This window comes from Myotis lucifugus, unplaced genomic scaffold (assembly GCF_000147115.1).
Source record: "Myotis lucifugus unplaced genomic scaffold, Myoluc2.0 scaffold_108, whole genome shotgun sequence".
Classification (NCBI taxonomy): Eukaryota; Metazoa; Chordata; class Mammalia; order Chiroptera; family Vespertilionidae; genus Myotis; species Myotis lucifugus.
In genome coordinates, this window is record NW_005871156.1 from 98256 (window position 1) to 170186 (window position 71931).

Consider the following 71931-nt stretch of genomic DNA (forward strand, 5'->3'; position numbering starts at 1 on the left):
CATAAAGAGGTAGCTAAGTAGTTGCAATCCCCGTTTTATAGACGGGAAACAAGCACAGGGAGGTTAGGCAATTTGCCCAAGATCACACAGCTGATAACTGGCATAGCTGGACTCTGAACTCCAGAGTCCACCCTTTTAACCACTAAGCCACTCCGCATACAACTTTGATCACCAAGGAAGCATTGCGGGAAGGGGGGTGGGGAGGGAAGGGAGGAGCATGAAAGGATACCTCTGGTTCACAAAGTCAAAAGGTTTGAGCGGGCCCCTGTTGTCATGGTGAGAGAGTGAGTGCTTGCATTTCCTACCCCACACCCACCAGAGCGCCTCTGGGCCGAGCTGAGAGGTGAAGGCAGGCCTGGGGCATGGCGGTGCGGGCCATTGTTCTTGGTGCTTCAGGGCGTGGAGAGCTACTTCAGAGCCTCTCAGACCCATGCCTGGGAACTGCCGCCACTCCACAGGGGAGCCGAGAGAACCAGCCTCTCCTGCCAGGATGGAAAGGATCCAGGCCAGGAAGGCTCCGGACTAGTCTGTGCTGGTCCCAGAGAAGCAGAGAGTCCAGGTGGTTCTGCAGCTGGTGGAACCTGCAGTCAGAAGGAGCCCAGGGGTCTCTGGGTGCACATCCTATGCACCTACTGTTGGGGGAGTTGCTTGTTGCTATTTTTAAAAGGATCGGAGGCTGTGAAAGGGCCAAGGAGTATTAAAAGGGGTAGGGAGCAGTGGGTGATGCCTCTGGGAGAATTTTGGTCTGCAGCGCCGTCTGCCCAGAAAAATTGGGTGGTGACTGCCAGTCTAATGCGTTCCCATTATGTTTGACCTTGCAGTCTGTCTCTTCTTACGCCCCAAGTTCCAGGGATGAGGCTAGGTGACAGGTTCTTAGCCAACCCCACCACGTGGGATTGGCTTGAACCCACAAAGCAACTGTCAGTAGGTCATCTGTGTTCTTTGCAGATGTTTCTCTTTGGGCATTTGGCCTGAGGGAGAGGCACTGGGGACAGAGGCGTGGGGGGAGGGGGGAGATGCCCAAAGAGAAACATCTGCATCCTCCATCCTTTACAGAGGCCAGAGCAAGTCAAAGTTGTGCAGAAAAGCATCCCCACCTTTCCATGGTCCTCCTCTCTTTTCAGTTTTCTTTTGTGATTTTCCCGCCAACATTTTTTTAGGAGGCGTCTTAGGGGCTTGCCGTTTTAGCTGAAGTGCTCATTCCCAGTAAATAGCTTTACTCTGTGTAAGGTAGGCGTCACAGACATCCTCGCCGGCTCTGGGGGGACTGTCCGCTTCAACTGGACGGTGGCCATGTGAGGCTGGCGGGTTAGTCGGGGAGGGGTGGTGGACACCTGGGCGGGTGCCTTATTTTCACTTAGTCCAGTGATGCAGTAGCGCCCCCTAAGGATCGGCACTTGTCGGCGAGCCCTGCCCTCTAACCCGCGGCCCCGCCTACAGCCTCCTGGAAATAGCCGCATGCCACTGTGAATTCTGCTTTAGGACCCGCGCACCCCGACGGGGAGCTCCAACCTGTCCGCCCTCTTCCCTTCTCCGCAGGGTTCCAGGGGTGGATCGTGAACCCACAGGACAATGAGCGAGGAGCCTGCCCCCGAGGCCGCCTCCCCGCCGCCCCCAAAGGGGGTGCACTTAAACGACCGCTTCTCTGAGGACGACCCTGAGTACTGCGCCTTCGCCCCCGCGCGGCGGGACCTGCGGCAGGACTTCAACCCTGATGGAGCAGAAGAAGCGCGTGACCATGATCCTGCAGAGCCCGGTGCGTGGGTCTGCCCCAGGCCCGCCCCGCCGGGCGTGCGAGGGGGTTGCGCTGATGCGTCTGGGTGAACCTGGAAGAGAATTCCTCTTTCACGCGCTCAGGGTCCTAGCGATTTCAAGCTGAGCTAGACCAGGGTGTCTGATTCTCTCTGGTGGCTGGTGGGTGGCAAAACCTGGCTTAGGTGTAGGTGGTTTGGATCGGGGAGTCTGAGAGACAAGCGCCCCACCTCCGTTTCCAGTGCCCCTTCTGAGCCTCGGTTTCCAGTCTTCCTTCCTCGCCAAAAGCTGTTAACAATGAACAAATGTGCGTAAACCGGAGGCCAGCAGAGGGCGCCACGTGGAAGACTTGAGACTCCCCTTCCCGAACACCAGAAAGGACTCACAGTTGGGGCAATAAGGCTGACATGCCCGGGGCAGGGGTGAAGAGAGCCGCAAAGCCCCAGGAGGTGGGGGGAGTCGATAATTCAGGGGCTTATGGGACACGGGCCCCGGAAGGGAGAGCAAGTGAGGATCATCCCACCAAAGCTCCAGAGGAGGTCAGGTGGTGTCTGCCTGGCAAGGACTCAGCTCATCCTTGAGGCAAGGACATCACGTGGGCCTAAAGGACCACTGAAGTGGGAGGGGGCACACGCTCTTGGGCCGGGGGGAGGAAGAGCATGGGAGTCTGAGGGCGGTAGAGCTGAGGGGTCCTCAGGAAACAGTGCATGATCCCAAGGGCTGGGAAGCTCAGCGGGTGGAGCTGGTATCTCCAGGTGCTTGCCAGGATGGGCTCTGCCTCAGCCCTCACTGCTTTGGGGAGCCAGGGCATTGCATGGGCATGTGTGACCCCAGCTGAGAGCCAGGGCATTGCATGGGCATGTGTGACCCCAGCTGAGAGCCAGGGCATTGCATGGGCATGTGTGACCCCAGCTGAGAGCACACAGTGAATGCTCAGGCCTCACAGAGGAGCACCAAGGGATGGCCTGCGGTCTTGGTGACAGGTGACACTGTGTTGGGGCGCCTGAAGGAATATGGCAGGTGCTAAAAGCACTGGGGCGGTGGAAAAACCCCAGAGTGTGACTAGGAGGGTGGCAGGTGTGGGAGGAGAAGTGGCAGGTTTCGAGCCTGAGAGGATGGGACTCTATTCCCAGGCAGGAGATGGGGATGGGAGGAGCTCAGGCTGCTTCTCCCCTTTTATAGTCACCAACACGAGTGTTCCCTGCTGCCACCTGGTGGACAGACATGCCTGCGGGTTCTGAAAAGCCAGGCTGAGAGTACTGTAGTGGGAAACCAGAAGTGGAGAACTCAGAAGTCATCAAATCCTTCTGAAACGGAGAGGCTCAAAAAATCCATAGGCACAGCTAATGGAAGATGGGCATGCTTTCTCATTCAGTTCTGCTTTTTAACATGTCTCAGTTACTAAATTGAAGTCCTGCCAACCTTGACTATCACTTAGACACAGGAAGTTACCTGGAATCTGGAGTACTGCCCACTGGTCAAAGTGAGCAGGATCCATTCTCAGCATCTCTTTGTGGCTCCCCCAATAGCAGTTTGGGGAGGATCCTAAATCCCAGTGAAATTGCCCAGTGTCTTCTGGGGCCCAGGAATCCCAAGTGTGGCCCCGGCCTTGCTGACCTGGGGTGGGGCGGGCACTTGGAAGGGGGTCCCGTGGTCTCCTGAGATGCACTGGGGGACCAGCGCCTCTGCGCCTGCTTGTAGTCTTTCAGGGAGGAGCTGGAAGGCCTCATCCAGGAGCAGATGAAGAAGGGGAACAATTCCTCCAACATCTGGGCCCTGCGGCAGATCGCGGACTTCATGGCCAGCACCTCCCACGCAGTCTTCCCAACATCTTCCATGAGTATGTGGGGAGCAGGGGAGCTGCCAGGAGCAGCGGGTTGGGGAAGTGGGGTGGGGACGAGAGAAAGGAGCAGCAAGAAGCAGCTTGGTTGCCAGGCTACGGGGTGAGTCTGCAGTTGCATTAGTAGACCTGGGAGAGCAGAGCAGCAGCCAGAGAAGTACCTGGCTCTGCTTCTGATGCTGCTGCAATATTCAACCTTGTAAATAAATCTGATTACATCTGTGATTCTTTTCTTAAGATAAATCACTAGGAGTTGAATTTCTAGATTGAAGTATATGCATGTTTTATAGACTTTAATGCATAATGTCAAATATCCCCGGAGAAAGATGGAACCAATTTACATTCCCCGCAGCCATGCACTAGAGTGCCCATTTACTCCATTCTGATCCACAGTTTGTATTACCATTTGTTTCATCCTCATGATTTGACAGATGATGAAAAATCCTTTATTTGTGTTTTAATGTGCAGTTACTAACGAAGTTGGATGTATTTTCATACACTTATTGGACATGATTTTCCTTTTGTAGTAAATTGTTTGTCACATCCTTTGCCCATTTTCCTACTCATGTATTCTTTTCTTATAGATTTTCAAATCTTTATAAAGTAAGACTATTTCTCTATTATCTGTCAAATACATTGCAGGTTTTTTTCCAGTGTCTTGCTTGCCTTTTAATTTTGTTTAATATGTTTTTGTCTTGTTGAGCGCTTTAATTTCCACATAGTTGAATCCATTGTTATTTTCCTTTGTTTTCTGCTTTTGAGTGCATGCTTAGAAACATTTTCCTATGGTTTATCATTTAGTCAAATACCCTTAATTACTCATTTGCCAATTTTTTCAACTATTTGTACCAGTTGATTCTTTAAAATAACTTTAAAAGTATTTGTCAAGTCTCCCCTTCACCTCAAAATTTTCTCTTGGGATGTTGATTGAATTACTTTAAATGGATAGATTAAATTGGTGGAGAATTTTTAAATTTATAATTTATGTTAGAATGTAAGTTCCACAGGGGAAAAGGTATTTGTATGTCTTATTCCCTAATATGTCCTAGAATCTAGTGTCCTGGACTTAGGTACATTTCTGAACATAGTAGGTGCTTAACAAATATTTGCATGGCTCAGCCAGTGTTGCTCAGTGGTTGAGCATCGACCTATGTAGCAAGAGGTCACCGGTTTGATTCCCAGTCAGGGCACATGCCAGGTTGCTGTCTCTATCCCCAGTAGGGAGCATGTAGGAGGCAGCTACTCGATGTTTCTCTCTCGTCGATGTTTCTATCTCTCTCTCCCTCTCCTTTCCTCTCTCTCTAAAATCAATTTTAAAAACCCATAAAAAATATTTGCATGAATGAATTTTAAATTTTTTTCAGAAATGTTATATGTCTTCTATTTATTTACTTTTTCTTTAATGTGCATCAGAAAAGTTTAGGAATTATTTTCATATAGTTGCTATTAATTTCTTGTTAAGTTTATCCTGACAATTTTATGTAACTTTGTTATTTCAAAAGATTCTCCATTTAATTTTCTTTCTGTTTTTGCTGTAACCCAGGGGAATCATTGGAGATATATATATTAGCCCCTTATCAAACTCTTAAATTTCAGTATCTTCTCATTCAATTCTTTTGGGTTTTGTATATACAAAAATCACATAATTTGCAAGTAATGGTCATTTTGCATCCTTCATTCCAACATCTACTCTTTGGTTTATATTTCCAGTTTTTCCATTGCATTGTTAGAACTCGCAGAACATGTTCAGTAATAGGTTAGAGAGTAATCATCCTGGTCTTGTTTCGGACTTTTTAATGGAAATTCTTTTACCACAAGCGCTTGAGATGGTTGTTCTTTATTATGTTCAGGAAATATCTTTTTATTCTGGTTCGATCGGGTTTTTCTCAGCAATGGATGTAGAATTTTATAAAATGCATTTTGAGCATTTATTGATTTTCCTTTCCTTGAACTATTGATGAGATGAATTATATTAATAGATTTCTGTATATTGACCTCCTTTTTCACTCCTAAAATAAATCATTCCTGGTCTTGATATATTCTTTTTAAAAGACTCTTCTGGATTTGGTTCGCTGGAATTTTATCAAGGAGTTTTGCATCCATATTCATACATGAGGTTAGTCAGCAGTTCACTTTTTGGGCAATCTTTATTTTCTTTGCCCTAATGGAGATAGGAAGTCTCATTTTTTGAATATTTATTATTATATTGGAAAGCCATCTAAATCTGGAATATTTTTTATAAACTTTTTTTTCTGTTTCATCTGTGGTTTTAAAAAAATCTATTTGGCTGGTTCTTGAGTAAATTTTGGTCATATATTTTGTATAAAATAATCCATTTTGTGGAGCTTTTCAAAATTATTAGCGTGATTTACAATATTATTTTTATCATTTAAACTTTCTGCTGTGAATGAGATGCCTCCCATTCTCATTCCTGGTGCTGTATATTAACACTTTCTCTTTATTGGCCAATCCAGATATTGGTTTATTCATAGATCTTCTCACATAAGCCAATTCTTGGATTTCATATTGGTTCTACTAATTTTCTTGTTCACAGTTTATTGCTTTTGTTTTTATATTCATTAATTCTTTTCCATAACTTTCTTTTATATTTTTTCTAGAGAAGAATAAAATGGGTGGTTTATTTTTATATTTAATCCAATAATAAAGATACTTAAGGCTATGAATTCTTTTTCTCTGAGTATAAGTTTGGTCTTATTCCATGAATTTTGATACATTGTATTTCCTTTATTGCTAATTTCTAGGTAGGAGATTACTATTATAATTTTATTTTTATTCTAAGAGCTCTCTGGGAATGTATTTTCTCATTTTCAGATGGTTGAATTTGCATTCTTTTAAAGATTTGTTGATAATGTCTAATTTTATTGCATTATGTTTAGAAAATGTGGCCTATTTAATGTCTGTGTTGGGGATTTATTGGGATTTTATTTGTGGCCTGATAATATCACTTAAAAATGATATATGAGTATAGACTCTATCTCTAGGGCATAGTATTTAGTCTATATCCTCATTTATTGTTTTTGATTTTGTAATAAATGACAGTTGTGTTGCCTTCCACTATATTTGAATTTTGTTCATTGCTATTTGTTTATCTGATAGCTTTTGCTTTGGACATCTTGATGAAATGTTATTGAAGGCATGAGTGTTCTTTATAGCTATAGCCTCATTTTGGATTAAACCTTTAATCTATGTAAAATGACCTACAAAATAGCACTCTGTCCAAAAGAATATTGTTTTCCCTTGACTTCTACTTTGATAATAATATTATCACCTCTCTTTAAATCTTATTTATATTTGCCTGGCATACTTCTGATGATTCTTTTACTTTAACCAGTTTTATGTTACTTCATTTTAGTGTGGGGTTGTTTTTTTTTTGTATTGTCTTCTGGCATCTATTGCTATTGTAGAGAAATCTGAAACAACCTATTTTTGTTCTTTTGTAGGCAACCAGAAATTTTTTTTCTAGATGTATGTGGATTTTCCCCTTATCTTGGTATTCCAGAAATGTTGTCAGGAAGCATATAATTGTAGGCTTCTTCTTCTTCTTCTTTTTCTTAGTCCTCACCGGAGGATATTTTTTCCATTGATTTCTAGAGGGAGTGGGAGGGAGGGAGGAGGGGAAGAAAGAGGGAAACATCAATGTGAGAGAAACACATTGATTGGTTGCCTCCCACACATACCCCTACTGGGGCTGGGGAGCCTGCAACTAAGGTATGTGCCCTGGACTGGGAATGGAACCCGAGATCCTTTGGTCCACCGGCCAATGCTCTAACCACTGAACCAAACTGGCCAGGGCTATGCTTCTTTTTATTGACTCCACCCCCTTCCCGAATACAGTAAATCTTATATATATATATATGCTGTTTTCCAGTCCAGAAGTTTTCTATTAGATCAGTACTGTTTATCTATATGCTAGCTCTCTGGTATTTGTCTCCCATATCCATCATATTTTCTCTCATCATTTTCATGTCTCTGTCCTTATATTCTTCCATTTGAAAGAGAAACCGGGCTTGCCAGCATTCTTCTTGTCTGTCAGGAAGACAGTTGGATGACTGGAAATTTGATTAGTGTGCATCCAGGTGTCTGAGTCAGGGAATGCAGAGAAGGGAAATCGCAGTCACGAGTTCAAGCTCAGAGAGGTTGTTCTTTGTCCCACTCCATTTGCCTTAGAAGTTCTTTCCTTCCTTCCTTCCTTCCTCCCTCCTTCCCTCCCTCTCTCCCTCCCTCCCTCCCTCCCTCCCTCCCTCCTTCCTTCCTTCCTTCCTTCCTTCCTTCCTTCCTTCCTTCCTTCCTTTTTTAATGCAATGGTATGTCTTTTAGTCTTAGCTTTCAGGAGGTTTGGTGGGTTTTGCATCTTTAATAAATGGCTCCACTAGATCTGAGTCGTAAACCTGGTGCACAGCCATCCTAACTTTTGTGAAGCTCGTCAGGATAAGCATTCTTTTCATTAAGACCCTGGAGGCAGAGGATGGGGACTCCTGTGGAGCCCTCTATTCCCTTCTCCTGCCCTCAAGACTGTGGGCAGAATAATCTTCACAGACAGGTGTTGGGGGAGCCTCTGATAGAGGATGTGGAGGATGCGATAGGGTGTGTTAAAACCCATTCTGGCCTCCTGAGCATCAGTGGGACTCCATCATTATTTGTAAGAGAAGGACCCAAAGAACTCTGGATCTGAAGACCCTCCCCCAAATAGTAGACCCCCCCCTCCCCCAGGCTTTGTCTGGGGACCTTATCTTTTCAATATGCCTCCCTTCTTGCTGCCTGGGTGAAGCTAATAGGCAATTTCTTGTCAGGGTGATGCACAGAGAGGAGGAAGGGATCCCAGACTGGTCCATTTGAATTAGAAATTGTTGACTTGGGAGTTTTTTTTATTGTTCTTCTTGCCTGTTGAACTGGATCTTTAGACCATTTCTGTCCCTGTCAGCTACTGGACACATGCCCTGGAGGTGTACCACTCTTTTGGGTGCATTTTCCTGATGTGGGTGTTCAAGGCTTGCCGTGCTTGCTTTATGTTGGGCCAATAGCACCCAGTCCACCCTCATCTTCACACACCATCTTATTATTTCAACTAATGGCAGACTGGTCCAGGACATACATCACACTGTGGAGTAGCGAGGCTTATAGAGATGGTGGAAGTTCACAAAGAGCATTTTAATCCATTAAACTTTTTAATGGGATGCTGGGAGAGGCAGCATCAGGAAGGCTCCCAGCCAGATGTCATTTTAAGTCAGAACACTTTCCTATTGATTCTCTTATTGGTTCCTGGACACTGGCAAATCGGAGTGCTGGGGCTCAGACACCCCCTTTTGCCTTCTTGAGGCCTGTAGGCAGCAGTCATCATGGTTAATGAGACAGGCTGGACATCAACTCCTAGACCCTTTGGGTGCCCTGAGGACAAAACTATCAGACCCTCTAGGTCCATTTCCAAGTCCCGTTCACAGCCCCCAAAATTCCCAAAGAGAAACCATAAAGAACCAAAAGACACATCCAGAGGAGAGCAGATGAGGCCTGCTAAGGCCTGAAGCCCTTCAGCCTAACACAGCCACACTGACTTCCGGAAGTTTATGACTTGTCAGAAAAAGTTGAGGAATTTACTTCCTGGGTGACTTTGGTATTCTATTTGCCGTGTTTCCAAATCAGAGAAAAAGTTATATTGCATAGTATAGTTAAAATAGTATGATAGTAGCAAGTCTAATGATTAGTAACTTCTTCATGAAAACTAACTGATGAAATATAGCCATATTTGAACCCTGAAATTTATTCTTGCTTTTATTTAATGACCATCTTTAGGATGTGTGGTAAGCTTGGCTTTCTGAGAACCCTTCATTCTGTGACTTTAAGCCTTGTCATGATTTTTTACCTAAATCAATACAATTTTTACCCAAATAAGCAGAGGATTTTTGGATTTTCTCACCTGGGTAAAGGTGAAAGAATGTTGACTTCCCTGCCTGTTGAAGTATCTTGTGCAGTTGTAGTGCCAGTGAGGATTTGGAAAGGACTAGGGCTGAGAAGGAGGGGCAGATGGGAGCCCCTGACCCTGCGAGCTACCGTGTCCTCACCCTCTCCCCATGCAGACTTCTCCTTGATGACGCCCATCAATGACCTCCACACAGCCGACCCCTTGAACCTGGCCAAGGGGGAGCGGCTCATGCGGTGCAAGATCAGCAGTGTCTACCGACTTCTGGACCTCTATGGCTGGGCCCAGCTGAGTGACACTTACGTCACGGTGAGGAGAGGGTCTTGGAGTGGGGTGGGGCACTGTGTGTGGCCCCCACAAAATCTAAAGGGAGAACTCCTGACTGTTGGCATGGACATGACACTGCTGGTGGCCTTTGGCCAAAATGCTGAGCCCTTCCAAGGGTTCTAACCACTGTGGTCACCTGAAATAACCTGGCCAATGGACATTTCTCTGGATGAGGAGCTGGGGACTCCTGGATCCTATTTCTAGGGCTACCCTTGACCATCAGAGATTCTTCTTATAGCTCCATTTCTTTAGTTCCAAATAAAGACCAAGTTCTCTCATGGCTCGAGGTCGGGGGTGGGGAGATAAAGGTTCTTGAGAGGAAGATTTGGGTGTAGCAGATTCAGGGAAAGAGGGGATTCAAGCAGAAGGTCATTGGAAATGACCCAGTCCCTTCTTGCCCCTGAGAACATGTGTCTTTCCTCCAGATGAGAGTCAGCAAGGAGCAGGACCACTTCCTCATTAGCCCGAAGGGAGTTTCCTGCAGTGAAGTCACAGCATCCAGCCTGGTGAGTACAGTCCAGCGTCTCACTGCTCATTCCTATTGAAATGACAGCTCCTACAGTGATAGGTCATCTCCAATTTATCCACTGCTGTCCTGTCCCTTGTTGAGCTTACAATCTAGTGGGACAAGAAGACACATGGGCACCAGAACAAATGGAGTGCCCAGAGCATGATGCCACCACGAGACCGAATGTGAGGTGCAGGCAGCAAGTGCAATAGGAGGAAGAGATGGGCCTGGTCTCTGAGCCTGGGGTTGTACCATAAAGGCTGGGAGTAGGAAGGCCTTTCTGCCTGGGAGACACATTAGAATGGCAGCCAATGCTTTGTCCCAAAGCAATGCAGGTCCTGGCTAGTGCTGGTGCCATTAGAGACAGCTTCAGGGACCTCTTTCAGTTCTGCTCCTTTACATGGGGTAGGGAGAAACTTCCAGAAGCTGATTTTAATCAAGAAAGATTTCTGGGTGTGAGAAGGAATGCAGTAGAAAGGACTGTCTTAGAAGCAGAAAAGGTCCCATGTTTCTTAGATACGTGGGCTACCGCTGATGTACCAGCTGTTGCACCTGGGGGAGGAGCATGCCACTCAGATGCTGCCAGGCTTGAGACACTCAGATGTTGAGTCCAGGTACTCAGTTTAAAGAGAACAAAGTCACAGAATATCTGGGCAGGGCTGGGCCTCAAGGACTGCCAAGGCCACCTTACAGGCAGAAGAGAACTTTGGTGCCCAGTGAGGATAAGTGACTTGCACAGGCCACCCAAGGAGGCCATGGGAGAGCAGACAGGGACTGTGAATACAAGGACGGCACAGGCTCTGTCTTTAAGGCATTCATGATGGAGTCAGGGGATGAGGGGAGGCAAACAGTGATTAAACTCCAACTGAAAAGCACCCTGGGACGAAGGAAGCTTGGGGAGCCTCGGGAAGAGGCACCGGGCTCACTGGGTGCTGTAGGGGTAGAGGTGGCAAAGGAGGAACTTCTGGGTTGAAATGGTGATGAGGGAATGGAGTCCTCAGGAGCTCACTATGGATAAGCAGATTAAAACCAGGGCAGCAGGGAAGGACTGGGCAGAGGGGACCATGTCCTCAGCAGGAGGGCGTCATGCACCAAGCCCAAATGCATACCACATCCCAGTGCACTTGGAGGACAGGTGAGTGGCTGAGTCTGGAGGTAAGGCAGGAAGGTGATAAATGGCACTGCAGGCCTCTTATGGCACTTCAGCTTTATTCTGCTGGACAGGCAGAACCTCTCAAGCATTGTCAGCGGACGAGTGATGCAATCAGGTTTCCATTGTATAAATTGCCCTCTGACAACTATATGGAGGCAAACTGTCATCACAACAATCAGTTAGGGCTGTGACAATCAGCCAGGAAGGAAATTTTGGTCCAGCAGCCTTAGTGAGCCTGGCAACCAGCTGGGTTGGGGGTGTGGGGTTGAGTTTGAGCTGGTGGCATGTTCAGGAAAGAAGTCAGTTGGCATTTGGTTATCCTAGCTCAGAAGAGCTATGGCCTAGAGATACAGCTTTGAGAGTCATGGGCATGAGAGGTTCAGGGTGAGTGTGTAGACTTAGTGCTGTTGTGTATGGTTGTACAGGTCATGCACTGCACAAGAGAGCCTGGCTGGTGAGAGTAAAAACCAACCTGTGCTCCACTGGGTTTGTGTTTCAAATTTGCTCAATGGAAGCCATCCACACACCAAGACCTGTGACCTGTGCCCCTGGTGCTGTCCTCAAGAGGGGGCTGTTCTCATTTGGACAAAGGCACTATATGGGATAGTGGCTATTATTCGTTTCTTTTAAATCCTCACCTGAGGATATGTTTTTATTGAGTTTAGAGAGAGAGGAAAGGAGAGAGAGAGAGAAAAACATCGATCAGTTGTCTCTCATACATGCCCCAGTCAGGGCTCAAAGCCATAACCTAGGTATGTGCCCTGACTGGGAATCAAACCCACAACCTTTTGGTGTATGGGATGCTGCTGCAATCGACTGAGCCACCTGGCCAAGGCAAGGCTATAGAGATTCTTAAAGTGACAACAGATCACACATCCAAGGTGGATATAAGGATTACATGAGATCAGAGGGAACTCTGAGCAGGCCACACCTCTGAGGAAATGGGGGAGCTGGGCTGAAGGGAGGTACCCGAGATGGGAGTGTTGCTGCTACTTCCAGCGGTCAGCCGCTTTGAAGTCATGTTCATTCGTAGAACATGAATTTTGTAAGAGGGGATTGTTGAACATCTTCCTGATGGTTCTGCTTAAACAAATGATGTCAGTAGCCTGTCCCTTCCTTTGGTACCACCTTGTCTGCTGGGCCTTCTGGAATGGGATGGTGGGAAGTCTGTGGAACTGCCCAGTGTGCTGCATTCAGAATGTCATGGTGGTACAATTTCAAGGGCCAAAGCTGTTGTGATTTTTAGAAACTAAACTCTAGCTTGTTAATAACGCCAGGGCACACCTGTTGTCGGAGAATTGGGCTATACCAGCTGCAGGGAGATTGCACCCTGGGGACCTCAGTAAGAGGGTGTTAGGAGGGGACTCATTTCAGGATTTGGGTTTGTGTTGGGTGCTTTGGGGAGTGTTCTGAGAAGGAGGTGTTGCCTTAGCTAGTATACTGTCAGATGCAGGGGCGAGTCTGTGGCAGGGAAGGGGCGGGGGGGGCGGTCTCCCCCCACCACCAAGCACAGCGTTGCTCAGGTGTGGTGGATGAATGAACACCAGTGGGTAGCCATGTGCTGGCTCACTTCTGGGGAGAGACGTGAGGGGCCTCTGCCTGTCCTGTAGCCGTAAGCCTCTCTCCTTCCCTGGCCCAGATCAAGGTGAACAACCTGGGAGAGGTGGTGGAGAAGGGCAGCAGCTGCTTCCCGGTGGACACCACGGGCTTCTGTCTGCACTCGGCCATCTACGCAGCCAGACCCGACGTGCGCTGCATCATCCACCTGCACACGCCGGCCACGGCCGCGGTGAGTGTCGGCTCTCCACCCAGCATTTCCCTCCCTGAGGCCGACAGCAGACCCATGGGACCTGCTTCTCTGAGATGCCCCCTGAGTTAAGACACAAGACCCCCAAGCTAGTAACAATCCCATCATTTAATCTGGAAAGATTTCCTGGAACTCACACCAAAGTGAGGAGAAGGACCACCCAGTGTGGGGTTCCTAGACCTCTCCACCTTTCTGACTACAGAAGTCTTGGTCTGGGGAGAGAAGGTGAAGATGTGTGATGTCTGCCCCACTGCACCCCCCACCCTGCCACTTACGCAAACTGGCACCACGCACCAGGTGATGCCTCCTCTTCCGTCTCTATTCACCCTGTTGGACTGAGGGCTGGCGCCTGCCCCCACTCCTTTTCCCCAGCCCAGGCTCTGGTAAGGAGAGATCGCGATAGAAGATAAGATGTTGGGAGCCTGCACTTGCCCACTTTTCATAGCCCGGGTGGGCTGAGATCTGGGGATGGGGCAAGGAAAACTGGGAGAGAGTAGAATAAAGACACACACACCCCCAAGAAGCAGGTTGTTCCCTTGGGGTCTCTGGGTAATTTCTCCACGTATGCCTAAGACGCTGCAACATCGCTTGGAAAGACAGCAGGCAAGCAGTTTTGGTTTCTCAACCTTTACCCCATCGTGCCCACCCCACAGGCCACACACCTACAGGGCAGAGCAGACTTGTCACTGGCCTGTGGTTTTTGGTTTTTGGTTTTCTCAGCAAAACCCATTCATTACGAGCAGAGGCCTTCCAGAATTTGGACCAAGACTGGATGATGTGTTTGTGCCAAGTGTGCCGAGCCTGGGCTTACTCCTGGGGCAAAATGAGTGAAGGAGGCCAAGAGGCTCTTCCAAACCTCTGGCTTTAAATAAAAGGCAGAGCGTGGGGCATGGGTTGCAATAAGGTTTTACCCTCTCCCCTGGCACTCTTACTGCCTCGTTGCTAGTAAAATGCGGCTCTACAATGGGCCTCCCTGTGGGTGAGGAGTTGTGGCTGTTTCTGCACTGACCTCAAGGCTGAGGGTCTCCACCAACCCACCCCAGGGGACCCTGGGCCCTGCTTTGCCCCAGCCTGCTGCCAACTCCACCACCCCCTGCCTCTTCCCAGAGTCCTTGGACAAGAGCCATGCAGGGGGCTGGCAGTGGTATAGCTCTCTCGAGTCATTCTTTGCAGCAGTTTTAGAAGGTGATATATTGATGTGGTTGCTGTGAAAACTGTGACGGGAGGATGTTAGAGGAAGCAGCCAGAAATCAAGACCACAGCCAAGTGGAGGGTCAAAGGGTCCCCGCACCCATCCCCAGAGTAGAGTTGACTGTGCCACTCTGAGGGAAGGCACTGGGGGAGCTACAGGCGCTAACCATTCTGTCCTCTCTCTGAAGGTGTCAGCCATGAAGTGGGGCCTCCTGCCTGTCTCCCACAATGCCCTGCTGGTGGGGGACATGGCCTATTACAACTTCAATGGTGAAATGGAGCAGGAAGCGGATCGGATCAACCTGCAGAAGTGCCTTGGACCCACCTGCAAGGTTTGGCTCAGCTGTTCCGGGAAGATGTTTCAGGGGGGATTATCAAAAGCTGATGTTACAAGTGACATGTGTTCATCGGATGATGTTTAAAAATTATACATAAAAAATAAAATTCTCTCTATTGCACTACCCTGAGGTTTTGGTACACTCCCCAAATATGGTCACATATATTTACAAAACTAGGATCATAAAATATATCCTCCTTTTTTCCCCCTTAGCAATATACAGTAAACACCTTTGTATGATATTAAATATTTTCTACGTCACTATTTTAACTGATTAGAATATATTTCATTGAGCGAATGACTGTGCCACCATTTACCTGAACAGTCCTTTATGATTGAATATTGGAAGGGTTTTTTTCCTCTGAATTTTCTCTTGATATAAACAACACTGTTATGAAAATCCTTTCCCATCTATCTTTGTATATTATTTCCTTAGAGTAAATTTTACAGGTGCACCTTTTTAAAAATATATATATATATATTTTATTGATTTTTTTACAGAGAGGAAGGGAGAGAGATAGAGAGTTAGAAACATCGATGAGAGAGAAACATCAATCAGCTGCCTCCTGCACACCCCCTACTGGGGATGTGGCCGCAACCAAGGTACATGCCCTTGACCGGAACCGAACCTGGGACCCTTGAGTCCGCAGGCCGACGTTCTCTCCACTGAGCCAAACCGGTTAGGTCTACAGATGCACCTTTTAAAATTTCCAAATCACGTTGGCCAAATTGTTCTGTTCGCCCTGCAACGTCTAGTATATGAGAATGCTGCTTCTCTATGGTCTCCCTAGACTTTACTATTATCACTTTTTCTAACTTGATAGAGAAAAACAGAACCTCATTATTGTTTGGTTAAAGTCTAACGACCTATTTCATGACAGTACATATTTGGGGGTGGTCAGCTTAGCACAGGAAGCTTAGGAGCTGAACTTGGGTTGCTGACTCCCGCTCCCATCCTCGAAAGGCACTCACCGTCACTTCCCATCTGAGAGTCCCCGTCCTCCCATCTCTGTCACAGAGGAGAAAGCCCTGCCACTCTCTCCTGACATTCTCTAAAGCCGTGGTCAGCAAACTGCGGCTTGTGAGCCACATGCGGCTTTTTGGCCCCTTGAGTGTGGCTCTTCCACAAAATACCACGTGCGAGCGTACGTATAGTGCGATTGAAACTTCGTGGCCCATGTGCAGAAGTCGGTTTTCGGCCTGGGCGAGTCTATTTTGAAGAAGTACTGTTGATATTTGGCTCTGTTGACTAATTAGTTTGCTGACCACTGCTCTAAAGCAGTGGTTCTCAACCTTCCCAATGCCACAACCCTTTAATACAGTTTCTCATGTTGTGGTGACCCCCCCAACCATAAAATTATTTTCGTTGCTACTTCATAACTGTAATTTTGCTACTGTTATGAATCATAATGTAAATATCTGATATGCAGGATGTATTTTCATTGTTACAAATTGAACATAATTAAAGCATAGTGATTAATCAAAAAAATATGTAATTATATATGTGTTTTCCGATGGTCTTAGGCGACCCCTGTGAAAGGGTCGTTCAACCCCCAAAGGGGTCACGACCCACAGGTTGAGAACCGCTGCTCTAAAGCCTCATGAGCAGCGCCCGGAGAGGGATGAGCTGCTCACCCCCATAAGCTGCTACAAGAGTGGGAATGATGGGCATTTGTTCTCTGCAGCATCTTTAGTGGGCCAGAGCCATCATCTCTTTCCATTTCTCTGGCACTTGAGAGGGAAACTTCCAGCTGTTTTCAGCGAGAGAGGATGTGATGATCAGGCCTCAGCCCAGGTCTGCAGGGACAGATCCGGTACATGGGTCTGTGCCCCAGCTCCCAGATGGGCATCGGCTGGTTGCAGAGAGTTCTCGAGCATAAAGCCAACCAAGAAGGATTTTTGGCACCTGGACCTTGGAGAGTCAAGCTCTTGGGATAAATTTACTTCTGGGTTTTCCCCTCCTTTTATCTGCCTGTCCCCACTGAGTCAGAAACATCGCACCAACAGTGAGTCAGCCTGGGTTCTAGTTCCATTCTGCCCCTAACTAGCTGGGAAACTTTCCATTTCTTCAGGCCTCTATTTCCGCTCTCATAAAGCCAGTGGGTTAGACTAGAAGATCACTCGGGCCTCATTCATAGAGCTGCCCAGGTCTCACTGAGGTTATGGAGAGGGAAGCCAATGTCCAGAGAGGTCATGTGACTGGCCATCAGGGACTCAGGGTCCCCACCTGTTTCTGCAGAGCTGCCTCTTAGAGAGCCACCCCCTCGGGTTTTGATTCCCAGGTTGACTAACTCACAGGGCAAGAAGGTTGAATCCTCATACTGGACACCAAATAATTCCATTTACTTTAACACAAATACTAGTTCTTAGACTTCTAAGCTCTCCAAGGCCGAAAACCCCAAAGATTTTGCCCAAAGAAATTGACCAAATTACTTAGTCTCAGTATTAAAAAACATCTATTTCTCAGGGTGATTGTTTAGGGTTCAAATCACACGTGATGTTACATTTGGATGTTTGTGTAGGGAGAAGGAACAAGGAATTGCAGGGGTGTGTGCTCCGGGATTGGATATGGAACTTGATCTGAATAAAATGAAACTCCCTCCCTCTTAACTAGAAGGCTTAAAGTTTTAATTGGCCATTTGCTCCTCTACAGATCCTGGTGCTAAGAAACCATGGCGTGGTTGCCCTCGGTGACACTGTGGAGGAGGCGTTTTACAAGATCTTCCACCTGCAGGCGGCATGTGAGATACAGGTGAGCAGGTCCTCTGGGGGCTCTGGGGAGCGGCTCTGACAGTGGCCGGTGGGCAAAGGCCACCCTCACCCCCGCCATTAGCTGTGATTCAGGGAGGTCTGTGAGCCTCGCCATCTAAAAGCCTGGCCCTATTTCTTTGCTTTGGCACCACCTTATTCATTTCAAGTTTCACACTTAGAAGCAATTTTGTAGCTTTAAAGGATGTATCACCGTTGTCTAACAACCAACACCCAACTCTTGGGGGTCATTGTCCAGAATGGGGAGCTGCCTGGGCTTATCACTGGGACAGCAGGAGAAACCATAGTAGGACGATAAAAGTTCTTACCATGCTCATATATTGCCTGGGGTATACCTGTTACATCTGGCTATGCCCAGTAGACACCACACATGTAGGTTTTCTTTTCTCTTTTCTCTTCTTTTTCTCTTCTCTTCTCTTCTCTCCTCTCCTCTTCTCTTCTCTTCTCTTCTCTTCTCTTCTCTTCTCTTCTCTTCTCTTCTCTTCTCTTCTCTTCTCTTCTCTTCTCTTCTCTTCCCTTCCCTTCCCTTCCCTTCCCTTCCCTTCCCTTCCCTTCCCTTCCCTTCCCTCCCCTCCCCTCCCCTCCCCTCGCCTCTCCTCTTCTCTGTGGTTTTTAAAGGAATATGTTGAGAGGATAGTTGTTAAGACAGTGATGAAGAGGTGTTAGAGGAGGTGGTATGAGATTAACCCCCCACCACCACCACCAAAAAAAAGAATAAAATAAAACCCAACAGTGGTCAGAACAGGAGAAGGTGGAATAGGGCCAAAGCAGTGCTTTCTGATGTGGTGGCCCCCCTGCCCCCTAACCGGTGACACTGGCCCTGAGCTCTGACCCTGACTGGTGCAGGAAACTGGCAGAGCCTCTGATATGCCCACTTTCCCTACCCTACACCCGAGCTCATTAAGAGTTTCCTGCCTTCCTTCTGAAGAAGAGGCTGCCGTGAGAAACAGTTCTTATCTCTTTGCAAAGATAGCACAGCCCTAAGAATGAATGGAGGGAGATGTTCATGTTAACTACCCGCCCCCCAAGGGTGAAGGGTGTCTCTTCCAGGCTCCAGACCCTCAGAAATGGGCACTGTGCAATTTAGCCAAAGGCAGGATGGCACTGTTGGCAGCTCACTAGCTGCTTCTCTTGGCTCTGCCAGCTGTCACTTTCTTTTCAGTCAAGACTGGTGTGATGTGACCTTGTTTACGCGCATCAGGAGATAAAGGCAGATAACCTTGGAAAAGCTCCAGTGGCTTCTTTTAACTGGGAGGGGGGCAGGGAGGCTTCTAGAGGGAGGAATGAAGCTGGGAGGGGTGGATGGGAGCCCAGCAAGGTTAGCCCCGAGGTGTAAGGCATGGACGATCCCAGGTACTGGCAATGTGCAGATGCTGTTGGGATCCCAGCATCTGGCCGGGTCATTGCTGGTTGAACAGCCAGCATTGAAATTTTCTCTCCTTTGTGGGTCTAGTTTTCTCCCTCAGTGACTTTGGCAAACAAGCAAACTGTGATTGTGGCCATTTTATGGTTCGAGACTCGGAGCCCATTTTGTTCTATTGGGACAGTATTTTCTTTGCTCCCCAGTAGTTTGAGGTTCCAGGAAACTGGGTCATCCCCAGCTGAGAGAGGCAGCTCCCTGCTCTGCTCACAGGCAGATGGGGAGAAGCTCGGGCAGTTCTCCATCTGCTACCCATCGCCATGGAAACCAATGGAGGATGAGAGAGGTGGGAGGAGGCAGCTCTTGCAAGGATGTGGGCAGTTCTCTTTTCCTCCGTGAATGACAAGTACCCGGGGGATATTGCTTCTCAACCTTCCATGTTAAAACCTCATACTTTATTTGTCATAAATTCTTACATTGCATTCCATCTTACCAGGTGCTATTCAATAAACCTCATGAGATAGGTAGTACTATTTTCATTTTATAGATAAAAGCTGAGGCACAGAGAGGGCAAATCACTGCCCAAAGTTACACAGTAAGTAAGTGGCAGAGCCCGGATTCAAACCCAGGCAGCCTGGGGCCTGAGTCTGTGTTCTTAAATACGATGCCGCCTTGTACTCTCTCGGGGCAGTAAGGGTTGGTGGGAAAGATCGGCTGACAGGACCTCTCTTCAGGGAACTAGGTAACTTGATCAGCCGGGTGGAATGCACTACCTGTGAGGGCTCGTTCCATGTGCTGAGCCTGCGTGCTGGGCGTGAGGGACTTCAGAGTTAGCAAACATGGCAGCAGAGGGCGGAACTGGGACTAGTAGATTTCAGCTCACTGTCACCTATGTCAACTCACTGCGACTCTCTAACACTTGGACAGCTATATAATGGGTGCCTCCCAAGCATGGAGCTGGCCACCTTCTCGGGAAATCAGACCGTGACTCTTACTGTTGGAGGGAGGATGGAATAGATGGCCTCTAAGGTCTCTGTCTTCCCAGGGTTAAAAATAGAGCCGTCCACTGGGCACGTCTTGGATATAAAGGGCGTGGAAAGTTAGGGTTCTAGCTTCCTCCTCTTTACAGGGTGATGGCATCTCCTTGGGAAGGTGGCCTGGTTGACTTCCAAGAAGTCTCATTTGTTACACTGGTGACTTTCACACTCCAGGACACGTCTGGGTCCTCATGGGCTCATAGACCTGTGTTCATCAGCAAGCTGTTTCCTTTCATTTTCAGTAAAAAAATACAACTGTCACCAAAACTGAAACTCTGAAGGCTTATAAGTAGGAGCTGCTCCTCTGTAATAAGCAGGCTTACACGGGATATCAAATATCAATTAGAATGCTAGTGTATTGATACACAGCACAAAATCCTGGCTCAGCTACTTTCTGTAGCTGAACTTGCCCAGGAAGCCAAATCATAACCAATTATATCCGAGTGGCAGCTATGAGGAGTAAACAGAATGTACTATTAGACGAGCATGGACTTAGAAATAAGGGAATTAGTTAGATCGATGAATGTGTTTAGGATCATTCTAAAATCGCCTGCTGTATACACACACCTCTTGCCCTGATACTCAAAGTCTGTGACCACCTGTATCATCCCCTCCCCATGGAGCCTGACAGTGGGACAAACACCCTGAGTCTGCCGGTGAGAGCTGCCGTGCGCCATCAGCATTCCCTCGTCTCCTCTGGGTTTCCTTGACTGGCTGATCCCATCGTGGACAACACAATTCTTCCTTTGACCTGTTAATTCAGTCCCTTGAGCTGCACTCATATTTCATGGCCTGGAAGCCAGCCTTTTTCTCTCAAGTGACTTTTTTTTAAAAATGGGAGATATTTCAAACACAGAGAAAAATGCAGAGAATAATATAATAGCATATACCTGATACCCACCACTCAGATTTAACAAATACTAACAGCCTTTTTGCTTCAGATCTTTTCCTCTTAAAGAAATAAAATATTACAGACAAGACTTTACGTCATCGTTAGAGCCCTTTTTAATCCCATGCTCCCACTTTCCCCAGAAACAACCACAGTCTGAAGTTGGTCTGTAACCCAGGTCACTCTCAGTTTTCTATACTGTTTTATACTTAAGGTTTAACACTTGCTATGTCCTCTATAATCTCTAAGAAGTGGCATTAAGCAAGGAACTTCTAATAGCTCTTTCCCTGGAATGGGTGCATGCTCAACAAATTTGGGGTGGCTTTTCCTCTCGGAGGAAAAAGCCAAATACAGCTCAGCTTCTCAGCCCATTTCTGTTCCCAATCTTCCCTTATCCCCACTCTCCGTTACACACATGAGCTTAGGTAAGTGTGCAGAGGGGCGTGTGTGTGTGTGTGTGTGCGTGTGTGTACGTGTGTATACACATGTGCGTGCGCACACACACTGCTCTTTGCCTCAGGTGTCCGCTCTGTCCAGCGCCGGGGGAGTGGAGAACCTCATCCTCCTGGAGCAGGAGAAACACCGCCCCCATGAGGTGGGGCTCTGTGCAGTGGGCGGGGAGCACCTTCGGGCCCATGCAGAAGAGCCGGCTGGGGGAACACGAGTTCGAGGCCCTCATGAGGATGCTGGACAACCTGGTGAGTCTCCTGCCATGGTCCTCCGAGGCCAGCCTGTTGAGGCTTAGCCCCAGGACCCGTGAAGAGCTATCATTTATTTTTGGTTAGAAAGCTTCCATAGGGAAAAGAGGCCACTTTTCCGAATTAACCAATAAACTCAGTGCAATTCCTTTAAAAACAGGGAATGTGTGAGGATTTAGCGAAATGGTCTTCCAGGTGAAATTCAGAATGCCTAGAAAAATCCTATAAAAAAAGAAATTAGGGATACTCGTCCCACCACATGGTAAAGCGTAACTAAACGGAGGAGCGGTAGTGCAGAACGGCCAGGCAAGTCAGTGCGGCAGCTTCGAGAATCCAGAAGCGTTTAACAGGGCAAACAGGTGTCTTATAAAGCACCGGGAAAACCTAGACTGCTAGCCACTTGGAGAAGAAAACTTATGTGGCTTACTACCACATTCCTTTCAGCAAGACAAATCCCTGATTTATCAAAAATTAAAACATAAAAAACTCCCACAGGTATTAAAAAACAGATTAACATTCTTGATGCTCTTGTCCTGGGCAGACTTTGTCAAGCGTGGCAGGAAAGTCTGAGGTCATGATGACAAGTACTGACTGTTATGATTACATTACAATTCAAAATTTGCATTTTTCTAAACCACTCCCCCCACCATAAGCAGAGCGACAAGACAAACTACGGGGATGAATCTTTGCAACACCGATGATAGTCAATGCACTGTAAAGAGTTAGTACAAATAAGTGTGAAAAAGAAAAACATCTCAGCAGAAAAATGAGCCGAGAACACAAACAATTTACAAAGGAAGGGATTCGAGTGGCCATTCAATGTAATTTAAAACATCCCGTTTTACTAGTAATCCAAAAAAGAGCAAAACAGAGTTAGAGAAGACAGGCAGAGCTAAGAATTGCTCCGTCAGCCGCCAAGATTCCCGGGTGTTCGTTGTCACTGAGCGGCACTCGGTTCCGCCTTCGTGGGACCTGGTCTTGCTTAGGAGACAGGAATGTTCTGTAGTCAGAGTTCGGGGTTCGAAGAGGGAAATAGTTAAGGAGCCTTAGCGTTGAGGAAGGGAGGGCTGACTGTCAGAATCCGCTGGGAAACTTAAAAGTCCTGTAGCCCAGATGGTACCACATCCAACGAAACGGGCAGGGCTGAGGTGGGTCCCGCATCAGCATTTTTAAAGCTCCCACGTGGTTCCAATGTGCAGCCAGGCTTGGGACCCACTGCGGCAGCGCAGGGTTGGAGCTGTGTTTAGGTAAGGAGTCCTGTCACGCTCAGAAGGTTCCAGCAGTTTTCTCAGCCCTGATCAGAGGACTCGCTGGGGTGGAGGAAGGGAGTGGTTGGGGCACCAAGAGAGGACCAATTCCGAGACCCACCAGAGAAGCAGAAGGTCCAGGCTGTGCTGTGGAGATTTAGGTTTAAACCCGGTCATTAGATAGAAGGGGGTGAAGTGCCTGGGGAGGGGGTGGGCGCGCAGGTGCATACACACCGTTTCCCCATGTGAAGTGGTTCTCTTTTTGTCCTTTTTAGGGCTACAGAACAGGCTACACATACCGCCACCCCTTTGTTCAAGAGAAAACCAAACACAAAAGTGAGGTGGAGATTCCGGCCACAGTCACAGCCTTCGTGTTCGAGGAGGACGGCACCCCGGTGCCCGCCCTGCGGCAGCACGCCCAGAAGCAGCAAAAGGAGAAGACCCGCTGGCTCAACACGCCCAACACCTACCTGCGGGTCAACGTGGCTGACGAGGTCCAGAGGAGCATGGGCAGCCCCCGGCCCAAGACCACAGTAAGGCGGGCAGAGGGAGGCCCTGCTGGGGGAGACGGGTGCGGGGAGAGTGCCTGGCTACGTTTATGGTCTATAAGCCCCCCTCAGGGTTTACTATATGGAGCAGTTGTTCGTGCCCACAGAGCCTCTGGTCACCTGTTTCTTGTACCTCTGCACTGAGTTTTGGGGTCCAGAGGATGGCTGGACCAGGTCACCCCCAGCAGCACAAAAGTGAGGAGCAATTGATTTTTGCTTCTTGCTCCCACATCAAGAAGGGAATCCTGGGAAGTTCCAGGATGGGTATCCAACATTTGAAGTGCACATCTGATGCAGACCCAGTAGGTGGGTGGGATTTCTATTACGTTGTCCTCCCCGCCACACACACATCCTAACTCTTAATTTGATTTTTCATTAACATTAAAGTAGCTGGCAGCCAAATAGAATAGCTTTTCATTTTAAAAAAAGAAGAAGAAGCCCTGCAAATTAACATGGAGCCATCTAATACTTAAGCTCCAGTGGCCACCTGTCTGTCAGCGCTGGTTACCAAGGGGCTGACCCCTACTCTTACGTGTTCTTTACGGCTCCTGCCCTGGGGCCTTCTTTGCCCTCCTGCTCTGGGAGACAGACGTCACAGAGGGGAGATAACATGTATGTAGAGGCTTGCTGACCTTCCGTGTGGGCCGGTGGGCCCAGATCCCATGGGGCCGACCACTGGGGAGGACATGTGGGCCTTATTCTTTGCTCACCCGCCTGGCCTTGTGTGTGTTCAGTGGATGAAGGCTGACGAGGTGGAGAAATCCAGCAGTGGCATGCCAATACGGATCGAAAACCCAAACCAATTTGTGCCTCTCTATACCGACCCCCAAGAAGTGCTGGACATGCGGAACAAGGTAGGGTGCTAGCTAGCTGTCTCTCCATCCCTTCTCCCTCGAGAATGGGGGTGGGGTGAGGATGCACCTGACTTACCAACACCCCTGCTGCCTCTCACAGGAAAGAAACTGCTGTTTGTTGGCTCTGTCCCAGGCACTGTGCCGAGTGCTGTACTTAGGTGGCCCTGTCGGACCCTCCTCCAGGAGAGGTGCTTGCCTCAGGCATTAGATGTGTCTAAGAGATCTGCCCACAAATTGAGTTTTAATTAAGTTTACGCTATTTATGCTGTTATCCTTTTGGCCAAGATTTCAAAATCCTTGGTATTTACTGCCCCACCTCTGCTTTACAGTTCACTTACATTTCTAATGTCACGTTAAGAACTGCAGTTATGGCCCTAACCGGTTTTGCTCAGTGGATAGAGCATCAGCCTGCGGACTCAAGGGTCCCAGGTTCGATTCCGGTCAAGGGCATGTACCTTGGTTGTGGGCACATCCCTAGTAGGGAGTGTGCAGGAGGCAGCTGATCGATGTTTCTCTCTCATCAATGTTTCTAACTCTCTATCCCTCTCCCTTCCTTTCTGTAAAAATCAATAAATTTTTTTTTTTTTTTTAAAGAAGAACTGCAGTTATGGCTGACTGCCTCCAGTAGGTCAGATACACTCCCAGATCTGGGTTTCAGTGTGTGGGCAAGGCCTCTCAGTGCTTGTTTAAAATGCAGATTCCTGGGTCGCCTCCCTCCAAGAGATTCAGATTGTGTAGGTGTGGGCTGGCCCCAGCATTTTAAACAAACCCCTAAGGGGCTTCATAGGAATATTAAAATGTGAGACTCTCCCTCCACGGTTGAAGACGGCTCCTTTCACTCTTCACCTCCTTCAGGTACCTCCTCCGAGTCAATGAGACGGGTGTTGTACCTAACCCGCTCATGCACTCTGAAACAGACAAGGAGACCGTGTCAGAGTGGACAGGCGGCGTTGGAAATAGGGGAGACAGGCTCCCCACCGCTAGAGGGCCTGTTCAGACCCAAGTCACAGCCCACACTGGACACCAGTATGCCCTGGGGATGCCCCTCCCGAAGTCCCCAGCCCGACACTGCACACTGAGCTGCTCTCCCCCTCCCTTTCCACACAGATTCGCGAACAAAACCGACAGGATGTGAAGTCGGCGGGGCCCCAGTCCCAGCTCCTGGCGAGCGTCATCGCTGAGAAGAGCAGAAGCCCGGTACAGCAGAGGCGGCCCCTGTCTGGAGGGGAGACGCGTTTGCCTTCCGAGTCTGCAGTGCCTGGGGCTGGGCAGCAGGACCCCTGAGTCCTCATGCCCACTCCCCTGTGATCTTGGGTGCTGGTGCTCTTGCTGCAAAACAGATGCTGTGAGGACCAGGGACAGTGTCTGCCCCACCCTGTGGGCCTTGGGTGGGGCAGCAACTGCCCAGCCTGCTGACGTCCATGCTTCCCCCATGGAACTCACTCTGCCCTCTATTAGCATCTTGCAAAGTGGGGGTCACAGAAATGTGGCTGGCAGCTCCCAGGCCTGCCTGCCCTGAGTTTTTCTGGCCTCTGCATGGATACGGCATCGTGAGGTTGTAGCTTTGGGACGATGCTCAGATGCTCTCAGAGGGGAGGCGTGTATATAAGGACCAGTGCTCCTACAGAAGGGAGGGGGCAAGTAGTTGCACACAAACCCACATAGAGTGAGAAAGTATAAAGTCATCGTTTCTGTGCTTGAGATAGAACAGTGTTTGTCTGGTGCTTAGCAAAGGGGGTCAAGGTCAGAATTCTGGCTCATGTTGGAAATAATTGCTGCTCATTGCAAACTAGCGGTGGGCATGGCATCTTCCTTGGCAGGAAGAAAGGGAGAAATACAGGAGTCATTCCTCTCTGCTGAGCGAAGAGGTGAGGCAGTGATTTCTGGTCAGGCTGCAGCCCATAAGGTGGTGTCATCATATCATCTCCACCCCCACTTCCCCCCCGCCCCGCACTCAGCCAAGATGAGGAACACCAAATGTGCCACAGGGTCGAGGATGGAAATATTGCATGACACTGGGGGGAGGTGAGTGTTCAAGACAATGAGCAAAATTGTTAAAAACTCTGCCATTTATACCAAGTGGTCTCCTTGGAGTCGCTCTTCTTGGAATCCTGTCTTGGCCTCTCTTGTGAGCCCCATGATTCCATAAGATTGACCAGGGCTGCCCTCCGTTGGAAGGAGCTCATGAGAAGGATGGCCAGCTGCTCAGGGCTCCCCTCCCCTGGGCTTTCCTTGCTTTGGCTCCTCCTCAGCGTCACAGCACTGCAGTCACGAAGGCCAAGGTGAGGGTGCAGGCTTAGGAAAAAGGAGTGTGGAGCCTGAACTTCAGTACCTGTCCTGAGCTATTGGGGGGTCAAAGGGTCCCTGAAGCTTACACAAGCTTACCCAGCTGGTGAGCGCCCCAGAGCAAGGGGCTCCCCAGAGGTGGTGAAACGGTGCTTTTGCCAATGTCCCCACAGGGACCTCAGTACAGGCCGTTGAAGATACGAGATTCAGGACCTTGGTCCCCTTGTCATTTATGACTGTGCAAAACAGGACCAACCCTTTGGACCGAGAACGCTGAAGCTGCTGTGTGTTTCACTGCTGTGTGCTGCAGCTTGTGCTGCTTTGTGGGGGTTGTGGGGGTGGGGGGCATGGTGGGAACAGCTGGCATGAAGCGGGTTGAGCCAAGCTTTGCTTGCTGGATTTGGCTGACTGACTTTGGGCCGCTGACTGTACTTGCATAGGGATGGCTTGCAAGCGTCCACAGCACGATTGCAATAAAGGTGTGTCTTCCTTCTGCTTGGGAGCATCCTTTGATTTTATTTCCTGGGAAGAGGGTGGATCCCCTGCATTCATCTAGGCAGTGGCAAAGAATCCGGGTCTGGGGGTGAGGTAGCTGTAGGGAGGAGTGCACAAGTCCTACCCTGAGGCCCTGTGCTGTTCCGAGGAGCTGCATGCCACGCTGTCCCAGCCAGGCCACTGGCAGCCACATGAGTCTGAAAGGAAGCTCGGGCCGGCCCCGGCCCCGGAGTTCAGAGAGCAACACACACTCTGTGGTTAACTTTCAGTCTACAGACAGCCAGCTGATGGCCAAGGGCGACGCGGACACCAAAGATGAGTCAGAAGAGACGGTGCCCAACCCCTTCAGCCAACTCACTGACCAGGAGCTGGAGGAATACAAGAAAGAGGTGGAGAGGAAGAAACTAGAACTGGAAGGTAAAGAATCCAGTGCTTCAGGCTCTTCCAGGGGAAGGGAGAGGTTGGGGAAGCCCTGAGAGGGAGCAGAGCAACGGGCAGCCCTGGAACCCAGGCCTCCCCCTACCGCCCGCAGGGCCCCGGGCTCAATCTAGCCTCTGGTTTCATTTTAATCCTCACTTGTTTCTCTCTCTTCTCATCATATCCTCAACTTGATCTGCCTTCCCAATCACCAAATAATATTCTTATTAGCGTTACTATTAATCACAATAATGACCCTCATTGTTCAATGCCTAACAGTTACACGGTGTCTTCAGGATTTCATCCGACCCTCTCAGCTGGGTGGAGAGAGTTAATCCTTGCAGAATGCTTAGAATAGTGCCTGTGGATATGGCGTAGGTCTGTAACCACCAGATAAATGTTGGCTATAATAGATCATTATAACAGTGGCAATAGTTAATTCTCTTTCAGATCTGGCATAAACGTTTTAGGCCAAGGGTCCTCAAACTACAGCCCGCGGGCCACATGCAAATACAAATATTGTATTTTTCAGAATCTTTAGTTAAGCCCAACTCTCTCTGTTGATTCTCAGATAGATATTCATTCTCATGATAGTTTGTATGCCCTTGTTCAGGCCCTCCAATGGTCTGAGGGACAGTGAACTGGACCCTGTTTAAAAAGTTTGAGGACCCCTGTTTTAGGCAATCAAAACTCTCCACTCGCTGACTTCTTTATGTCTTTCTCTCAGTCCTTTATTTCAGAATCTTTAGTTAAGCCCAACTCTCTCTGTTGACTCCCAGGTAGATATTCATTCTCATGATAGTTTGTATGCCCTTGTTCATGCCCTTGTCCCTTCCTGGCATGGTTTCCCTTCCAGGCCAGCCTGATCCGAAGTTATCTATACTTCAGGCTCCATCTCAAAGTCTTTCCTGCTAGGAAGCCCGCTCTGCCTCTCCCCACCCCCCACACTGAGCTGTCCCTTCTCTTTGCTTCAGGGGCACTTGGGGTCTGAGACCCAGAACTCAAGTCTTGGTTTTGTCCACCAGCTAAGCTTTCATTCCCTCAGGGCAGGGTCTTCCTCCACCGTCTCCCTCCCCACCCAGCGTCAGACATCTTTCCAGGTGCCAAGCAGGCACCAGAAGGACCTCGCTGGCTTGCTCAGAGTTCTAATGTGCCAACTGAAAAAGTAGGTGGAAAAATATGGTTCTTTCTATCCCTAGGCATTGTTGGCACTGAACTTGTAAATTCAATAAATAAAAATGAGCTACATGCCACCCAATCATGGTGGGAACTCTCCTGCAGCTCGCTGTCAACGCCAGGGGCAACATATTCAATAGGTGGATGTGCTTTGATGGAGGAAGCAGAACACGACTCTGACTCCCCCAGGATGTAGCAGAAATAACAAACGGTTAGGAGAGCAGCTAACTCCAGCCGAGAAAAATGAGGACCAAGTAGAAGAAAACAAATATTTTTTAATATTCTCTCTCTCTCTCTCTCTCTCACTATCTCTCTATCTCTCCATCTCTCCATTTCTCCTCTGCTTGACCCCTATCCTGAGGTGGTTTTCTGTATTTTCAGGAGAGAAAGAAACCGCTGCAGAGGAGCCTGGCTCACCTGTAAAGTCTGCACCTGCTTCTCCAGCACAGAGTCCAGTGAAGTCAGAGACAAAGAGCCCCGTGGTCTCTCCCTCCAAGTCTTTAGACGGTGAGTCAGCTGAGCAGCCAGGAGGGAGGAAGGGGCATCCACAGGCGGAGAAAGGGATCTGTGTGGAAGGCGGGGCTGGCGTGCACACTACAGGCACCTGCCTTTCAATGGGTGTTGCCCCCCCCTACCCGAAAAGCTTTCCCCTCTGCCATTTCTAGGGAATCTGAAATAGGGGTTACTCACTGAAGCTTGTTCCATTCACAAGCTGTGACCATACAGCTTCCAGTTTAAGCAATGATGAATAAGTTCACGACCGACTCAGAGCCTTCTCACTTCTAACTCAGACTGGGTTGGCGGATGGGCCTTTCTAGGTCCACCAGCCCAGGGCTCAGACCTTCATGTGCCCAGGAACCATCTAGGGAGCTTGTTAAAATGAAGATCCTGGTGCAGCAAAGCTGGGGTGGGCCCTGAGACTGCATTTTCAAGGAGCTCCCAGGTGAGGCTGATGAGGTCATTTTCCACCTTGACTGCACTTGGGAATCATGGGGGTTCTGGGGAACTTTAACATTCCTGATGCCTGCTGGGTCCCACCCCTAGGTCCTGAGTTAAATAGTTTGGGGGTGAGAAGGAGGGAAGCCTGGGGTTTTAAGATCCCCCCAGTGAATCTAATGTGTAGCCCAGGTCGAGAACCACTTCACTAGCTACTAGTTTAGAGAAGTGAGTTCTAGGCCCAACTCCAATGCTAACTAACAATAATTCAACTACTAATTTTAGAAAATCAGGTCATCTCTGTGCCTCAGTCTCCTTGTCTGTCAAATGGGGCTACTATTTTCTCCTTTTTTAAGGTTCTTATATGTGTAAGGGAAGTTGTAGATGAAAAATACTTTGAAAGAGTAAAAGTGGTTATGATTAATAATATATATGACAGATAATAATTGTGGTTATGATTTAATTGTGGTTATGATTAATAATATATATGACAGATAGTAATAGTGTTACAGTCCACACCACCTAGGTTATAAAAGTGTCTTTAATGAGCTCCCGGAATCACACCTGGGCATGAACACTCTTCCCTGAACCCCCAGAGTCCTCACCACAGAGGGCTGGACCACCATGCAGGGAGTGGCAGCTTGGTGGCCTGCTGGAATCTGCTCCCTCCTGGGTAGAATGTCCACATTGTGGACGCTGCTAGAATGCCCCAACCCCTTAGCACCCTCTAGAGGCCAATGGCTGCCCAAGTGCAGGCCCAGGGTTGCCAGAGGAAACCCATCTGCTTGAGGCCAGAGTCCCAAGTGGATGTCCCCCAACTGTTTGTGTTCGATGTGTCTCATCGTGGTGTTGTCAACCTGTCTCCACAATGTCTTCCTTTCTCTTCCCATTTGTGCCTTCATCAAAGGAGTTTCCTCCGATTCTGAATACTTGTCTCTGTAGTAAGTATAGAGAGGCTGCTTACTAACCCACTCCACACTTGCAATGGGGGAGGGAGGACTTTTTCAAAAGAAATCTATTCCCCCTCCCTCTTTTTTTTTTTTTTGCAACTCACAATCCTGCCTTTGGGAGGTTTCCTGGCTATAAAAGTCATGACCAATTTCATATGTCCCATGCATAAACAAAACTTCCCTGAAGGATATACATACATAGGACACACATGCAAAAACACACACCGATACTTATACAGAGCATGCCACCCAGAAAAAACAAGCCCCCACCGTGAATGGGCAGGGGGTCAGCTCCTGGCCATTCCATGTAGTAGAGTGCTTTTGGCCCTCACGAGTACATATATCCCTGTTCTGAATGCATGGGCACCTCTAAGGAGCCATGGCCTCTTTTGGGGTTATGGGCCAGAGTCTGCATGACTCTAGGGACTACTATCTTATAGGGATGCATAGAGCACCTGGCTTGACTTCTGTCTTCAGCATCCCTCAGGGCATGCATACCTACTCTCTGTCTCTCTCCATGTGGTTGTAGGCCATATGTGTTTCCATCAGGGTCGCCAGAATTTATACATGTTGGCTCTGGGCTCCCCAACTTATAAAAGCAGATGCTGCTAGGCTTTTTCAAGTCTTCAGGGTGAGGCTGATTCAGTGGCACTTTCTCTGCATTCTGTTGGTTACGGCAAGCCACAGGGCCAGCCCCGATTTAGTGTGGGAGGGGACCACACCCAAGTGTGGGCTCTTAAAAAAAGATAAATGACATGCAAGTGTAGAATGAATATATTGGCAGTAGGTTTAGAGGAGGGCAAGATCATTGTCTAATGTCAAGAGGGGCTTGAGCCAGACCTTGGGATGATGTATACTGGACGGGCAGACAGGAGTAGAGTGGGCTAGCCAGGGGTTGTGGTTAGAAAGCTGGGGAAGTGAACATCCTGGAAGAGACACTGGAGGATCAAGAGACAATGAGTAGTTGGAAGCTGAGGGATGGTGAGAAATGGAATGAGAGATGGAATGTCCAAACACGCTCAGGACCTCCCTATAGAAGCACCTCTTCCTCTCCTCCATCCTCTGCAAGCTTTTCAGCCCTTTGTCTCCACATTCACAGGGGTTTGGATGTGGACCATGGCTTCCAAGATGAGTCTTGTTCCAAATTACCCACTCTCTGGATCCCCTCTCCCATCCCTGCTTCCTGGGGACACCATCCTTGGACAAAGCCTTCAGTTTTCAGCCTCTGCTGCACTCCACCCACCCTCACATCTGTCCCCTACTCCCAGAGCTCTAAGTGTCTCACCCAAGAGAGAAAGTCAGTGATTGTTGTTAGGGGATCTTAGAAGACAAGCTCCTATCTGCCCCTCCTTTTTGGGGCTCTTCCCAGCCTGGTCCTCAATTCACTGAAGACCAATTGAGAGCTCTGTGTAGTTCCAGCCTTAACTCTTTGGAGATGTTAACAGAGGAGGAGTCTAGGCTCTCAGAGCTGGTCTTTGATACTTTCCTAATGGAGCCTAATAAGTGCTTATTTCTGGAGCCCTGACCTGTTGCACCTTCTCTTGGCCACCCAAACTCTCCAATGGTCTCTGTCCCTTGTCACCAAGGGACTGGGGACCTCATTTTGGAGTCTAAGGCCCACTGTGCCTCCACTAGCCCCCCTTTCATTTACTGTTCCTCCCCTAAACAATTGATAGTGTGGGAGCTCTGAGATCCTGATGGGTGCACTTGGCGTGGCCTCATTTTCTGGATAGTGAGAGGTTGGAGTGCCACTCTCCTAACCCAAGACACAGACCAGGGGCTGAGGCTATAGATGAGGTTGACAGTTAGGTAGGTATGGGTGAAGGGCATGGATGAAGGGCACTGTTGGGTTGAGGATACCCATCCACCAGGGAAGGAAAGCACACATGGACAGAAAGTGGGTGCCCCTCTTATCCCAGTTATGATCATAGAGCTAGAAGGCAAGTATCAAAGTCATCTGAGAGGGTTAGGCTTGAGAAACATGTCCTAATGGGTCATCCAAAAGAGTGGACTATAGCGAGAAACTGGATTGAAGTTGCAGAACCATGGGAGGACATGAGCCCAGGAGGAGGAGGAGGGACAGAGGACTAGGTCCAGGAGACAAAGGCGCTCAGCACTCAGGGCTGCTGTTTGTGTACATGGCTTGGTCCAGATCAGCTTAGAAGGCTCAGGCTGGGACAGACAAGAAAGATGAGGTACAGTGTTGGCTTGGTTAGAATAAAACCATTCACACATTCATTTGTTAGCTCATGCATTTGACCATTCATGGGTTCCACATTTTTTGAGTACCTTCTATGAGCTAGTTAGATAGATAATTTAGACACAGCCTTGCCCTAATTTATTTCAGTTTTGAGGGGGAGATAAGCATAAAAAAAGGAAGTGTGGTTGTTTTACAGTGTCTATGGTGGAAGTTTATATAGTGGGGGAAGAAAAGAGAAAGTGATCAATTCTACTTGGAAGTAGGGAGGGATCAGGAAAGACTTGAAGGAAAAGATAACACTCAAGTTGATTCATTGTATGCGGTGAAGGTTGGGGACACAGGAGAGAGAGAAGGTCCTTATAAACAGAGGGAGACAAGGCCGGGGTGACAGAGAGGGGTCAAGGGACCAGAGATTGATAAGGCCGAATAGCAGGTGAAGTGAGGAAAGTGGGTGGGGAGAAGGTTGTGTTTGCTGATTTGCTGCCAGGTAACTTCTGAGAACTGCCTCTCTTTTAGTAGCAAAGACCTTGGCCATCAGCTCCCATTCCTACTGTCCAGCCCACTTTCAGTCATTATATAACTACGGAGTTCCCCAATGTTCTTGACTCCTATCCTCTTGCCATGGTTTTGTAATTTTCTCTCCTGCCTCCCCATTGAGGTATTTCAGAGCCCCAGTGGAAGCAGAGTGGAGTGAGAGTGGGAGGGTGGAGAAAGGGCTACAGGAGGGTTTTGTTTATGGGGTCTGGGCAGTTCTGGCCTAGAAGATGGTGCCGATCCTAACAGGCTCCCTCTAGGCAGGTTAAAGAACTGGGGCAATGGCTGCTAGCCTGGGCCAACCAAGTTTCTTCCCCTTTTGGTTAATCCTTATCTTAGAAACACAGGGTTCATGTCACTCAGGAATTCCATCCTCCTTCTGCCTTCCCCTCTCTGCCTACAGAGAAGGCAACTCTCCATTCTTCTGAAAGTTCCTCCCTCATGTAGGAAATAAAATGGTATGAAAAAATATAATTTCCATATATTTACTGGTGAAACTGCACCAGTTACAATTCTTAGATGCCTCCACTGAGTTGTACAGGACACTGCTCGCCCCGCTCCTACAGCCTCTGTCCTTGCCTGTGTCTGTTTCTTCTGTCTGTGCCTAGAAAGGCCCCTAGCTGGGCCATATTTGGACACCATTACCTGTTTGCATTTGTCAACAAGAGCCCAGAGTCACTGACCTGCGAAGGGCTTGTTCTCAGGCCAGGCCGTGTGGAAAGGGTGCAGGTTTGAACGAGAGCCCTGCCTACCCTCTGCTCCTACAACATCAGCCTGCTCTTTCACTGCCTTGGACTTAACTTGGTAGAATTGCCTAGAAGAAGTTCTGGTAACCCCAGGTGGAAGCTCTCACCTGAATGACATCTTATGGGTCATGTCTTTTGATCTTTTTCCAGAAGGTGCTAAGGAGACAGAAACAAGCAAAGCCACCACAGAGCCCGAAACAAAGCAGCCAGAAGGGGTGGTGGTCAACGGGAGGGAGGACGAGCAGACCGCAGAGGAAATTCTCAGCAAAGGCTTGAGCCAGATGACCACCAATGCCGACACGGAAGTTGACACCTCTAAGGACAAAACCGAGTCGGTCACCAGCGGCCCCATGTCCCCAGAGGGCTCACCTTCCAAATCTCCCTCAAAGAAGAAAAAGAAATTCCGAACCCCATCCTTCCTGAAAAAGAGCAAAAAGAAGGAGAAGGTGGAGTCCTGATTCATAGCACCCTGGGGCTCCCATCTGCATCCTCTCTCCCACCTTCCCTTCTTCCCATCTCTGCCCCTGGAAGCACAGGGCCAAGGAGGGATAGAGCAGGACCCTGGACCACACGCTGATGGGGAACATAGAGATCGCCCGACCAACCCCTCATTTACAATCGCCCCAGAGAAATCAGGTGACTTTCCAAGGTCACACAGCTAGTTAGTGGCAGAGCCTGCACTGGAATTCAGGTCTCCTGGCCTCCAGTCCAGTGCTCTTTCTACTACCCAACACTGCCTAGTTGTGGGCTGCCTTTGTGAGGGTGCTGCCCACTGAGCTGAACCTCGGGCAAGAGGGCAAGAGTGGGCCACAAGCTCTCACAGGCTCAGACTAAAAATCAGGTCAAGGCTTCCCCTGAACAAGGTCCTTTTCCTCATGGGAACCCGATCTCCTACGGACGGAGCTATCACTATGTTTAGAAATCTCTCTCCTCTTTTTCATAGGGTCCCTGCCTTGCTGCTCACAGTAACCAGACAAATTGACCTGTCCCCTCCAGCAGAAATTAATCTTTGTTCCCAAGGACTGATGGCTTAGCTTGTGCTTCCCCAACCACTAACCTTGAGCTTTCTTCATGGAACCTCCTGAATTATGGATGGAAGAGTTGTAAAAGTTGGCAGACACAGGGCAAGCCAAGCTGTCCATGGAATGGGAGATAATTAATCAGTGTAAGATGCCAGGAGCTTGACCCATTCAAATTGTGTATCTCAGGAGCTTCCAAAGTAAAACCAAATTTAGCTTAGAAAACAGTTGTCTCATGCTCAGGGCAGACATTTGGGGGAAGGTAGGTCCTCGGTTGCCTTTGGGTTATATGAGGATGATAAAAAATGCTAGCCCTTTCTAGCTTTGCATGACACATGCAGCTCTACCCACCTCACTCTGCCTGGCAGTGAGGGGTCCCCTGGCTTTCCCTCAAACCCAGAAGCACTGGTTCATGGTCTAGAACTGGCATCTTACCCTAGGCACCTTGGCCTTGGATCCTTTGGATTCCAACTCAGTCACTCTGGTGATGAACCTTTCAGGATTAATCAGAGAGGCTTAGGTGTCCTTGGCCCTGTCACTATGTCCATCCTGGGGCCTAGTAATGGCCACAGCTATTATTTTAAATGCTAACACTGTCTTTTCATATTCTTCCATGGGGTATTGATTAATGAGCATTGTTAGCTCCTAAAAAAAAATAGACAATCCATTCTCTTTAAAGCACAGTGTCTTCAAAGGATATTTTCCCTCTTTGTCCTGATTATTGTAAAAGTATTTTTGAAAGTTCTTAATCATAGTTTTCCATGTTTGAGCACTTACTGTATATAGAGACACTGTGTAGGCTTTATATACATTACATCCTTTAACCCTCACATAATATGGGTAAGATTAGTCCCATTTTATGGGAAGGGAAACTGAGCCCCCAAAAGGAAAATTGATATGTTCCAGGTGGCTTGGCTAGGAAGATTCAGAGCCTGGACTTAAATCCAAGTCAGCCTGAGTCCAGAGCCTTTGCTCTTAATAGCCGTGGTGATCAAAAAATCTCTAATCCCCAGGGGTGGTGGTTTTAGTCCAGGCCCCATTTTTGTGACTGGTCTCCACTGTATAATGTCAGTACGGGAAATGAAGACAGGAAATTACCCTGTTCTCCCTCATCTGTGCACGTTAAGTTCCTAGTTAACGTGGACTGTGGCCAGGCCAGTGTGGATCTCTGACAAAGGAGATGCAGGGGACTGCTGGTTGGGCAGGAAATACCATTCATAGTTGGGTTATTTCTTGAGAAAAAAAGAAAACTGATATGACTAAGGAAAACCCAATGCTGTGTCTCTCCAATGCAGATTCCCAACTGCTACCCCAGCCCCCATGTACCCCTCCCCCATTCTGCTTTTTGATTGGGTCTTGTGATGGACAACCCAATGATCAGGGGCACTGATGCCTCAGAAAAGTCTGTGATATAGGAAATGCCTTTAAAAGCCAATCCTTTGATGCCTTCTTTATAAAAGTAGACTTCACATTCATTCATTGGTCCCTTCACAATATTTGTTAAGCACCCACTATATGTCAGGCATTATGCTGACGTTAAAAGAAAACAATCATTGTGACTAGAATAGTAAGTGGCAAGCAATGTTAAGAAAAGGGTGGAGTGGACACAACCATTGATGCAGCTTTTTATGTGTGAGTGGTTGTAGCTCAGAGATATGTTGATTGACTCTGCATTCAACAAATTCTCTTTATTCCCTTTACAACAGGGAGGCCTCATTCAGATGAATATGCCAGAGCTTGTTGGAATTTGGGCATTGTCCTTGGACTTTATGCCAGGAGTCCACCTCATATTTATCCATTTGTCCATTCCTTGTACATTAAGAAAACACATGTATGAGCTTGGATTATGGGCCAGGCCTGAGGGCACCTCATAAGTAAAGGAGGCACATAGACAAGTTACAAACAGGCAAGGGTGCAGAGGTGGCATTAGGAAGCAATGGTTTATTGTCCTCTGGACCAGAGAAACCTTCCTGAAAGGAATGATAGTGGAGTTAGATTTTCAAAACAAAGAGGAATTTCCTAGGAGGACAAAAGGTTAGGCAGGCCATTCCAGGATGAGGGAAGAGCACGTTTAAAGGCCCAGAAGCATAGGACTCCATGATGTGTGCACTGAGCACAAGGTGTAAGGTGGGAGGCAGAGATGGGGTGTTCGTTTCACAGGTGGGCAGGACCGAATCATAAAGAAACTTGTAGAAAGTATGGAGGAACCAGACTCTATCATGTAAGGGGTTTGGAGCCACTCAGGACTTCTAATCAGGGTAGAGTCATGATCAGCCCCGGGTTTTAGGAAACCTTTGGTGGCTGAGTGGAGAATGGATTTAAAGACGAGTGGGCTGGAGGCATGGACAATCTTGTAAGGAGGCCTTTCTGAACGTCACTACTAAACCATGTTAGGTGACCTGCCTCACATTACATTTTCCCTTAGAGCAAAAAGTGAGCTTCCAGCACAGAATCCATTTCCATCAAATGATTTGGATAAGGCATCTTAAGAAAGATTTTTGACAAAAAGAGGGAAATCCTATATAATAAAAGCCTAATATGTCAAATCGACTGAAGAACGACCGGTGGAACGACCGGTCGCTATGACGCACACTGACCACCAGGGGGCAGATGCTCAATGCAGGAACTACCCCCAGCCCACAGGCCCCAGGCCAGCCAAGGTGGGTGCCAGAGGGGGGGTCACCCCCATCATCCCACTGTTTGCCCTGCAGAGGGAGGCAACCGGCAGAAGCGGCAGGGCGATTGGGGGGTGGGGCCGGCTGGCAAGCGGGTTGGCGCTGCCCCCCCACCCCCATCGCCTGGCAAGTCGCCTCCCACAGAGAGAGGCGACCGGCAGCAGCGGCAGGGTGCGGGGCCGTTGAGCAAGTGGTGGCAGGCAGGCCAAGGCGGGTGCCATCAGGAGCTCCCCAATTGCCCTTCCGGTCACCCCACAGATCAGCCCTGTTCACCGACCAGGCCTAGGGACCGTACCCATGCACGAATTTTGTGCACCAGGCCTCTAGTATTCAAATAAGTAGCTCGGTTTCCGGTTCTATTTTGGCTTGTGTAGAGTTGCTCTTCCCTTGTCTGTATTGATGTGGCGTGCTTAGCTCCAGGCCTGTGGCTGTGCACTGGATGCTGTTGAAGCAGATGTTCAGTCCAAACAGAACCAAAGGCTTTTAGGGTGACAGGTGGGGATGTTGTCTTTGGCTCTAGTTAAAAGCTGGCTGAAATCTTGGACCAGAATCTGTCTGGAGAAAATGTATGTACAGAGAGCTCAGAATCGGTAGGCAATAGTTCATTTCAAGTTGGGATAGGCCGCAGAAAAGGAATGAGATGATGGAACCAGTCTTCTGTGCTGTGGCCAGCTGAGATGGGAAGTGGAGAGGGTTTGAGGCTATTTCCACGGAAAGATGGGCAAGAGTGGGAGGGAGGCAGAGGGAGGGGTGATACAGAGAGATAGGCGTAGTCCCAGCCACTCTCCGTGCTCAGTGGCTGGCACCCAGCAGTGCTGTGGGAGAACCATCCACACCCTGTGACCTTTCCTCAAACTGCAAAAAGTGCAGCCAAGGTACAGCCACAGCCCAGATCTGGGCTCCATAGGAGCCCCTTGGCCTGCAGGTGGCCCAAGGAACTGTCCTACTTTGGCCAGGTTACACACAGATAAGAGTAACCTTCCTCAACCCCTCTGTACAAAAACAGGGTTCCTCTGCAAACGGAGATGTTACTTTTGAAGGACTGGGTGTGTTTGGATGAACTCCATTGGAAAGCATGTCCTTATACCACTGGCGTGCATATATACTGGGCCTGGAAGCCTGCTTCCTGTGTCTAACACTGGGCCACTCATTCCTGAATATGGCAATATAGTCACTCAGCTGTCATTTGTCAGTGTCATAACAGATGGCTACCACTTTTGTCAGCACGGGGGAAACTGCTAGAAAGCCACTTCTCTGATTACATGGATTTGAAAGAACCATTTGCCTAAGAGCACAGTTCACTTCAGAAAGTCTGAAAGATGAAAAAGAAGTGTGGGCTTTTCCAGGCAGATACGCATAGGGATAGGTGAACACATAGCCCACATGTCTGCCATCTTTTGCACAAGTGTGAAGTTCATGTTCTAGTTCCAGGCCGAGAGTATTCAGTTTCTGACTGTTGGACAAGTGAGAAAATGCATAGCTCCTGTTTCTTTCATGCGGGTCAGCAGAAGCCCGTGAGCTGGCTGGCACAGCTGCAGCCGACTTTGGAAATAGAGCCCAAGCAAATTGTCTAAGACAGTGGTTCTCAACCTTCTGGCCCTTTAAGTACAGTTCCTCATGTTGTGACCCAACCATAAAATTATTTTCATTGCTACTTCATAACTGTAATGTTGCTACTGTTATGAATCGTAATGTAAATATCTGATATGCAGGATTGTCTTAGGTGACCCCTGTGAAAGGGGTCACTGGTCTAAGACAACAGCACTCAAAGAGTCTGAGAAGAAATGAGGGAGGAGATAAAGCCATGCCTTGCACACCCACAAAAAGGACAGGGCACCTCACAACTCAAAACCTGCTGGCACATCTTACTGCCAGTGTCCCCCATCTATCCCGGGAGGGATAATGTAATGTGAGATAAAGTCAGAGGCCTTGAACTGACTCTAATAAAATGTGCTCTTTGGTTATTTATCTGCATGGGTCCACTCACGCTACAATACAAAAAGCAGACACTTTAGAGTATTTATATCCAAATGTCCTGTTAACCAACCTACACCCACTTGGATGGGAGATAAATATATTGGCAGAAGTAAGAGCCCACAAGTAGAGCCCTGTCACCAAGGCACACCCAACCCTCTTGAGCCTCTCACAGTGAGAAGCCATCCTCAGCCAGGAGTCAGCGTGGGGATTTGGGGTGGGGAGTCATTCTTCAGTGGAGAAAGCTCCTCTCGTCATTGTCATGGAGACAGGCTTCTCTTTTTAGGCACAGTTAGAAAGAACCCCCAGCTTGAAAAAAGAATACGGAGGTAATGGTTCTTATTGATTCATGCTTAAGTGGTATCAGGTTTTGTCAAAATGATGATTGGTGCCATTTTCCGTCTAGATGCCCCCAACAGTTGGGTCATGGCTTTGAGAAATTGGGGCCTGAAGATGAAGGAGAAATGGTCACTGTTACTGACACAGGGACGGATTCAGGGGCAGCCAGAGCCAGAGCCTCGGTGTGAGAAAGTCCCCGTGTAGTTGCTCCTGGCTCCTGGCTCCCCCGTTTCCTGGCGGCAGGATGAGGCCGCTGTCGTGTGCAAATCCCTTGTCTCTGAATCTCGTAAAGAAAATGTCGTGAGGGCTTAGGTGGTGGTGGTGGGGAGTAACAATAGAAGAACCCTAAACCCTTCTCCCCTCCAGCAAATCACCTTGTATAACGTTTAGAAGCTCAAAGGCCACATCTTCCCTTTCAAAGTGGATCAGAAGGAGGACCACAGTTGGACCATGGACAGAGAGGCCACATTTAAATACATCAAAGCCTTTACAAAAAGGGAAATATATTTTGGGGACCCCACCCCCACATTTCAACTCCACCTCATGCCTCTTGGGCCTGCTTTGTGAGCGATTGTTTGATCTCCGTGATCGGCTCCACCTTTAAATTCCCCGGATCTGTGGGCATAGTGGTCACCCTCCCCCGGGAGAAGGGACAGGGAGAGCCTGGGCTGGCCTGGCCGGGGCGTGGGGTCTGGATAGAGAGTGCGGTGTACGCTGAAGCTGTGGATGGTCTGGTGTTCTCTAAAGCTGTGGATGGTCTGGTGTTCTCTAAAGCTGTGGATGGTCTGGTGTTCTCTAAAGCTGTGGATGGTTTTGGTGAAATGTCTGTGTCTGACAATCGTCTCCCGCGTACATACATTGTGTGTGTTTAGCTTGTCCCCGTGTTGTGACGGTTCCAGTAGGGTTCCATGTACATGCCCTTCCTGCTACGGAAATGCCAGCCCCGGTCACACGCAGCAGCTCCACGGATGGGTTTGCCTTTCTCTGCGCTAACACTTTTTGAGCCACTGATGTGCAGATTGGTGATTCGTTTCTTGGGCTTTTATTTTGCAATTTTATATATATATAAAACACACATATATAATATATATATTTATGGGTTGGTTTTGTATCGTCTTCTGTTTGAATCTCTGAGCACCAAAGCTGCCCTTGGATTTTCAAGAGAATGCCCCAAAGCCACTTCCGGACCCCCTCCCCCATCTCTGGTGTTTGTGTGCCGGGTGGTGCCTCTGCCCGTGACTTCTGTATGTACGTGCTGTTACCTCCCCCGCAGATATGACCCGAGTAAATCTACCTTGCTTGGCTTCCCGGTGTGTGACCCGTCTCTGTCGGCCATGAGTTCTGCCAGCTCCCAGGGCAGCAGAAGCCAGAGAGGGGGTCCATTCATGGAAACATCCGATCACACCTTTATCCTTGAAACCATTCCTCGCACATGGAAAGCTGAACATGTGAATTGAGTTCCGATGGGGGAGGGAGGCAACAAAATGCTCCAGACCCCTGAGAAGGTCTGGCATGTGGGTTTGCAAACAGCTCTGTGGAGGAGGAGGATTTAGATGGGAGGGGGGAGGGGGAGGGTGGGGAGGAGTTGCAAAAACATACATGTAGATGGTCCCGAGGGGAAGCAGCAGGGGTAGACTGGAGGGCAGGGGGTGGAAAGGGAAGGGGTGTCAGGCCACAATCAGAGGCTTGGGAGAGCCCTCAAAGGGTTCTCTCTCTCTCTCCCAGAATGGAGATACTGGGGAGAGAACAAAGAAGAAAGAGCCATTTGCCCCTCTCAGCTCTTCACAAACAAGAAGCCCAGGACTTACTGCGGATCCACACCTATCGGTCAGGAGTTAGTGTCTTATACACAGCACTTTATTACACCCGCTGAAACCCTGCGGGTGGTCCTGTCATTATTACCCGCTTTACAGTTAAGGCTCTGTCCTAGGAGTTTTTCATGCCCACAGGTTAATATGTGGTGAAGCCCAAATTCAAACCCAAATCTTCCAGGTGACCAAGCCCTTCACTCTTTCCACCCTTCCCACTCGCTGCTCCACAGGCGTAGTCCCCATCATCACTCCCAGCCCACTGCTTCCAGGTGACCTGTTCCCTACACCACAGACCCTGCACCCAGAGACCCTGCACCCAGGGACCCTACACCCAGAGACCCTGCACCCAGAGACCCTACACCCAGAGACCCTGCATCCAGAGACCCTACACCCAGAGACCCTGCACCCAGAGACCCTGCACCCAGAGACCCTACACCCAGAGACCCTGCATCCAGAGACCCTACACCCAGAGACCCTGCACCCAGAGACCCTACACCCAGAGACCCTGCACCCAGAGACCCTACACCCAGAGACCCTGCATCCAGAGACCCTACACCCAGAGACCCTGCACCCAGAGACCCTACACCCAGAGACCCTGCACCCAGAGACCCTACACCCAGAGACCCTGCATCCAGAGACCCTACACCCAGAGACCCTGCACCCAGAGACCCTGCACCCAGGGACCCTACACCCAGAGACCCTGCACCCAGAGACCCTACACCCAGAGACCCTGCACCCAGAGACCCTGCACCCAGGGACCCTGCACCCAGAGACCCTGCACCCAGAGACCCTACACCCAGAGACCCTGCACCCAGAGACCCTGCACCCAGAGACCCTGCACCCAGGGACCCTACACCCTGAAGCTCCCTGGCTCCTATGGGAGCCCAGGCCCGCCGCTGCCCCAAAGCCATCAGTCTTTTCTCTCCTGAAGTCATCGAGAAAACTGCCTGTAAACAGCACTTCTCAGCTCTGCAATCTCACAGCTGTGTTCACTGACCAGGCCAACGACCAGGCAGTGTGCTGACACCCTGTGTAAAGCTCGCTGCCCTGGAAGGTGGCGATGCAAACGTGGGAGCAGGGTGCCCTCTGCCTGCCAGAAACGCTGAGGAATTTCTTCCGAGTATATAGCGTAGTGGAGACCAGCTCCCACTCGGGCACTCAGAGCCAGCTGGTAGCAGTGGGTGGGCTGCGGTGCAGGGGGCAGGGACACTGGGGAAATGTGGTGGGCACCTATCCTGGCCTCAAGAGCCAGGTGCCAGGATTCACTCTGCAGGAACCCTACTGACACTCCCGAGGATTTCCACCAGGAGGCGACATTTCCCTTCTCTGCTTCCACTTTGCAGAAACAGTCCCAAGCAGCACTGGTTCTATTTTTTGGCCCCCAGCAGTGCTGTCATGGACTTTCGTCTCTTTTTGTCACTAGCAAAGGGATCAAGGATGAGCAGTGAGCCTCCTTACTCACCCAAGACCAGGAACCTATCCAAATGCCTTAACACTTAGATCCAGCACTCCCGGCCTGGTTTCCAGACTCCCCATCTCTGGGCAACCTGCCCCATGGCCAGCCCATTGGGATCTGCTCCCCCAGCCAAGAGGTCATACTAGATAGTGAGCAGGGTTCCAGGGCTCTGGAGCCGTGCTGCTCGGGCTGACTCCTGGCCCGGGTTTGTGGGCTCTGTGCCCTTGGGTAAGTCACTAAACATCTCCAAGACACAGTTTCCTCAGCTGTGAAATGAGGAAATAATCAATCATCAGGGGAAAATCAGAACTTGGGGGGACTAATTTTTTATTATTTAAGATTTTTGAATTGTACATTGGAGGGAGAGGGGGGGAGAGACACACCATACAAATATTCACTGCTTCAGACGTCTATTCTTTTTTTTCTTAAAATATATTTTATTGATTTTTTTACAGAGAGGAAGGGAGAGGGATAGAGAGTTAGAAACATCAATGAGAGAGAAACATCGATCAGCTGCCTCCTGCACACTCCCTACTGGGGATGTGCCCGCAACCAAGGTTCATGCCCTTGACCGGAATCGAACCTGGGACCCCTCAGTCCGCAGGCCGACGCTCTATCCACTGAGCCAAACCAGTTAGGGCCAGACAGCTATTCTAAAAGAATGCTTAACATATAACTAAACATACACACAGACACACCCACACATGTCAACATACACAGAACCACATGCATCCCCAGACACAGTCACACTCATGCACTCCCAGCATCATTCTAAAAAAACTTAAAATTTATTATCTCCTTTTCCAGGGTTTGGTCTGTTCAAAAGATCCTGTCTTCAGAGCAAGTGCAGGAGTCTCCCTTGTACAATCTCAGCCTGCAGCAAAGGTTGCCCTGACCAGCATAACTGCCTAAACCTTTGGGGGTGCAGGACCAGAGTATAGTTGGAAGCTCACATACTGTATCTCTAAACACTGGCACATTTTAAATCAAGTTAAATGTTTTAAGTATGTTCTATCCTTCTGCCTTTATAAATATATCATCTATCTATCTATCTATCATCCTAATATGCTAAGTATCCGACTGATCGATTGACTGTTCAGTCGACCACTCCACCAGTTGCTATAACATGCACTGACCACCATGCTCTGACCAGTAGGTTAGCTTGCTGTTGGGGTCCGGCCAATCGGGACTGGGCAAGACGGGCCTGGACCCAACCTCCCGCAGTCCCTCCCCAGCCTCTAAAATATTTCTTCTAATTAATTTCCTATGGATGTGCACAAATTTGTGCATCAGGCCTCTAGTATATTCATAAGGAGGTGGAAGGCCAGGTTCAAATTTAGAATTCCCCGTCTCATTAGAGTTCCACAGAGGAGAGTGGCAGTGTCGGGAGAGCTGATTCCCAAGCTCTAACCACTATCGTGAGTCCTGTTACCCTTCTTTTCCCCATGCGGGGTCCATCCCTGCCACAAATGGCCTTGTGTGCACCTGCATGGACAGCACTCATGTCCAGGCTCTGTCCATCCCCCTGATATAAACAGCTGTCCTTGGGCCACTCTGGGTCCTTGGGAATATCAACTCCATGAAGAGCTGTACAGATACTAGAAGCAGGTGAGGGGCTGTTTGGGCAGGGCATCCTGGGGTCTCGGATAGCCAGAGCTTGGGGCAGCACCAGGTGGGCATGTCCCCTTGGCCCTGCTAACTCCATCCCCATGGAGGGTGTGGCCAGAGAAAGGGTCAGAGCAGGACCCTCTGTGGTGCAGAGCCCAGGGCTGTATTGCTGTCCTAAGTCCTAAGGAGGAGCTGGACAGCAGTGGCTCCCCTCTGTGAAGTTCCTGAGCACAATAACTACGAAACAAAAGCTCACCATGGCTTTGGGTGGGACGTTTTTTTATAAGCAGGGAAGACAAATACTTCACAAGATCTGGTCCTGGGTGGCTGGTTGATGTGCCGAGTTAATGGGGGCAGAAAGACCCAAAGCCTCCTTTGCCTTCTCTGGGATCTAAACACAGGAGGAGCCTTTCAGTGATACTGAATGGAGCGGGACATGGAACCCACTAACGGTGTTAATATCTTAATAGTGAGCCATGTCTAGTCTATCCCCCTCATTCTTGGCCACTGAAACATGATAAATACAGATAGGAAACAGGCCTGTTGGTTAGTTCACCATCCATCTGGCTCTCCCCGTTGTAGGGCCAGAAAACTGACTTTACCAGATCACCCAGGAGTGATCCGGCTGAAGAAGACAGCTTATTCCCCACAGATTGCATTGTTAGGTGGCCACTTCCTGGTGACATGAAGGGAGGCACCGTCTCCCAAGCACCGAGGCTGCTCCAGGGAGAATACTGCAGGCCTCTCATCCCAGCCTCTGCAGCACAAGTCTTGGTAGTGTCACTCCTGACCGTGGCATTTGCTGACCTGGCCTCTAGTACTAGGCCGGCAGCCTTACTGGATTGTCTGTAAATACCACCCATGAGCCACAACTGAGCTCAGGCTACAGACGTGATCATGTCTCTTATTTTTTCCCATTGATTTTTTGGCCTATTTAGGACCATGTTGGCAGAAAGGCCAGCATTCTGTTCTTCAGGCCTCTGCCTGCTGTCTCTAGAATTGTCCCAGCCCCGAGGGGAGGACGAGGTCTGAGCCCAGCATTCAAACACTAGGAAGCCAGGCATGAATCCACTCCTGCTGCTGTGACTTTACTGAGCTCAGTGTGGCTGTGAAACAGATCCCACACGATCCGATGGACGCCTGACCACCGCTGCAGAGGTGTTCTGACACTGGCCCAACCCCTGCAGAGATCGAGGGCTCCCCAAGGCAGCCCAGCCCGTGTAATGTAGGTTCAGATACCTCTCACACTAACTCAGAGCAGTGGAATATCGGAGCTGGAAGCAGCCTCTGAGATCTCACGGTTTACTGCCCCTCCCTCATTCTACAGATGAGGAAACGGAGGCACAGAGAAGCAGCTTGCCCAAGGTCACGTGGCTACTCAGTGATGGAGATCCAGAAGGTGCCAAGAGTCAAGACTCTCTCCCGAAAAATGCACATATACACAAAACCTTGCGAATATGCTCCCAGGTAAAGCACACACCTGTATTTAGTGCCCCTAAATGCTGGTCTGTGTTGAACACGTCAGGCGATTAGCCGGCAGTTAAGTGGCTGAGAGGTGGCACTGGAGCCAGACTGCTTGGGTCCAAGTCCCAGGTCTTTCATTTACTCTCTGTGCGGTTATTTAACGTCCTCACTTGTCAACTGGAGATAATAATGGTGCCACCTCGTAGGCTGTTGTGAATATTAAATGAGTGGTTTTGTTGAAAGCTCCTAGGACGCAGCAGGACATGTAGTAAGTGCTCTCTATAAGTACCCACTGTTGTCATTTTATCACCAAGTGAACCCCTAAATGAAGAACAACAGCATCAACAATATGTTTTTAAAAAGATTTTAAAATCCCATGAAGAATGTTTGATTTCATCTGCTCAAGTTTGCAATTCAAGACCCTAATAGCAATCACAAACGACTTACTTTTGAATAAACATATGTTTTGTTTTCGTTTTTTATTGATTTCAGAGAGGAAGGGAGAGGGAGAAACATGAATAATGAGAAAGAATCATCAATTGGCTTTCTCCTGCATGCCCCCCACTGGGAGCGAGCCCAAAACGTGGACTTGTGCCCTCACCAGGAATTGAACCTCGACCTCCTGGTTCAAAGGTCAATACTCAACCACTGAGCCACACAGGCTGGGCATGACTTACTTTTGAAGAAATCTTGCTTCATGCCATAAATTCTCACTAACTACATAGAATATCCAGCAGTTGATTTTACAGAAAGTTGTATAGCAGTTGCTTTTGCAGAAAGTTGGACAAAAATGTTAAAAATAGCACAGGCATCTGGGTCCCAGGTGAGTTGGGTAAGACCTGTCACCCAGGTTGGGGGAAGCAGTCCACCGGTCCCCGGCTCGCTGTACTGCTTAGCGGTCTCCAGGGGGCGCCCTACCACACGTGGATCCAGTTCCTTCATTTACATTCTTGCTTGAGAGAAACTGCCCATTCCCCATGGATCACACCACTTGTTTCACATGACTTACAAATATACCTTTTGGATCTGGCCCGAACAGAGTCTTCAGCATCACCTGCTGGATTCCAGGACACCATCCTGTGGTCCCATGGCCCCTCACCTACTCGTCACCTTGTCCTTCAATACTCAGAGCAAATGTGTGCTTCTATGCTTCACCACCCAAAGCAGGGGTCTCCCCATCCTCCATTCCCTGTAACTGCAGCACCCAGCACAGGGCCCAGGGAATCTGTGAGGAGGGAGGAAGAACTGAGAACCCAGGGTGCTTAGAGGTACGTCTTTTCCATTGCAGGGGGTGCGATGGGCCCTGGAGACGTTTCTCCTAGCTGGTCATTCGCAGGCATTCGGCTGAGAACAAATACCCAGGTGCTGTGGAATCTTGATGTCAATAATTTAAAGATCGTTAATTACACAATCAACCATCTTTTCAATAACAAAAGCAGAAAAGACATTTCGCATCCCACTCCCAATTTTTTCCACTTTCAGAGAATGTGTCTCAAGCCCTGGGAAGGGGTAGAAAGCAACACACAGCATACTAATCCTTTTCAATTATCTTCCCACTTTGACGATATCTTTTCCAGAACTGATTACGGCTAGAATGGGTTGGCTTTCCTTGACTGGAGGGTTCAGAAGCCATATGGAGGGTTTTGAACGGAACAAAACATTTTAATCTAGGACGTTCTAGGCTGTTCCTCCCACAGAAGCCACTGGAAGTCTGACTAAATCTTGCACAAACACCAGCAGCAGGGAAGCTGGACCCAGAGATACAAGTCTGCGGTCTGGAATGGAAAGCAGGAGGGCAGCCCAGACCAAACGCCAGGCCTGAAACTCCCCTTCACCTCTGTGTCATGTGGAGCTTTTCCAAACACTTCCACACACTGTGTCTCAGTAGGTTTTCTTATCAGCCTATCAGCCCTGGCTTTCACATAGCAGCATCTCAACTTCCTAGCACAGTCAATCATTCTCTCCAGGCCTTGGTTTTCTCATCAGCGCCAAGGGCTCCATTGGAGGACCTGCCTCCGGGATAAGGCAGCTCTTGCATAATACCTGGTCCCAGCAAGTGCTTCATAAAAACAACTATTTATTACTATTATTATTTTTTTTATTTTTTATTTTTATCCTGAAACCAAGATTCCGGTGAGGGAATCTGCCAAAAAACCAACCACTACCTTGACAGGGCAGAGGCCATCTCCTGGTCCAGTCAGCCCAGGGCTCTTTCCCAGTGAGCTGAGACGTCCTGCCATGGGGACAACCACATGGGTCCTTCTCCACCAGAAGGGCGTAATTAATGCTGTTAGTAGATCCCAGATGCTTAGATGAAAGGAAGCTCAGATATGTCATTACCCAGCATTTTTGTCTTATCGCTGCCTTTGAAGTTTGTTATGATGGAAGAACATGGTGGTTTCCCTATATCTAGTCCAGGGGGCCAGCCTTTGGGTCCTGGCCTCACCATGGCTCTTGCTGGCCCCCAGGCCTCCCCTTCCTTTGAGAGTGAAATAAATGGAATAAGTGATAAATGAGAGAGAGAGTTTCAAATTCAGTGAAGGGCCGTGTGGAAGACAGGTGCCCCTGAAATCCCTCCATCACACTTCGTGAGTTTCCATCCTCGACGCATGAGTTCAGACGTGAAGGCGGCTGTTGGAGGATAGAAACACTCATCTGCATCTAAGAGCACAGGTATGTTTTCCATGCCTCAGCATCCCCAGTATCTCAGGGTCCCAGCTATGCCTGGGAGGTTGGAAAAAGCAGGTGGCAATACAACATTCCCATAATGCTCACCTTCATCCTGTCATTCGGGGCCTCCCTGGCCTGCACCAATGGCCTGTTCCCCTCCAGTTGCCACTAGGACCCAACCGGGCCCACAGTGACACAGAATCAGGAGCCCAGGGTCACGGGTCCTTCTCTTGCCATGGCAGAGCAAGAATGATGGACGCACCCTTTCAGAATGACATGATGTTTTGGGCTGAAACGTGCTGTCTTTTTTAAAATTGAGACCACAGGCCTCTGTGGGTAAGAACAGGCTGTCAGGTCATGCTGGCCATTTGGTGTTTATTTTTAAAGCCACGAGAACAAATCTGATTCACATCTTTAATGATTCAGCCTTCCCCATAATTGTGAGGGAGGAGAAATTTGTCTTGAGGCCTCTACTTCCCCCTCCTCTCTCCCTTTCTTCCCCGGTGTCATAAGTTGCACCGTCCTTCTGAAAACAATAGCGCATGACCAGCCGGCGTGGCTCAGTGGTTGAGTGTCAACTTGTGAACCAGGAGGTCACAGTTTGATTCCTGGTCAGGGCACAGGCCCGGGTGGCGGGCTCAATCCCCATTGTGGGAGGCAGCTGATCAATGATTGTCTCATCACTGATGTTTCTATCTCTCTCTCCCTCTCTGAAATTAATAAAAATACATTTTAAAAAAAGCAATAGCCCAAGCCTTTGTGTTAACTGGTGTCACCCCTCCCAGGGGCCTTTGCACTCTTAAAGAACAAAGCAGTGAGAGGGGCAAAGGAGGACGAAGCCTTTGTAAAAGAAGGCAATTTGGGGGAGTCGGGGGGGGGGCTTCCAGTTAACCCCCCACCAACTCTGCTCAGAACTGATATGGACCGTGGGCTTTCATGTCGGGAGCCCCATCTGCTCACTTTGGGTGGTGAACAGGATGCTGCTCTCGGGGATGGTGTGACCTTGTCTCTCCAAGAGAATATGAGTGTGTTAGAAAGGACTGGACATGGGCTAAAGCCAGGAGGAGCCTGGGCCCCACGAAGTCCCCCAGAGCAGGTCCTGAGGAGACGGGAGGCCATCAACAGACTGAGAGCTGGACTTCCGTCCAGGAGATGTGAGTGGGGAAAACTAAAAGGAAATTAGCTACAAGACAAATTAAGATTGATGTTCAGGAAGGTGTTTAACTTGCATGTGTTTCCTTCAAACACTTAATAATTATAGTTATAATTTTCTTGTCTGAGATCCCTTTCTTCATTCCCCCATATATTTTATATAGGGCATAGTTCTTTGAAATAACATCACACTTTAAGGGACATACACATATAGAAAAATAGGTGTGGGGAGTGTAGGGAGGTGGGATTGTTGTTTTTTTCTAAGACTTATCATTGGTTCAGGGCAGCCAGGAAAAGGTATCACAGCATAGAGAGGCGGCCACTAGAGTTGTAAGCAAGGGTGCTAGGAGAAATTAGTCAGTTTTTTAATTTAATTTTTAACAGCACACAGAGTTTCAAACATCAAATTGACTAAAATATTTATAATAAAATATGATTCCCTGTTCCACGTCCCCCATTCCACATGCTTCCCTCCCCAAAGGCCTCTTCTGTCAACTGCTGTTTTCCTGCGTTTTCTTATCTCCATGTTTCTGAATAACAAGTATTTGCTGTTATATTTTACTTTATCAATTTTAGATGTTGTCTACTGGCTTCCTCTGATGGTAGATGAGGATCTAGATCTCTTACACCACCATCCTGTCCTGTTTCCTGTCCACTGCACCTCCCCAGGTAGCTAGCTTACAGTTCTTAGATCGATATTTGCTGTTGACATGATGTGCCTACAGAAATATTATTCACAGCTGAGCATTGTAGTGCCCTGAGATTATGTTTCCTTTCTTAATTTTTGTTTTATCTGTAGATAATAATTGTCTTGATTTTTTAATTTACTTTTTTTGGGCGGGTACTTAATTGCTAATTCACCCCACAACTCCCAAAACAGAACGTTTTTCTACAAGGTCAACAACATCAAGCAATCTAATTGTTCTTTTTTGCTGTTGAAACCATCCTTCATGAAGACCTGCTTTCTCATATCTGGGCTGGTTGCTCTCTAGACCTGCTGCATAGCTGTTTCCTGAGGTTGACTGTCAAGGGTGCCTCTCTTCTTTAGAAGGGTGCTTTGCTGGCTTTTTCTGAGAGCTGTGGCCAAGGCACCTTCTCTCTGCAGCATCCCAAACACCCTCCTCGCACTCCCTGTGATGGCAGTCCTCTCACCTATCATATGGCCTGGTGGTTTAGTTATCTCCAACTTTCCCTTTAAATGGAGTTTACACCTTTGTTTCTCATTCTCCTTGCTGCTTTTGGACAAATGCCAGGAGGAACGAGGGGGAAAGGTAGCTTTGACCAACCATCTTCAAACAAGACCTTTTTCAGGCCTGTTGCACAACTTCATATTTACCGAACTCTGGTCAGTCTTCCATTTATATCTCATGTATTGCTCATTCTGATTTTTTTCTTTTCCTTTTTCTCCTTGTTGTTGCTAGCTTTTCCTCAAGAAGTGGGCATAAGAGGTAAACTTTCTATTAGTCTGGGTCTACTAAGAAGTGGATTTTAAGATAGAATTAAATGTTCCTGTATAAGGAAAACTAGGGAAGAAGCTGGGTAAGGCCTGGAGAGCTATCAAATACGATGCAGTTTGAACCTTGAGTGATGGAGAGAGGAAGAGAATGTTGGGTAGAAATGTTCCAGACACTTAGTCAACGGATAGGTTTAGCAGAGATATTGGAGAGTTCAGTCTTACAGAAATATCTGCCTTCGTATCTCTGCTACATTCAGTCATTGGCTGACAAATGTGTTGATGGATTTTAGCTACAAAAGTGGGGTCCATGTCAGTTATACTCCCCATAATCAGAGCTGTACAAGATGCATTCTTGTGACAGACACACTTTTCTTTGCATCTATGAAAATATTTTATTTCAGCCTGATATTTGATTGACAGTTTAGCAAGATATAGAATTCTAGATTCAAAATCATTTTCCCTTAGAACTTTGAAGGAATTGGGTCAATTGTCTTCTAGAATCCAGTTGTTGATGAGAAGTCTGGTGTCAATCTGACTTGGATTTTTAAAGAATGTCACTTTCTCTCTCCTGCCTTCTCTCATCCTCTCTTATTCTCCTTCTCTCCATTCCCCTTCTCTTCTCCCTCTCTCTGTTTTAGGATATACCCAACCCTCGGTGTGTAGAAATGTGTTAAAGATGCGTTTGGCTGTCAGTGCTGTGAACTTCTTAAATCTGAAAACCATGCTTTCCTTTGAGCCCTCAGAAAGTTTTCATATTATTTGTTTAATCCACTTTTCTCTGTTTTTTCCTCTGGAACTTCAATTATATAACTCACTTTCTGGATGATCCTTTAAGGCTTTTTATCTTTTTTCCCCCCAAGTTTCCATCTCTTTGACTTATGTCTTAGGAAATTTCTTTGGCTTTATCTTCCAGCTAGTCTATTGAGTTTTTTCTAATTAATTTTCTGATTGTTCCTTGATAATAGCATCCAGCTCTTGTTTTTATCCACATCCATACAATACCTCAAAAACTCTGAGGATAGTTATTAGAGAGTTATTTTTTTTAAAAAAAGTATGTCTTTTATTGATTTTTAGAGATAGAGGAAGGGAGAGGGACAGAGAGATAGAAACAACAAAGAGAGAGAAACATCATGGATTGGCTGCCTCCTGCATGCCCCCTACTGAAGATTGAGTCTGCAACCTTGGCATGTACACTGACCGGGAATTGAACCAGTGACCTCTTGTTTCCTGGGTCAATGCTCAACTTCAAAGGAAACAGGTAACTCAGTGAAGAGAGTTGTTTGTTTTTATAGTTAATTCTCTTCACTGAGTTACCTGTTTCTTTTGAAATGATTTGTTCTATTTGTATATCTTTGTCATTCATGCTCAGATGTTTGTCTTCTACCTGATGATTGTCAACTCCTACTTAATAATGGGGAATGGTGTTGGTTTTTCTCTGGAGCGGTTATGGGTTTCCTTGCTTATGTAGAGGCGTGTTATTTTCTCCCTAGGTGTTTCCTAGGAGTAGATATGCTACCTGGCTGCTCTGTGGTGTTGGCAGGCTCAGCTGCAGACTCACTGGATTAGCATGTACATTGCCAGACTTTACGCTGAAATTCCCCTAATGATCTGTGGAGGGCTTTACTCTCCAGTGCTGGGGCCCACCCTGGCAGTCCTATTTGGCCCCTGGAAGTAAGTTCAGTATTTTTAGAAAAGTGGCATATAGTTTTTGGCCTGAAGGAAAATGCCGAGCTTCCTACAATCTATTTTTTGGCAGTAGAGCTGAAAGGGGAAGGTAAAAGGGACCACTTTGAATTAACCCTTTCATATTGGGACTCTCCTTCTTATCCCTGCCCTCCATCATACCTGCCAGCTATGGCCTCTTCCTGGAGCCTCTCTGGGGTTTCTCATGGGCCATTGGCTTTCTCCTTTGCTGCTGTTTCCTCTTGCATATTCTGGGATGCTTTGTTTCACTCCATTTACATTCTCTTTTCATCTACGAGAAACTTGCCAAACCTCTCTCCTACCAATGGTCCTTTTCTCACTTTCTTTTACAATATAAATTTATTCTGTGACCATCATCTAAATGTCTAGTTTACTTCTTCTAGCACTCAAACTCCAATAATTCTTATTAGATCTTCTAGTCCATTGATCCTACTATCTTTTCACTGCTCCTCATGTTCTTATTTTGTGTCTTACCTGGTGTAAATGTCATGATCTAATGCTAAAATCCCTTAAAACTCTCTTACTCTCTATCTCTTCACATTGTTCACCTGGAAAAATCCCAAACCTAGTTAAATCCAATCCTCTGCCTACTTTACCTAAACCAGATTTAGGCTGGATATAAACAGAAAACCATGCTGACTTAGGTTACATTTATAATTTTGATTCTTTTACATTTGTTGAAGTGTGTTCAATAGTCCAGATTATGTTATGTCTTGATGAACGTTCTCCGTCATTCAAAAAGAATGTGTATTTTGCTGTTGCCAGATGGAGTTTCCTATCAATGTCAATTAAATCAAGTTGGGTGTTTGTGTTGATGAGGTCTTCTAGACTGTCAGTGATTTTCTGCTCATTTTTTCCATCAGTTACTGAGAGTGGAGTGTTCAAGTCTCCAACTATAATTGTGGATTTGTCCATTTCTCCTTTCAGTGCTGAAGTTTCTTGTCATATCCTTTGAAATTCTGTTGTTAGGTGCACACACATTGGGGATTGTTATGTCTTCATGGTGAATTGACCCTTTATCGTGATGTAATGTTTCCCTTTATTGTCCCTACTGATATTCTTTGCTCTGAATTCTTTGGTATTAATATAGTCACTTAGGTTTTCTTTTGATTAGTATTTTCCTGGTATATCTTTTTCCATCCTTTTACTCTTATCTCATCTATATGTTCACATTAAAAGTGGACTTCCTGCAGACAAAATCTGCTTTTTAATGGAGCTGTTTAGACTACTTATGTCTAATCTAATTGTTGGTGTGGTGAGGTGTAACTTGGCCATCTTGACAGTTGTTTCCTGTTTGTCCCATCTGTTCTTCGTTCCTTTTCCCCCATCTTTTCCTGTTTGCTTTGAGACTGAGTATTTTAATAATTTAATTTTATCTCCACTATTGGCTTATTAGTTACATACCTCTTTTTAATAAATATTTAATGGTTGCCCTAGAGTTTATAATGTATGTTTTTAATTTATTGCAGTCTACCTCTAAGTAATATTATGCCACTGCATGAATGGTGTAGCGCCTTACAACAGTGTACTTCCAATTCCTTCCTCTTATCCTTGTGCTATTTTTGTCTTACATTTTACTCTTACATATTTTGTAAACCCCACAATACAGAGGTCAGCAAACTAGAACTCTCAGGTCAGCCACACATTTTTGTAAACAACATTTTATTGGAACACGGCCATGCCCACTTGTTTACATATTGTCCGTGGCTACTTTCATGCTGCAATGGCAGAGCTGAGTGTTACAACACAGACCAGATAGCCCGCAAACCTAAAATATGTAACATCTGGCCTTTTAGCAAAACATTGGCTGACCCTTGCTCTAGAAATTATCTTTTAGAGCAATTAAGAAGAATAACTTTAGCTTCCTTTTTAGCATTTCTGGAGCTCTTTATTTCTTTTTTATGGGTCTGAGTTTCTGTCTGGTATCATATTCTTTCTAACTGAAGAACTTTCTATCATTTCTACAGATCTGTTGGCAATGAATTCTCTCAGCTGTTGTTTTTCTGAAAAAGTTTTTAGTTTGACTTTGTTTTTGGAAGACAATTTTACTGGTAGAATTCTGGATCAACAGCCTTTTTCTTTCAGTAGTTTTAAAAATATTTTAAAATATTTATTTATTTATTTCCCAAGACTACTCCATTTACATTTTTTCAATTTTTTTAAATTAAATTTATTGTGGTGACATTGGTTAATAAAATTACACAGGGTTCAAGCGTACACTTCTATGATCCATGATCTGTATGTTGCAGTGTGTGTTTACTACCCAAAGTCAAATCTTTTTCCATCACGATGTATTTGACTCCCTTTATCCTTTGCTACCTCTTCCACCTCCTTCCCTCTGGTAACCACCATACTGTTGTCTGTGTCTATGAGTTTGTTTGTTTGTTTTTCTGGTTTGTTCATTTGTTGCTCTTTTTTAACACACACTTTCTTCCTTTGGCTCTAAATACCATTCTCCTATTGTTCTCCCCTATTATTGGCTGTAAAATCTTACACAATCTGGCCCCTCATTACCTGTCTGATCCATAGGCTACTATGCTTAATTGTGTGACTACTTGATTAATCTATTCGTCAGCTATTGCCATACAATGCTTGCTGTGACTTACAACCACAGTAATTTACTTCTGCACTCAAGTCTATAGAGTGGCTATGGTTTCGCCAGGGTCAGCTGGGCCAGGTTGGACTGCAGACTTCTGGTTGGGTTCTGGATCGCTCGGCGTGTCTCTTGCTCACTCTGCTATAGTCACACTGGCCTCCCTGCTCTTCCTCAACATGTCAAGAGTGCTTCCTCCTTATGGCCTTTGCATGATGACTATTCCTTCTGACTTGAGCATTTCTCTCTCAAGTATCTGCCTGGCTCACTTCCTCACCTTCTTTGACTTGGTTGAGGATGGATTGATTCAGAGGGGTGTGTGTGTGTGTGTGTGTGTGTGTGTGTGTGTGTGTGTGTGTGAATGTTGGCTCTTAATGCTTGGTTATTTATACATTTGTTGTCCAGCAATGATTAGCTACTTACTTATTGGATTATGCCTATGTTGACAGTCCTACCTTCAATCTTATAAATTCTTTAGGGTTTATCTTATACCAAAAAAGTGTTTTAAGCCACCAAATTGGATTTGGATGAAAATTAATGTAAGCAGAATTTGTTACTCTGCCAAATCCAGAGTAGACATTTCTAATTGGTCATTGCCTTAAATTAAGATACATTTACCTGCAAAATAGAATGAGATGAGAACATAAGTGCCAAATTAAGTACAATTGATCCATGTGCCATTGCTGGTGCTAGATTTTTAGCCTCAAACAGCAACCTCTGCTCCCCTCTAAATTTTTCCAAGTAACTACAGAACAGAGACCTATATTTGTATATTTTACTTTATCATAATGGATGGATTTAATCACCATTTATAAAATGAAGGCAGTCTAATAAGCTTCCTTTGAACTTTTCTAATCCTCTCAAATTCTATTCCTGTACACCAGTCAAGTTGGCAAGCAAATAATTAAAAATACTTTTTGATTCCAGCAGAGGGCGCCCTCATTGTGTTCACTCTTCTTTGGGAAGTGCATCCCGGGAGTCCAAGGGAACTTTGGTTTGAGAAACATTAGCCTGGGATTTCTGGTTATCATATTTCCCCAACAGGCACCTGTTTGACTGGCATTTCCTGGCAAGCACCCATCTTAGCATATTTCTTTGTTGGTTGAATTTGGCTTGAAGGGAGGTTTCAGTTATTCATTACCTCACACCATCAGGTAAGTTCAGATTTCCTTAACTTGGAAACCAACTTAAACAGCATGTTGAAAATAAACATGATCTTGAGTAACTCTACATGGGTATTGCTGTTATACTAATAGGGTGTTAATTAGTAAAGAACGCTTAACTTTTTTACTGCCAATCTAAACAAGCTGGCCTTGGTTTTGGCTGTGGGCCCTACAACTGCATCTCAAAGTGATTTGCAAACATTAATTAAATACTTCAGTGCACATCCAAGTAGTTGGTATCATCGAGCCCTTTTCCAAGAGGTGGAAAACAGATGCCCTAAGCCAGCCTATGACTTACCTCAGGTTAGCACCCTTTCCCCCAGATCTCTCTAGCAAGTTATCTTTCAGTGGACAAGAAAGTTCCTTTGCCAACTACTATAGTATCAGAATTTTCCAGGATGGTGCTGATGTACTGAGCCCTGCCCTCTTGACCTATTGATACATTATAACCTGTCAGCTCCTATCTGCTGATTTCTGCTTCAGAAAATGTGATCTTCAAGAGAGTGGTTCACAACATTTGATGCCCAGACTTAGCCTGGACATTTTGCAGTAACTACTACACTAGAAGGCCATTCTTTCCAGCTTCTAATGTTCTCTTTGAAAAGGGAGGCTTGGTCTTGCTATCCTAGTGAGGCCCAGGTTCTGGCCCATAGAGCTTGGTGCTCAGACATGGGAAATGCCCACGCTCTGTGAAGAGTACAGGGCTCCTTTTCTGAATCATCTGTTCTCGGAGAACAAATAGCACAGGGGTCCCAAACCAAGGAGTTCCCCCATGCATTCCATGATGGTATGCCCAAGGCCACCTGTTTATGCTCTGCCCTGCCTGGGGTGCAGTGGCTGACAGGCAGGCTTGGCCAGTTTCGTAGAGAAGGGGGTGAAACCACCTCCCATGCCCGGAGGCCAGCCTGGCTTCAGGGAGTGAGCCATGCAGAGTATCGGGCTCAGCACTTCCCGTTCTGTCTACCGGGACATGGGACACGTGCTGCAGCTGCAAACCTGGAGGCTGCAACACGCCCTGGACTTTACTGCCCGGCTTCCAGATGTGATGTCAGGCTGACCTGTCCAGCTGTGACAGGCAATCTGAGAGCAAGCGAATCATTCCACTCCACTGAGTTCGTAGAAAATTCCCAGAAGAGGTTTCACACCACATGACCTCAGGATGTGGTTAGCCAGGTAGAGCTCACACCTGGCTCCTTCCCCAGAAAAGTGCCCCATGAGGACCCCTCTACCTTTAGTTAGTGAAACAAGGGGAAGTCTCAAGGGAACCCTGACCTCCAGCCTGACGCTCAGCAAGGGCTGCCTACCTGGGAAGAGATTTCACCTTCATGGAAAGCCACGTGCCTACTGGTAGCTTTCTTTCACCTGCTCTTATTCTTTCCTACCTTTCTTAGGCAGAGCAGAACCCCATGAGTAATTAGCCCTTCACAAACTTCGTCACCAGACTTTGGCTAATGTGGGATTAGAGCGTTTAGCCGAAGCAGCTCAGGTGTGTGACTATGCTTTATGGGTTTGGGGAGCCTTGGGCGATACCCTGTATGGGTTTCCTGAGTCATCAGCAGAACATGCAGGTAGGGAAGGATTCTTGGGGTCCTTCCCACCTCTGGATGCCTGAGCCTTGCTGAAGACGTGAAGTAGTTGGCAACTCTGTGAGTGTCTATATAGACAGGGGCTGGGCTGGAGTGTACAGTTTGAATGCCTGAGTGAACTCATTGTGGAGGTCATTGGACACCAGCTCAAGGGCCAGATACCTTCCTCCACACAAATTAGGAGCAAGTTTTGGTGACATTGTGTCGTTTGACCCCATAACTCCTTCTGGAGCCAAGGGTTCTGTGAGTGTTAGTGATGCAGAGGGTTAGAATGTGTTTCATTCATTCTGCCACTGTGTTAGGCCAACATGAAGAAAGAGAGAAGAGACAGAGAAGTAGGAAAGGAAAAGAGAGGCTTCTAGAATTTGGTTAAACAGAAAGTTGAAATCCTGAGCTTGGCAATCTCATGATGGCAATAGATGGAAATAATGAAGATCTAGGGTCAGTCCCTAGGATAGACCCAGCTGTATGGATAGTGTGTATGAATTTATAACCAAACTTACTGTACAACACAAAGCACAATGCAAATCACCATGAAATGCTGGATTTAAGATGTTTTCAAATGCATGCTGTCAAGAAAGTCAGGAAAGCCTCTAGAGGCCCCAAACGAACAGGAGCAGGAATCCAGGGAGTTATGGCGGCCCCAGGGCTTATGACAATTCCCCATGACCTGGAACTTCATTTGTATGGCCACAGGCAGGACAGAATGTCCCCAGGCTGGAACATCATGTTGGAGACCCAAATAAAGGAGTGACTTCCAAGGGCCATACCATCAGTTAAAGAACAAGAGAAAATTTTGATTCCACGAAAAAGAAGGCAGCAAGAACATAGGTCTGTCAGCCTTGGCTCTAGGTAGAGGGAAAAGAAAAAGAAAAAGAAAAAAAGGCCTTTCTCTCCCCTAAGAATTTATAAATAAAAGTTGGCCTGAATATAGTTTGGGGCCTGAAATCACACTATCCATCTGGTTAGTTCAAAGATCCTCAAGCCTCCTAAGTAATGATATGCATAGTATTTAGGGTGAAGTATATAGAGAGATGCCTGCAACTTACTTTGCAGTGCACCCAAAAAAATAAGATGGATTGATGGATGGATAGAGAGATGCTTAGATGCAGAGACAAGCACAAAGTGCATATAATAAAACGTTAATAATAGAATCTAGGTGGGCATATGAAATCTTTATGATTTTGGGTTTTCTCATCCATGAATGTGTTTTAAATCCTCATTTCTTTAGGTCTTCTTTAGTGTCTTTCTATAAAATTTAATAACCTTCTCCATAGATACCTTACATACCTTTGGTTGGATTTATTCCAAGGGACTTAATATTTTTCAATGCTATTGTAAATATACCATGAGAATTTTTTCAAGATATCTAGTTTTCCACGTTACCAGAAATTAATTTTTGAGGTTTTGAACTTTCTTTCATAGGTTTGGCTGCAAACGTGTTTTGTCTGTTTGAATATACCACTTTAAAAATCCATTTTCCAAGTATCCCTTTTATCATTGTAACTGGCATGTCCCAGACATTCTCAGCCCATGAGAGGCTATTTCTGTTGATCCTCAAAATTAAAATGGTCCTCCGTCCCCATGATGCTTTCCTGCAGGAAGTTCAGGGTTTATCTGGCTGTCTTCCTTCCCCCAAGACTTCCAAGGCTCAAGCAGCGATGATCATGTTTCACAGAGCTCTCCCGGGTGCTGATTGCTGCAGGCCCGTGTCTCCTTCCAGTCAGCTGATGCACACGGTCCTTCCACAGCACACTGCTCACTGGCTGGTATTTCCCCAAATCTGTTCCTGCTCTTGCCTGAACCACTTTTTCCCAAGTGTGAGCATACAGCCATCCCTTAATTCCTTGGAGTAGTGGCTAAGCCAGGAACTACAGTTTCAGATATAGGATGTGGCAGATGGGGGAGACAATGTAGAAAGTAGTGGACAACTGCCCCCAATTACGGCCCAGCCTCAGAATCACGCCTCAGTGCGGCAGAGGCAGCTTCTCTCACCACAGTCCTACACTTGAACCTTCAAGTTCAAACCAACTCTCCCAAGAACCAGAGAGGCATGCTTTTTTGAATCTCTTCCCTCGGAGGGCTGCCTCCTCATTTCCTATCCCAAGATGGTTGACAATAGAAAATTCTGCTTCCTTTAGGGAAAAAAACTTATCTCATACCAAAGGGTGTGGTCTTGTGCAGTGAGCCCTGAGCAGAAAGTCATGTTAGAACACAATGATACGGGATAGGTATATTCTGAATTATTGGGTCTTAAATAATTCCGTGTCAATATGATGGGTGTCATGGGAGACACTGCAGCCTGGCTCACTTGACTCAGTCCCAACCTGTTCCCTAGCAGTTTGTACTGCTCCATATGCCTGGCCTCAAAAGGAGTGGCTCTGGGCACAAACATCTGAAGGGAAGAGGCTAAAACCCCAGGGGAAAGCTTGTGGTGGTGGAGTCTAGAAACATGGACTATAGCGATAACTGTGCTTGGACCACCTGTAGGGGATGGTGCTGAGTACTGAGGCCGATGGGCTGATCTCATCACGTGTGCATAGTGGCCACCACTGCACTGGTGGCCAGAGTGTCCAGGGCCAGGCCAGCCCACCAGGGTCACTGCTTAGCTGCAGTATGAAATGAAGGGCCACAGAATTAGGAGAGAGAGAGAGAGAGAGAGAGAGAGAGAGAGAGAGAGAGAGAGACCAAACTCCCCTCTGGGCTGGACTCAAGATCCGGGTGCATACACAGGTGGGCGGGAGAGTGGAGACAAGACACCTATGGCAGCCTTCAGAGGTGGTGTCAGATGGAAGGACTGAGACAGCCCAAGAGGCACTGCGCTTTCCAGAGGCGGGGAAGGGAGTGCTCGTCCTGAGTGGTTGGTACCCAGCCTGGCTGGTAGCTCAGAGCCCTCCGCAGCGCTTCCCAGGTGTTGCATCCTTTGCCTTCACAGTCCTGGGAGGAAGGCCCTGCTTCACTCTGGGGTAAAGATGAGTCAGGGCAGAAGAATGGCAGCTGGGCCCTGGCCAGCTCTAGCTCCGAAGCCCTTGCTTTTAATCCCTCTTCTGTTCACTTCACTTGTTCAGACACACACACACACACACACACACACACTAAAAATAATGAAATGTTAATTTTTAGCTATCATATTTGGCAAAGTTTTTAAAAAGGACATTTCCTGTGGAAAAGGCAGCCTCACATAATCATGAGCCCAAACCCTCTGGAAACCCTTGCATCCCACACTTTGAGTCAGCAACTGTGTTTCTGTGATAAAGAAAAAAAAAAGCATTTGAAGCCTCTGAAATTTACTGTAAAAAACAACTGAAATGTGGACAAAGAATGACTACATAATGTAATAGCTTTTCCATTCATTCTCTTAGTCCAGCCGCAAAAGGAATACCATTTTCCTACTCCTTTCAAATATTCATGCCCATGTCCAGTTCAGGTCTGTAGCATTGTTTTACAACCTCCAGCTCCAAGTTACATGAGTATGATTGTATCTGCATTCCCACCCACTTTTCTGCCAACCTGTCTACAAACCGATTTCCTCCAGAAAGGAGAAGTTGCTAATTTCATTGGTTAAAACCTTGGAAACTGGCCAGGCTTGTGTGTTATTGGGCAGGGTCACTGTCTATTACCACAATAAAAAAATCAAAGCAAAAAAGAAATTAAGTGGTATTAATCTGAACTAGACTGCTATAAATTAAGATGATAATTATAATTCTCAAGGCAACTACTGAGAAAAATACAAAAAGTATATATAATGTTAAAAAAAATGCCAAGGGAATTAAAGTGCTACACTAAAAAATATCTGACACAAATAAAGGCAGAAATAGAGGGGGAAAGGACAAAATGACGTAAGATATATAGAAAAGAAATAGCAAAGTGACAGACATAAATTCTACCTTATCAGTAATTATGTTAAATGTAAAAAGATTAACTTCCCAATTAAAAGACAGAGATGTACCCTTGGCTGGTATGCTAAGTGGTTAAAGCACCAGCCTGTGCACTGAGGGATTGTGGTTTTAATTCCAAGTCAAGGGCACATATCTGGGTTGCAGGTTCAATTCTTTGCCCTGGTTGGGATGCGTGTGGGAGGCAACCAATCGATGTGTCTCTCACATCAATGTTTCTCTCTCCCCCTCTCTTCCTCCTTTCCACTCTCTCTAAAAAGCAATGGAAAAAATGTCCTCCAGTGAACATTAAAAAAAATATATAGAGATGTATCTATACGCTGTCTAAACGAGATTCATTTTAAATTCAAAGACACAAATAGGCTCAAAGTACAAGGATGGGAAAGGTATATCATGCAAACAGTAACCAAAGAGAGCCTGAGTGGCTATGCCAATATCAGACAAAATAGACTTTAAGGCCAAAGTTGTTATTATAGACAAAGAAGGACATTTTATAGTGATCAAAAGGATAATCCATCAAGAAGAAATAACACTTACATATACAATATGAACCTAACAACTGAGCCCCAAAATACATGAAGCAAAAAGTGATGAAATTGGAGGGAGAAATAGGCAATTCAGTAATAATACTTAGAGATTTCAAACCCCCATTTTTAATAATGGTGTGGTATAATAAGAAATATATTTGGTTTTGTCCAAGTTTTGGCACAAAGCTAGTAAAATCCTTGGGGTTTCCCGAGAGATAGCAGTGTCATTTCTTTTTCATAAGGGGCATGATTTTAGAACACTTGGATTTATGTTGACAACGTAGCTTACGGCAGGGTCCCTACATAGCCTCTCTCAGGATGGCACTGGCCATCAGAAAGACCAAGTTGTTATAGGGTTGGAACTTGCACCCCACTCACCAATCTCAGGGAAGGAGGTACATGCTAGACAAGAGTTTACAGTTTTATAAACAACTCTGAACAACAAGATTTGATGAGCTTCTGAGTTGGTGAATGCATCCACATTCAGGAGAGTGGCACACTCCAGTGCTGTGTAGAATGAAGCTCCTGCACTCGGGACCCTTCTAGACCTTTCCCTGTGCACCTCTTCATCTAGCTGTTCATCTACATCTTTTTAAAGAAACTGCTAAATGTAAGTAAATGTTTCTCTGCATACTGTGAGCTGTTCTAACACATTAATCGAACCGGAGAAGGAGGGCATGGGAACTTCTCATTTATAGCTGATTGGTCAGAAGCACAGGTAACAACCTGGACTTGAGATTGGCATCTGAAGTGAGAGCAGTCTTGAGGGACTGAGCCCTTAACCTGTACAATCTGCCACTATTTCCAGATAGAAAGTGTCAGAATTGAGTTGAATTTGTGGGAGACCTAGTCAGTGTCCACTGAGAATTGAAGAATCCCTCAGTGGTGTTGGAAAACATTCCAGAAATGGATAGAACCACTAGATAAGAGATCATCATAGAAGACTTGAACAATACTATTAACCAACTAGACCTAACAGACATGTGTAGAACACACCACCCAGCAACAGCAGAATATAAACTCTTCTCAAATGCACTGGAACATTCTCTAGGATGAGCCATGTGTCTGTCCATAAAAAGCTCAAAAAAATTAAAAGGATTAAAATCATACAAAGTGTGTTCTCTGACCACAATGAAACTAAATTAGAAATCAATAACAGAAGGAAACTTGCCCATGAGGTCTTGACATCCTCTTGCTTCCCAGCTGCATCTGCTACTGAGGTGAAGCTACCAGTTGTCAGGTTCACACAACCTTTATATTCCCTGTCCAAGGACTGGGCCTCTGGGTCTGCTGACCCTTTGCCCACCTCCCTGCACCACACTGAGGGCATATGCCTCTGTGAACTGGCCTCAGGTCCACTCACCAAATGCCTCACTCAGCCATGAACACAGCACTTCCCAGGTACCAGGTTGGAAGTAGGTCTTTCAACCTCCCAGGCTACACCTGGAGGTGCCCAGCCCCAGCTTTCCCAGAGAAAGATAGCTTTTCAAGGAAGAATGTAAAAATATTATGTGAAGAGCCTGAAGACATGGGGGTAGGGGAAGACAATTTACTATGGATCAATATTCTAAGGGATTATTCCCATTATTGGAAAGGGTTGAAAAAGACATCATCCATGGAGGGTAGAATCAGGGAAGAAATCAGAGTGGTGGGGGAGGGACAGGAATGAATGTTTTGTTGGCAAAGGAGACTGGCCCACGGCAGGGAGAAGCTGATGGAGGAGCATCAAGGCTGTGGATAGGCCGGAGTAGCAGAGGCCTGCTGAGGCTCATGGGCCATGGGCCTGGTGAGCAGCATGAAGTCTTTGCTCAGGGTTACAAGCAGCTTTCAGGGGATGGTCAGGCTGGTGCCCCAAAGAGATATACCCAGAGACCTTGTGCTAAAGGCACAAGCACCAGGCCCTGGGATTGGGAGACGAGGCTCAGAAGCTGCAAAGAGGCTCCCTTCCTGAGAGAATAAGCAACATTTCTGAAGAAAAACTTCCAGGATATCACCCACTCATGGCTATTCATAGACACTGGTTTTAGACTTCCATCTTTCTACTGCGGAAGGAGCTGGAAGTCCACATGAAAAGCCAGCGAGGGCATTCCCAGGTGGCAGGCAGTGGTGCAGCTCAATTCAAAGTAGTTCTATTAAGCATAGCTGTCTCGAGGACTCCCTTATTCTCAGAATGATGTTATCATTGTAGACGCAGCCAAGATGACTCATAATTGTGAATCCTCCCATAAAAATCCTTGATTAAATGTGCAAGTAAGTGAGTTGAGTTGTTATTCCTTTTATTCGTACACATTTATAAATTAGAAAAATTTATCTTGATCAGATCATGTGTCCTGACTTTTGACTCAGAAAAGACCAATACTTCAACACCCTGCTCTATAAATGATGTAAGAACTGAGGCCCAGTCTCCAGGGTCTCACCCGAGTCAGGGCAGGAACAAGTGTAATAATGGATGCTATTGACAGTGAGCATCATAAGTTCAAAGACAGTGAGCTCTACCTAGTCCAAAACCTATAAAAGCGAAAAACGTTCCTCCCAACCCCTAGGGCACTGGGCTGATACCCACTTGCCCTCTGAGGTCACTCAGTCTTGAACTGCAAAATTTTATGATGTCTAAATAGGTACTCTGAGCAGAAGGAAACACAAAGCACATGCTTTATGGCTTTCTTTGGCTATAATGGGAAGAGCATTAGTCGGCTTCCATGTCACAAAGCATAGGTCCTTATCCCACCCCCACCACTGGGATTTGTGGGCCTACAGGTGAGGTCCTTTGACCACTTGACTCCCACTTTCCCGTCTTTAAAAGGGGAATGCTCAGACCTGCTTCACGGGTATTGTGAAGATTAGGGAAGGCCTATTCAAGAATGTGTCCACGGCACATTATTAAGCAAATGCTGTTCTTTTTTATTCTTTAATGGGAGGAGGAGATGACACACGCCAATTTAGGGCCAATAGAGGACTCTTCACACTGCCTGGGGACAGGCTGACCACGCTGGGCTCCTCTTATTCCTGGATTTACTTGGATGGCCACTCCCAGGGCTTCATCTAAGTAGAATTTGGTTGCACAATAGAGCCTTCAGCTTGAAAATATACAATGTGTTTCCCTCTCCCTCTGCCATCTCAGCCTCTCCCCGCAGCTGCCTGAATAAATGCATGAACTCCGCAGAAGGCTATCTTCATTGCTCCTCCGGCCGGAGCCACGCTCCAGCAGAAAGCAGGCCATAGATCTTCTCTCGGTGGAAACTGTCACGTCCTGGAACACAGCCTGCCTTCTCTGGGTCTGGGCCTTTCAGGTCCCAGGCTGACGTCATTTCTGTTCTCCTGGGGGCTCTGCACAGACTGAATAGGGGGTCTGCCGTGAATCCCTACCCGGGGGTTTTCAATGGCCATCGCGTGGGGAGCAAGACAGCGGATGTGTCCGTGGCACCAGCTGTCTCTGATTATGTGGCCTGAGAACCCTTGGGTCACCAAGCCATGTGCTGAGTTGGCAGAAGTTCCTACAATCACAGAGTTCAGCCTCCACGTGGCATAAAGAGGAGCATTGTCCTGGCAGCATAAGAGATGATTGGATGAATAAGGCTGGCATTGGCACAGCGTATTATTACCTGACCTCAGTTGATTCTGTGCCCAAAACACGAAATATAGGCAATTCATGGAATTCTTTCTTTCCTTCTTTCCTTCTTTCTCAATAATTACACAACACAAGCTATACAAGCATGCTTGCTACCAGTGGTATTTGCAAATGGATGTCTTACAGACCAAATTTCACGTTAACATTTTTTTCGGTGTTGAAAGACCATCACCAAATGTCTTATTCATTTCTTCCTTTTGCCAAGAGTTGATATCTGTCCTAGCCCACATGTCACAAATTAAAATATAGTGAAAATTGGCCTGTGAGTTCAGTTGGAAATCACCTTAGTTCTTATCAGTGGGGTTGCCACTGCAGGCTCCATGTGTCCAACCTGAGCTGAGTCCGTAGAATAACTGATGACCCTTTACCTCTCCCATGGTCAGCACCTTCTCTCTTTCCAAGTCTTCAGCCCTGTCTCCATATTCAATCAACCACATAGGTGTTATGCCAGCAGAGAACCTACCACCTACTTTATCAAGATCGTTGGGGTAGACGCCTATAAACTACTTCCCTTCCCTGTTTCCTGTGAACTTATTCCTATATAGCCCCTTCTTTACCTCCAGACTCAGAGGAACAGATGTCTGGACTGGGGCTCAAAGCCAACCCTCCAGCTACATTCCTGATTGGTTGTTTGCCCCTTGCACCTGAGAGCATGGTTCACTAATCTACCCTTCTCTCTCTCTCCTGTATTTTCCAACTCCCCCTCTCTACTGGCTCTTTCCCTTCACCCCACAAGAATACTGAAGTCACTTCTACCTTTAAAAAAAAATGAGTACAAGATCCCACTATCTAGCTGCTTTCCTAGCTTCCTCCTTTCCTGTGAAGCCAGATGTCCCTATACCCCAACAGAATGGCCAAAATAAAACATAGTAACTCCATAAAATGCTGACAAGGATGCAGAGAAACTGAATGCATTGCTTATGGGAATGAAAAATGGTATAACTACTTTAGAAAAACATGTGTCAGTTTCTTTAAAAATTAAACATGCAACTACCATATGACCCAGCAATTACACTCCTGGGTATTTATGGGAAGTAAAACGTAGCAACTCCATAAAATGCTGACAGGGATGCAGAGAAACTGAATGCATTGCTTATGGGAATGAAAAATGGTATAGCTACTTTAGAAAAATATGTGTCAGTTTCTTTAAAAATTAAATATGCAACTACCATATGACCCAGCAATCATTTTCTTCCAGAGAAATGATTATTTATACTCACACACAAAACGTGTACACAAATATTTATAGCTGCTTTATTTGTAATAGCCCAAAACTGGTAACAACCCAGTTGTCTTTCAAAGGATGAATGGTTAAACAAACTGGAATACTACTTACCATAGAATACTACTGCTACTGTCTGAATGTTTGTGTCCCCCCAAAATTTATGTTAATATCCTAATACCAAGAGGTGATGGGGATGAGCAGGTGGAGCCTTTAGGGGGTACTGAAACAATGAAGGTGAAACTCCATAAATGAGAGTGGGCCCTCACAAGAACACAACCACGCTGGCAACCTGGCCTTGGACTTCCAGCCTCCAGAACTGTGGGAAATAAATTTCTCTCATCTATAAGCTATGCAGTCTGTGACATTTCATTATAGCAACACAAATTAACTAAGGAAACTACTCAATATAGATGGAATTATTAATACAGATACATGTGCCAGCCTGTGTGAATCTCCAGGGTATTATGCTAAGTGAACAAAACCAATCCCAAAAAGTTACATACTAAATTATTCCACTTATATAACTGTCTTGAAATGGCACCATGACAGAAATGGAGAACAGACTAGTGGTTGCCAGGGGCTAACGAGGGTGCTATGAAAGGGGAACAGGAAGGATCCTTGTCGTGAAGGAGGTATTCTGTACCTAGACTGTCAATGACAATGTCATGGTTGTGAACTTGCACTATAGTTTGGCCAGATGTCACCATTGGGGGAAATGAGTAAAGGTACAGGGGATCTTCCTTCATTATTTCTTACAACTGCATGTGAATCTATTATTATCTATAATAATAAAAGCATAATATGCTGATTAGACTGAACATCCTTCTGGATGTCCTTCCAGACGACCTTCCAGATGAAGCCAGGGCTGCGAGGGAAGCCCAGGTCCCAGTTGCCAGAGGGAAGCCAGTACCAGCAGCCAGGGGAAGGAAGGCCTACTCTTGCACAAATTTCATGAATCAGGCCTCTAGTTTTCAAATAAAAGGATTAATTGAAAAAGTAATTGCAGAAAAACTTTTGTCTTTTATGCTCTAAATCACCTCAAGAAAGATGGTTTTGATTTGTTGGTCAGAGAAGTGGATGTGATGAAATGCTAAGGAAACAGGCAGAACAGAGGGAGAGAGGGAAAGAGAAAAAAGCAGAAAAAAGGCTAGCAAGGGGTGGGGAGGCAGAGAAAAGGAAGAAAAACTGGAGATATTTTGATTTAGAGCACTTGCCATAAGACATTGATGAGAAATCAAAGTTTGGGCATAAGAGGAATTGTGTAGAGAGGATTTTAGAAGTATTTTTTGTCTGATGTGCTATGTAACCCTCTCTTTTGGGTCTAGAACAGCGGTTTTCAACCTGTGGGTCACGACCCCTTTGGTGGTCGAAAGACCCTTTCACAGGGGTCGCCTAAGACCATCCTGCATATCAGATATTTACATTACTATTCATAACAGTAGCAACATTACAGTTATGAAGTAGCAACGAAAATAATTTTATGGTTGGGTCACAACATGAGGAACTGTATTTAAAGGGCCAGAAGGTTGAGAACCACTGGTCTAGAAAACTTCAGTAAGACCTGCAGTACTTATCAATCTTTTTTTTTTTTTTTTTTGGTGGGATTTGTATTTATTTGACTGTGGCATCATGACAATGGTATGCTAGGCAGCCTGGAATGTTCAAGTCATATTTGGTGGCTTGTCTGGGTTTTCACACTTTCGGTAAATTACGTCCCTAGAACTGTGATAAGAATCAGCTTTCACGATGACCATCCAGTTGTTATGCTTACAGTGCCAGGGAGCAAAGGTTGGCCCAAAAGGAGTTGTACAATCCTCAGAAAGCCTCCTTCAAAAAGAGAGAAAAGGTGGGGCTATTCTGAAATCAGAATCAGAACCATGGAGGGATCCGGACTTTTAGGTCCCAGATGTGTGAAATGGTAAACCACCCTTATGTGGCTTTATGTAAGCTAAGCTGAGAGAATCTGTCAAAAGGTATAGGCTGGGGCCTGGCCGGTGTGGCTCAGTGGTTGAGTGTTGACCTATGAACCAGGAGGGCATGGTTTGATTCCCAGTCAAGGCACATGCCTGGGTTGTGGGATCGATCCCCATTGTGGGGCCTGCAGGAGGCAGCCGATCAATGATTCTCTCTCATCATTGTTGTTTCTCTCTATCCCTCTCCCTTCCTCTCTGAAATCAATGAAAAATAGAAGGTACAGGCTGGGAATGAGTGTTAGCTCATACTGGGCATTAGTATATAAAATACACAATTTCTGCAGATACTGTGATATTTCGTGGATGAGGAGGCCAATGGCAGGCATGACTGGGCATGTTTGGAACCCCTGTCTGGCTGCTGGAGAGAAGAAGGTCACGGAGGGACCAGTGATCAAGCAGACCACCTGCCGTCCCACACGTTCAGTCTGTGGTTAGACACTCCTCCACACACTGCAGGCTGGAAGTAGAGGAGGTGAAGAGGGTGTGCAAGGCTCAGCCCTAATAATTACCCGTGGGCACAAAGCCACAGAGACCAGCAGTGTGGCAGAGTGCCTGCCCGCCCTAGAAAGGCTCTGGGGCAGAGTGGAGACGTGCTGGAATTCAGAGTTCCCCGATGCCTGTCCAGGGGAAGGGAAGCAGGGGACAGGGGATGCGGTCAGCACCTAAGGACTTCTGCTGCAGTTCATTCCAGGGCACAGCTGAGCGCTGTTTGGAAAGGCAGGAACAGCTGGCTCAGACAACGGAGGAACAATTAATGGTCAAGTTTAAGAGCAAACTTAAATTTCCCCAGGGAGCCTGATTTCTTCCTGTTGGGGAGTCGAATTCAGAAGGTGGAAGAGAAAGCACAGGAGTTAACCTTGGGGTTGGAGCCGGAAGCGGAAGTGGGATGCGGACCTGGGCCCCAGCGATGATGCACAGTGATGCCGGTGTGACTCAGCCTGCTGAGGTCAGGTCCTGACAAGACAGGTTTGGTGGGTGGGGCTGGCAGTGGCGGATTGCTTGACATAAGAAAACAGGGAGGAAAAAGATTGGGAGGGGTCAGGGGAGGGGAGAAGGGCAGGGCATTTGACATTTGAGCAGCTGCTGGAAGGAGAAAAGAGGTTTTAAGGAGAATTTTTAGGAAGAATTGCAGTGTTTCATGTCGGCAATTAGCCACCAGCAAATGCCAACCAAACTAGTTTATTGAGAAGGCCCAGCTCATCGGGGTGTAGACACGAAGGGTTTTTATTTTTTCCTGTAACTGCTTCCCAACTGTGTCACACTCTCCTTCCCATTAGGTAGCAGCTCTCCTAGCCACAGCTTGTCAAAACTCCAGAATTTGTTTTTAAAAAAACCATTTTAAATTGTTAGAACAGTCTTACTCCAGTACTGAAAATTGCAGGGCAGGCTAAAGTTGTAGCCCAGGAGCTTAGAGTTGGGGGGTGAGCGGGAGGGCTGGGGAATGGAGCCCACCTCTCAAGTACCTCCCAACCCGTCCCAGTGTGAGCCCAAGCCCTGAGGGGAGACAGGGAAGAAGTCCCTCCTGTGGTTCCTCTGTGGGTGTTGCTGCTTTTCTAGGTAACCCTGATGGGCCCAGTGGCCTGAGGGTCAGGCACCCAAATGCTGTCCAGTAAGGCCCCCCCACTCTGTAAGTTCCCTGATGCAGGTGGTTCTCCCCTAAAAGATGAGCATGGGGACCCCTTACCCAAAAGACTACTCAAACCCAGCCACCTTCTCTACTGTCTACTGACCGATGGGAGACCCTCGTATCTTTGCTGAGCCAAATGGTAGGGGTGCAGCTGTCCTGCGGGCACCTGTCCAGCAGCTCTGCCATCTTTCCAGGCTCCGGCAGGGTTAGAAACTCTGTGGGTCCAAAGAGCCAGCAGGTCTCAGAGAGAAAGAGTCACCAGGCACCACCATGTTCTTGCAGTCACTCTCCTCTCTTGAGAGGTGCTCCCTAGGCCTCGCCGGCCTCGGCTGCCCTGGCTCTGCCTGGCATCGCATGTCCTGCCAACAGCACAGGGCTTCTTTTTCCCGTGCA

At 47.2% G+C, this 71931-nt stretch overlaps 1 protein-coding gene across 1 annotated transcript; it reads left to right on the forward strand.

Annotated features, from left to right (window-relative positions):
• Positions 1–1572: 1572 nt before the first annotated feature.
• On the forward strand, positions 1573–34450 carry ADD2 (adducin 2). Its single transcript, XM_023757418.1, is given in 16 exon segments — positions 1573–1710; positions 1712–1756; positions 3454–3592; positions 9685–9836; positions 10280–10360; positions 13155–13304; positions 14702–14845; positions 17504–17602; positions 21426–21503; positions 21505–21603; positions 23126–23383; positions 24133–24252; positions 25360–25449; positions 27303–27450; positions 29008–29133; positions 34143–34450. Coding segments are annotated over 16 exon segments (2175 nt in total).
• The last annotated feature ends 37481 nt before the right edge of the window (positions 34451–71931 follow it).